The sequence below is a fragment of the Bubalus kerabau genome, chromosome 15 (genome assembly GCF_029407905.1).
Source record: "Bubalus kerabau isolate K-KA32 ecotype Philippines breed swamp buffalo chromosome 15, PCC_UOA_SB_1v2, whole genome shotgun sequence".
In the NCBI taxonomy this organism is placed as follows: Eukaryota; Metazoa; Chordata; class Mammalia; order Artiodactyla; family Bovidae; genus Bubalus; species Bubalus kerabau.
Window position 1 is genome coordinate 6,131,956 of NC_073638.1, and position 72,089 is coordinate 6,204,044.

Genomic DNA, 72,089 nt, shown 5'->3' on the forward strand with positions numbered 1-72,089 from the left:
AAAATTACCAAGAGCCAGGGGACCAGAAACAAGAGTTTTAGAGCCTCATTGAAGAGGTAAGAAATCAGACTCAGAGAAGTTGAGTAACCTGTCCAAGGTGATGAACCTCGGATTTGAATCAATATGTATCTGATTCCAAAGTCCACGTTCTTTCCGCCACCCTGTAACTGCCTCCCGCATGTGAGAAAACAAACCATCTCCATCAATAGAAACACAAGGTCAGACTCAGTCACTGCCTCATCAAGGGGTTCACAAACGTAGCCAAGCCTGTTGTGGGGGCTACAGCAACCCTTTCAGCATCGTGCGCTCATGTGCTCAGTTGCTCAGTCGTGTCCAACTCTGTGACTCCATGGACTGTAGCCAGCCAGGTTCCTCTGTGCATGGAATTCTCCAAGCAAGAATACTGGAGTGGGTTGCCATGCCCTCCTCCAGGGGATCTTCCTGATCCAGGGATCTAACCCATGTCTCTTGCGTCTCCTGCATTGGCAAGCAGATTCTTTACCAGTGAGCCACCTGGGAAGCCCAGCATCATATCACCCACTCCAAATATTTATAATCTTCCAGTAACCTTCATTCTGCTTCCCCAATTGATGATCTCTGTCTGGCTCATAATATATACCAAATTCAAGTCCCTAAGGAAAAAGACTACCCTTCTACAAAATAACCTGACTTACAATACATAGAGACATGATGTCAATTCAGGCCAGTCTGTGATGAAGGCTAGACCTGGGATGTTGGAAATTCAGTAATGAAGAGAGTCCCATGAAAGGAGAGCTGATGGAGTTTCCTAATAACCAAGGGGAATCTTTCTAACTGTACAAATACTTCAGGAAATTCTCAGACTAGAATGATCAAGATACGACATAATGTTAGAATTACTTCCAAGGGATATAGTAGAGTATTAGAGAAGTCCTTCCTTTGCCACACATGAATGCAGCTTCTTCAAAACAAAAAAGTACGCAAAAGAAACATTTTTCCTGATAGCAAAAATGTTGAATTTATTATCTCTTGCCACACACACACACACACACACACACAAAATAAAACAGTGGTGTATGAATAATTTAATCATTATTTACATCATGACAAAAAAAAAAGGCCAAAAATAATCAAATGCAAATGATTAAAAAACACCAGCTATTATACTTAAGGGAAAATCAGGGACTTTTCACATGATTGCTGTATCCCCCAAGGCCTCTCCTCCATGAGTGCTTAATAATTGTGAGTGGGTTGAATTGAACCAAATTATTGGACACCAAGCTAAATACTGCAGTGAATTTGAAAATGCTACCATGAGCTAAAACAAAACTTTGTAACCAAGACTTTTTTTCTCTAAACCAACCACCATTAGCAGGTGAATTTTATGCTATGTAAATGAAATCCCAATAAAGCTGCTTAAAAAAAAAACACTATTAATATCTAAGCAAGTACATGTGCTCAGTCGTGTCTGACTCTTTGCGACCCTATGGATTGTGGCCTGCCAGGCTACCCTATTCGTGGGATTTTCCAGGCAAGAATACTGCAGTGGTTTGCCATTTCCTTCTCCAGGGGAACTTCCTGACCTAGGGATCAAACCTGTGTCTTCTGCTTTGGCAGACGGATTCTTTGCCACTATACCACCTGGGAAGCCCCATTAATATCTATGATACTCTCTTAAAAATTGCACAGGTGATAGTTTAAAAATTCATCTTCATCTTGTAAAATTTTATTTTCCATTCACATTTCTTTTCACAGCTTTTAATTTCTCCAAAATACACAAGTAACACACATGTTCATAAGCATGCTTACAAAAAGTTCAATTATCCAAGAGAACTGAGAAGCAGTTTGACTAAATAATTAAGAGCCTAGGTTTTGGGGACAGGCTGGGTTTAATATTTGACTCTACCAGTTACTAACAAGTTACTTAAAACTTTCGGGCCTCACTCTGTTTGTCTATAAAATGGAAATGATGATGACAATAATAATTTTATGAGTGCTTTATGTGTCAAGGCCTGTTCTAGCAAGCTTCCATGTGTACCTCAGTTAACCCTCACAACAACTCTATTACTTCTGTTCACATTTTGCAGATGAGGAAACTGAAGCACAGAGTGTTTAGGTTATTTGTTTTAAGCTCACAGTCGCACTGCTAGACTATAAGCTGAGATATGAACTCTTAAATGTCTATAGACTGGAAAAGTCTACACTCTCAACCACAAGTATCTTCCTCCTGGGTTGTAATGAGTAAGTGAAATAAAAAAAAGTAAAGCTTTAGGACAGGGTCTGCCACATACAAAAATATTATCTTTTATTAACTGTTTTATAAAATAAAAAGTGAAAACTTCCCTTTATCTGTGCTCCACTGCCCTCTCTCCTCAAAAGAAATCACTACTACACATATATTTTATACTTAAATATAGATTTATTTATGCAAATGGAATAATACTAGCCATTTTATTCTGCTAAATGCTTTTAATTTATCTATACATCTTTGGATACTTGGAATCATTTATATGACAGTGCATAAGGGTCATTTAATTTAGGATGAAATTCAGTTCAGTTCAGTCACTCAATCATGTCCAACTCTCTGTGACCCCCTGGACTGCAGCACACCAGGCCTTCCTGTCCATCACCAACTCCCAGAGCTTACTCAAACTCATGTCCACAGAGTCGGTGATGCCATCCAACCATTTCATCCTCTGTTGTTCCCTTCTCCTTCCACCTTCAATCCTTCCCAGCATCAGGGTCTTTTCAAATGAGTCAGTTCTTCGCATCAGGTGGCCAGAGTATTGGAGTTTCAGCTTCAGCATCAGTCCTTCCAATGAATATTCAGGATTGATTTCCTTTAAGATAGACTGGTTGGATCTCCTTTGTGTCCAAGGGAATAATACTAACCATTTTATTTAGCTAAATGCTTTTAACTTATCTATACATCTTTGGATACTTGGAACCATTTACATGACAGCGCACAAGGGTCATTTAATTTGGGGTAAAGTTCAGTTCAGTTCAGTCGCCTTTTAGGATAAAGGTGATGGTTTAATTCAGTGGAGAAGCTGAATGTGAGAAATGATAAGACAAGGAAATGGGATTTAAGTTTCTGGGACAGCAAACTGTGGGAAGGTAGATATATGGGGGAACTAATGGAAGATCTAGTGAGTAAACCTTGTTATATAGATTCCTCTAGGGCTGTCTCTGAGCTGATAGGAGGTCTGGTCCGTCCTGGCAAATAGAGAATGGGGATACTTTATAAATTTATGTCCTGCTTTTAGGAAAGTAGGGAGAGGGCATAGACCTTTTCTTATCTCTGTTTCTTCTCACTTGCCTTCAGCTCCAAATAAGCCTTATGCTAAAGTGACATATTTGGGGTGGCATTTTCTGCTCCCCTTCACTAACTGATGACAGGGAAAACTCTCACGCCTGGCTCACTGTAGGTATTGCCGTACTCGAGCCTCCCGGGGGGGTGACTGTGAAAGGCAGTAATGAAGGGTGATGCTTCCAGCAAGCAGAGCATTGAACAGTGCATTTGCTGATGTTGATGATGATAAGCAGCCACCAACTCAGTCTGGAGGGGGAAGTGATCACATAAAAATAAAAATATACATAAATTCCTGTCATCACAAGTCACTTGACTGGTTCATCAGGAATCTAGAAGGAACAAGATAGAAAGATTATAAAGATCAAATATAAAGAGGTCTGGGAAAGTAGCACCTGAATGAACCCAGGCAAGTGAGCACAAAACGTGTGGATCTTTATGTCTCACATCAATGCCTGAAGGAGCACATCTTCCTAGGAGGGAGCCCTGAACACCTCTGTGGATGGAATCACATGTCTAGTAGAGGTCAGCTCGCCTCTGCCCTCAGCTACCCATGAACATAATGGACCTATGAACAAAATGCACAGTAATGGACATGGAAGCTATTCATGAGCTCAGCTACAGTTGATCTGGCTGTTGCCGCTGCTACTACAGATTTGACTTGTCAGTATTAAGAACCAAATCTGAGCCTTCAGTATGGTAGCGTTTCTCAAGGGGACCAGTCAGTTACTTGATTAACCAATCAGTTAATCGATGTGTGATGAACTCAAATGTTGCAGGTATGAGTGAGTCTGCCTTCGTTGTCCTAAGTGCATCAGCCAACAACACCAGGCTGGGCTAAATATTCCTCCTCCCTATTCCTTCATATCTCAAGAAAACCTTATCATCGCACTGACCATATTGCATTCTAATTTTCTGTGGCTATTTCAATGAAGATGCCAACTCCCTGGTGGTAGTGTCTAAGTGTTAGTTTTCTTGAGTTCCCTAGCCCTCTCACAGGGCTATACCACATCAGATCAGATCAGATCAGTCACTCAGTCATGTCCGACTCTTTGCAACCCCATGAATCGCAGCACGCCAGGCCTCCCTGTCCATCACCAACTCCCGGAGTTCACTCAGACTCACATTCATCGAGTCAGTGATGCCATCCAGCCATCTCATCCTCTGTTGTCCCCTTCTCCTCTTGCCCCCAATCCCTCCCAGCATCAGAGTCTTTTCCAGTGAGTCGACTCTTTGCATGAGGTGGCCAAAGTACTGGAGTTTCAGCTTTAGCATCAGTCCTTGCAAAGAAATCCCAGGGCTGATCTCCTTCAGAATGGACTGTTGGATCTCCTTGCAGTCCAAGGGACTCTCAAGAGTCTTCTCCAACACCACAGTTCAAAAGCATCAATTCTTCGGCGCTCAGCCTTCTTCACAGTCCAACTCTCACATCCATACATGACCACAGGAAAAACCATAGCCTTGACTAGACGGACCTTTGTTGGCAAAGTAATGTCTCTGCTTTTGAATATGCTATCTAGGTTGGTCATAACTTTCCTTCCAAGGAGTAAGCGTCTTTTAATTTCATGGCTGCAGTCACCATCTGTAGTGATTTTGGAGCCCAGAAAAATAAAGTCTGACACTGTTTCCACTGTTTCCCCATCTATTTCCCATGAAGTGATGGGACCAGATGCCATGATCTTCATTTTCTGAATGTTGAGCTTTAAGCCAACTTTTTTGCTCTCCTCTTTCACTTTCATCAAGAGGCTTTTTAGTTCCTCTTCACTTTCTGCCATAAGGGTGGTGTCATCTGCATATCTGAGGTTATTGATATTTCTCCCGGCAATCTTGATTCCAGCTTGTGTTTCTTCCAGTCCAGCGTTGCTCATGATGTAATCTGCATATAAGTTAAATAAACAGGGTGACAATATACAGCCTTGACGTACTCCTTATGCTTTATAAATATTTGGTAAATAAATGAATACGTTTCAAAAAAGAAAAAACCTCATGCAAACACCGAAAGGAGGGATGGTGAGAGCCATAACTAGTTTAGCGGCAGTGGGGCCAGGAACCTTTGCAACAGTGCAAAAACCTTTTTGGTATGATTGGCCCCACATCAGGCCCTGCATTCCCCAACCTGGGGAATCCAGCAAAGGGACTGGGAATCCCCAGGGAATCTGACTTTGAAGGTCATCGGAACTTGATTACAGAACTTCCACAGGACTGGGGAAAACAAAGACTCTTGGAGGGCACCGACAAAGCTTGTGCACCCAGGACCCAGAGGAAAGGAGCAGTGGCCCCACCAGAGACTGAGCAGACCTGCCTGTGAGTGTTTGGGGGTCTCCTGCGGAGGTGTGGGTCCACTGTGGCCCACCTCGGGTTTGGAGCACTGGCAACAGCAGTCCTGGGAGGTGCAGTGTGTTGGCATCAGTCCTCTTGGAGGAGGTGCCCATTAGCATTGCCATAGAGCCGCCAGGTGGGCAATCCACAAACGGGAGATCATACCAAGTTGGGGAAGGGCAGTGACAAAAATAAAAACTGCCAAACAAAAACTAACGTCTTTGCACTAAAATTATCTTCTAGCATTGATGTGATGATTAACAGCAAAATCACATGTAAAGTACTTACCAAACAGTAATAGGTGGTCAACAAACCTTCGGCTTTTTTAATAACAATGCTTTTAAGAGGAATGGAATTAAATGTAATTACCAGAATTACACATCCAATTTGAATTTTCTCCTTATTCAAATACAAAAAAACACATTTATTTTTAAATGTTGAACTTTGTGTGTCATACTGGCCTACTTCAAAGCACAGAAATTTATACTGCTATCACTGAAAACTAAGGAGGAAAACCTGGTGGTTAAAAACTCTGAATATTTAGAGTTAGACTGTTGGATATCATTATCAGATTGGCCCCTATAGTCAGCTTTCCTCTCTTGCTTATTTGCAGATTTAAAAAACAGTAAGACTCCAAATGCAACTTGGTATATAGGATTGGACCCTCGAATAGAAAAAAATTATTGAAAAAATTGGTGAAATCTAAATAAAGTCTGTATGTTAGTTAAGTGATATTCCAATGTTAATTTCATTTTGATAAAGATCATGGTTGTGTAAGATATTAATATTAAAGGAAGCTGGGTAAGGGGTATTTAGGAACTCCTTGTTTTATTTTTAAGAATGTTCTGAAAATCTAAAATTATTTTAAACTAAAAAGTTTTTAAGGTACATACAAAAAGAGAAAATAACTTGGAGGACACGCAAAGTGGAGCACACAGCAAAAAAAAAAAAAAAAAAGACAAGTTTCTGCTCTCAAGGACCTTGTAGTCCCATTGAGTCAGGAAATAACCTTGAAGTAATTTATGAAACAATATTTCATCCCATGATACAGGCAGTACTATACAGTGACGAATAGGATAGACTGCCTGTCTCTGCCACTTTAACAGCTGTGTGATACTGGACAAGTTGCTTCCCTGGTGGCTCAGCAGTAAGCGGTAAAGAATCCACCTTCCATGTAGGAGACACAGGTTCAATCCCTGGGTCAGACAGATCCCCTGGAGGTGGAAATCGCAATCCACTCCAGTATTCTTGCCTGGGAAATTTCATGAACAGAGGAGCCTGGTGAGCTACAGTCCATGGGGTCGCAAAGGGTCAGATACAATGGAGCATGCATGCACTGGGTAAGTTGCTTAAACTCTACACCTCAGTTTCTTCAACTGTAAAAAAAATGAAAATAATAGTACCTACCACAGCTGTGTTTTGAGGATTTAACAATATGTTAAACACTTAGAGCTAAGTACACTGTAAACTTTATAAGAATATTTGCTATTATGGTATAAACTTTTAGTATTATATTATAAAGTATAATACAAAAATAGATAGCACTTTCATATTGGAAAGCAAGAAGTAAAATTGTCACTGTTTGCAGGTGACATGATACAACACATAGCAAATCCTAGAGACACCACCAAAAAACTAGAGCTCATCAATGAATTCAGTAAACTGCAGGATACTAAATTAATATATAGAAATCTGTTGCATTTCCATACACATAACAATGAACTATCAGAAAGAGAAATTAAGGAAACAATACAATTTACAATTGCATCAAAAAGAACAAAATACTGAAGAATAAACCTGCCTCAGGACATGAAAGACCTGTATTTGGAAAACTGTAAGACACTGATGAAAGAAATTAAAGATGGCAAACAGATGGGAAGATAGGCCGTGTTCTTGGACTGGAAATTTTAATACTGTTAACATAACCATAGTACCCAAGGAAATCTGCAGACTAAATGCAATTCCTATCAAAATACCCGTTACACGTTACACAGAACTAGAACAAATAATCCTAAAATTTACATGGAATCACAAAGACTCTGAATTCCTCAAGCTATCTTTAAAAAGCAAATCTGGAGCTATCATGCTCCCTGACTTCAAATTGCACAAAATTACAGTATTCAAAACACTATAACACGGGCACAAAAGCAGACACATAGATCAGTGGAGCAGAATAAAGGGTCCGGAAATAAACCCACACACCTATGATTCATTAATCTATGACAAAGGAGGTAATAACATACAACAGAAAAAAAGCCAGTGTCTAATAAATGGTGCTGGGAAAACTGGACCACAATAAGTAAAAGAATGAAATTAGACCATTCCTTAACACCATATACAAAAATAAACTCAAAATGGTTTAAAGTCCTAAATATAAGACTGGAAACCCTAAAACTCCTGGAAGAAAATATAGGCGGAACATTCTTTGACATAAATAGCAATATTTTGCAGGATCTATTCATTGGAAGAACTGATGCTGAAGTTGAAGGTGCAATACTTTGGCCACTTGATGTGAAGAGCTGACTCATTGGAAAAGACTCTGGTCCTGGGAAAGATTGAAGGCAGGAGGAGAAGGGGACGACAGAGGATGAGATGGTTGGATGGTATGACCAACTCAATGGACATGAGTTTGAGTAAACTCCCGGAGGTGGTGAAGCACAGGGAAGCCTGGAGTGCTGCAGTTCATGGGGTCACAAAGAGTCAGACACGACTTGGCAACTGAACAACAGCACAGCAATATTTCCCAAGATCTATTTCTAAAGGCATAGGATACAAAAGCAAAAACAGACAAATGGAACCTAATTAAATTTAAAAATTCTTGCATGGCAAAGAAAACCACCAATAAAATGAAAAGATGACCTACAGAATGGGAGAAAATATTGCAAATTATATGACCAATAAGGAGTTAATACTCAAAATATATATAAAAAACACCTACTTTTATTCAAAAGAATAAACAACCAAATCAAACAGGGCATAGAAGACTTAAATAGACATTTTTCCAAAAGAGACCATGCAGATCACCAACAGACATATGAAAAGAGGCTTACCATTACTAATTACTAAAGCAATGCAAATCAAAACCACAATGAGGTATCATCTCACATCTGTCAGAATACCTATCATCAAAATGTCTGCAAATAACAAATGTTGGAGAGGATGTGGAGTAAAGGGAACCCTAGTACACTCTTGGTGGGGATGTAAATTGAGGCAGTCACTATAGAAAACGGTATGAACTTTCCTCAAAAAATTAAAGTAGAAATATCATGCCTCCATGCAAAGTCACTTCAGTCTCTTTGTGACCCCATGGACTGTAGCACCCCAGGCTTCTCTGTCCACTGGATTTTCCAGGCAAGAATACTGGAGTGGGTTGCTCTGCCCTCCTCGAAGGGATCTTCCTGACCCAGGGATTGAACCATCTTCTCTATGCTGAAGCCCAGAAATACCATATGATCCTGAAATACCACTCTTGATTATCTGGAAAAAATGAGAACATTAAATCAAGAATATACAAACAACCCCAGTTTTCACAGCAGCACTATATACAATAGCCAAGACACAGAAGCTACCCAAGTGCCCATCAACAGATTATTGGATTAAGAAGTCTCTCTCTCTCACACACACACACACACAAACACACACAATGGAATATTATTCAGCCATCAAAAATGAAATTATGCCATTTGCAGCAATGTGGATGGCCTAAGGCTTCCCTGATGACTCAGATGGCAAAGAATCTGCCTGCAATGCAGGAGACCCTAGAGCACATTATGCTTGATGAAATAAGTCAGACAGATGACAAATATAAAGTGTGGAATTCTGGGACCATTGATGTAGAGAGCAGCTCTCTGATTTCCCAGGATCCTGCATATGGAAGGAGTGGTTTCTTTGACTGGTAAGTTTTATGGTATTGTTCTGAAAGTCCTTCCTCTATTTCCTTTCTTCTAAAACTAGGTAAGGCGATCTCTGTCATTCTCAACTGGACCCTGACTATTACACTGCTTCATGGGATTACTTTGTGTATTATGTGAAATAATGCACAGGGTACATTAAAAACCAGGCCTGAGTAAGAGCTCAATAATTCGTCTTTGAATTATTTTTAAATTACAGTCATTAATATTGTTGAAATTCGATTGCTCTTGGCTTTTCTGCTTTCCTTAGCAAGTATTATTTCTTTTTCCTTTTTCAATGTTTTATATTTTATTTTCTGTGTGCATTTTTAAAGACTTAAACATGTATTATATTTTGTCTCTATTGAAGTATTGTTGATGCACAACATGAGTTTCAGATGTAGAACATAGTGATTCACAATTGTTAAAGGTTTAGCTATTATAAACTCTTGGCTCTAATTTCTGTCAGTTCAGTTCATTTGCTCAGTCGTGTCTGACCCTTTGTGACCCCATGGACTGCAGCACCCATATTCTGCGCTGTACAGTATGTCCACCACTCTAGCTGCCATCCTGAATTTGAAAGCCAGAGTCAGAACTTTGGCTCCAGACCTACACTATGCCTACAGAGTCACAAAAGCAAATGTGAGCTGTGCTAACGCTCACTGAAATAAAAACACAGAGCTGAGGAGGACTGATGAGAAAGACCATGACTTTAGTTTATCATGTAGTTCCTGTAGAACATCCAAATGAACATTCCTAGAATGCAATAGGAAATACAAATTTATAAGGAAGAGATTTAGGCTAAATTTATGCCAGGGAATGAGATAAGTGATATGTAAACATTTCCTTTATCCTGATAGCATCCAAGTGAAAGATATTATTAAGTCCAGGAAAATGAGATTTAAGCAAGCTTGGAAATGATTAAAGTATGGACAGTAAATGAACCTGTGGAGTGATATGAGATCATGGGTCAAACAGGAAATGGCAAGAGTGAACATTGACATTTTAGGAATCAGTGAACTAAAATGGACTAGAATGCATGGATTTAACTCAAATGACCATTATATCTACTACTGTGGGCAAGAATCCCTTAAAATAACTGGAGTAGCCATCATAGTCAACAAAAGAGTCCAAAATGCAGTACTTGGATGCAATCTCCAAAATGACAGAATGATCTCTGTTCGTTTCCAAGGCAAACCTCTCAGTATCACAGTAATCCAAGTCTATGCCCCGACCAGTAACGCTGAAGAAGCTGAAGTTGAACAGTTCTATGAAGACTTACAAGACCTTCTAGGACTAACACCCAAAAAAAGATGTCATTTTCATAATAGAGGACTGAAATGCAAAAGTAGGAAGTCAAGAGATACCTGGAGTAATGGCAAATTTGGCCTTGGAGTACAGAATGAAGCAGAGCAAAGGCTAATAGAGTTCTGCTAAGAAAATGCACTGGTCATAGCAAGCACCCTCTTCCAACAACACGAGAGAAGACCCTACACATGGACATCACCAGATGGTTGACACCAAAATCAGATTAATTATATTCTTTGCAGCCAAAGATGGAGAAGCTCTATACAGTCAGCAAAAACAAGACTGGGAGCTGACTGTGGCTCAGATCATGAACTCCTTATTGCCAAATTCAGACTGAAACTGAAGAAAGTAGGAAAAACCACTAGACCATTCAAGTGTGATCTAAATCAAATCCCTTACAATTAAACAGTGGAAGTGACAAATAGATTCAAGGGATTAGATCTGATAGACAGAGTCCCTGAAGAACTATGGATGGAGGTTCATGACATTGTACAGGAGGCAGTGATCAATACCATCCCCAAGAAAAAGAAATGCAAAAGGCAAAATGATTGTCCGAGGAGGCCTTACAAATAGTTGAGAAAAGAAAAATGCAAAAGGCAGAGGAGAAAAGGCAATATATCCATTTGAATGCAGAGTTTCAAAGAATAGCAAAGAGACATAAGGAAGCCTTCCTCAGTAATCAATGCAAAGAAACAGAGGAAAACAACAGAATGGGAAAGACTAGAGATCTCTTCAAGAAAATTAGAGATACCAAGAGAACATTTCATGCAAAGATGGGCATAATAAAGCATAATAAAGAACAGAAACGGTATGGACCTAACAGAAGCAGAAGATATTAAGAAGAGGTGGCAATACACAGAAGAACCATACAAAAAAGATCTTAATGACTCAGATAACCATGATGGTGTGATCACTCACCTAGAGCCAGACATCCTGGAATGTGAAGTCAAGCGGGCCTTAGGAAGCATCACTATGAACAGTTAGTGGAGGTGATGGAATTCCAGTTGAGCTATTTCAAATCCTAAAAGATGATGCTGTGAAAATGCTGCACTCGATAAGCCAGCAAATTTGGAAAACTCAGCTGTGGCCACAGGACTGGAAATGGTCAGTTTTCATTCCAATCCCAAAGAAAGGCAAAGCCAAAGAATGTTCAAACTACCGCACAATTGCACTCATCTCACATGCTAGCAAAGTTATGCTCACAATTCTCCAAGCCAGGCTTCAACAGTACATGAACTATGAACCTCCAGATGTTCAGGCTGGATTTAGAAAAGGCAGAGGAAGGAGAGATCAAATTGCCAACATCCGTTGAATCATCAATAAAGCAAGAGAGTTCCAGAAAAACATCTGTTTTTATTGACTATGTTTTATTGACTTCTGTTTTATTGACTATGCCAAAGCATTTGACTGTGTGGATCACAACAAACTGTGAAAAATTTCTTAAAGAGATGGGAATAACAGAACACCTAACCTGCCTCCTGAGAAATCTGTATGCAGGTCAGGAAGCAACAGTCAGAACTGGACATGGAACAACAGACTGGTTCCAAATAGGAAAAGGAGTACGTCAAGGCTGTATATTGTCACCCTGCTTATTTAATTTACATGCAGAGTACATCATGAGAAATGTTGGGCTGGATGAAGCACAAGCTGGAATCAAGATTGCCAGGAAAAATATCAATAACCTCAGACATGCAGATGACAACACCCTTATGGCAGAAAGTGAAGAACTAAAGAGCCTCTTGATGAAAGTGAAAGAGGAGAGTGAAAAAGTTGGCTTAGAACTCAACATTCAGAAAACTAAGATATTGGTATCCAGTCCCATCACTTCATGGTAAATAGATAGAGAAACAATAGAAACAGTGACAGATTTTATTTTGGGAGTTCCAAAATCACTGCAGATGGTGACTGCAGCCATGAAATTAAAAGACATTTGCTCCTTGGAAGAAAAGTTATGGCCAACCTAGACAGCATATTAAAAAGCAGAGACATTACTTTGCCAACAAAGGTCTGTCTAGTCAAGGCTATGGTTCTTCCAGTAGTCATGTATGGATATGAGAGTTGGACTAATAGTCTTAATAGAGAAAGCTGAGCACCAAAGCATTGATGCTTTTGAACTGTGGTGTTGGAGAAGACTCTTGAGAGTCCCTTGGCCTGCAAGAAGATCCAACCAGTCAATGCTAAAGAAGTCAGTCCTGAATATTCATTGGGAGGACTGATGCTGAACTCCAATACACCTGACATGAAGAACTGACTCGTTTGAAAAGACCCTGATGCTGGAAAAGGTTGAAGGCGGGAGGAGAAGGGGACCACAGAGGATGAGATGGTCGGATGGCATCACCGACTCAATGGACATGGGTTTGGGTGGACTCTGGGAGTTGGTGATGAACAGGCAGGCCTGGCGTGCTGCAGTCCATGGGATCGCAAAGAGTCGGACACGACTGAGAGACTGAGCTGAACTGAACTGAAGGAATGTTCATAGCACAAGAAGTAAAGGCCACTGATGGAAACTTAAAGATCACCAATAGTTAAGAGGTGGACACAAGAGGAGTTTAAACAGGAAAATCAGGATCAAAATAGAAGAAAAAACAAGAGAATGTATTACCACAGAATCCCAGGGAAGATAGCCTTTCATGAAAGAAGACAGGCATCAACTGCCCCTCTGTGATCAAATGTGGTAAGGACCAAAACAAGTTTTCCAGATTTAGCAACAAATGACTCTACACATATTTTTAGTTTAATATTTCACTTAAGCTCTGTAAGATGATTCCATTATGTCTCCCTACAAGATAATTAAGTTCAGAGTATACTGACTCCTTTATCCCCAGGACCAAGCACATACAATGGATAAAAGAATGTTTTTGTTTTATGAATGAGTAAATTTGGGCAAGGGCTTCTCAGGTGACTCAGTGGTAAAGGATTTGCCTGTCAATTCAGGAGATGTGGGTTGGATCCCTGGGTCAGGAAGATTCCTTGGAGAAGGAAATGGCAACCCACTGCAATATTCTTACCTGGGAAATCCTACGGACAAAAGAACCTGGCAGGCTACTGTCCCATGGGATCTCAAAAGAGTCAGACATGACTTAGCAACTAAACGACAACACAAATTTGGGGACATAGAAATATACTTAATGGTACTAGCTCAAAGACAGTTCAGGAAAAAGTTTTCTTTCCTGAGTGAAGTCTTACGCACAAAAGAGAGAATTGCTATGATGAATAAAAATATATCTACAAAGAAAGAATTATCAAAACAATTTAGGAAGTATTTGTAGCTGGTTTTAGGAAAAGTTTTCTTCCTGATGCCCCTTGCCCTCAAATATTCACCTAGTCTACTTGATATTCCTTCTTTTGAAAAAATCATTTAAAGCTATTGTTATCAAACACAAGTTCATGTGCCCAATGCACGTGGGATGAAACAAACCAAAACATCAGTAGTTGGAGCAGAAAGATTTATTGCAGGATCATGCAAGGGGACAGGTGGCTTGTATCTGAAAAACCCCCAACTCCTCAAAGGGTTTCAGCAAATCACTTTTAAAGGTGAGACAAGAGAGGGGCATGGCTGGTTGTTGCCAACTTCTTGATGGAGGAATCGTTTGTTCTTGCAGCTGCCCATGTAGGTCAGTCACAGTGTTCCTGTAAACTTCCAACAGGACAAATGCTATTGTTTCTTCTGCAACTCTTTAATCTCTAAAAGAATGGACTCTTAAAAGCCAGAGCCTTAAGAATAGGCTATACTATATATTTCAGGCTATAGGCAACGTTGTTTTACAAAAGGCACAGAATCAGCATGACTAAACATGGGCAACAAAGCAAAAGTTCAAAACAAAATACATTTTAAGCTAACTGCAGAAAATTCAGAAATAAACAACGTGCTACAGTAGAGTATACTCAGGAACGTGCACAGTGTAAACACTATGACTTCCCCTCTGTGACTTTGGAGGCAGTTACAGCGTTTGCTTCATCATGACTTAACTATTTGCATATTTTATGTGTTAGTATTTTTCTATGCGTTTCACTTTTTTTTAATATTGTTTAAAATACAGATGTCCTGTTTATAATGTTGCCTCGATTTTTTCATTGAGAAGACATGTCGGAACACGTGTACACCCGTGGCGGATGCATGTTGATGTATGGCAAAACCAATACAATATTGTAAAGTAAAAAAATAATAATAGTAATAATAATTTTTTTTTTTTAAGACATGTCTAAGTAGCAATTTGAGGGCTTCCCTGGTAGCTCGGTGGTAAAGAATCTGCCTGCCAATGCAGGAGACATGGTTTGATCCCTGATCTGGGAAGAGGAGCAACTAAGCCCATCTGTCATAAGTACTGAGCCTGTGCTTAGAGCCGGGGGGTCCCAGCCGCTGAGCCCCCATGCCACAGTTCCTGCAGCCTGCATACCCTAGAGCCTGTGCTCCGCAACAAGAGAAGCCACCGCGATGAAAAGCCTGCGCACCGCAGCCAGAGAGTAGCCCCCACTGGCTGCAGCCGGAGAAAACCCTGCGCAGCAACGAAGACCCAGCACAGCCAAAAATGAATGCACAAATAAAGGCTTTAAAATGAGAAAGAAAAAAAAAAACAAGTAGCAATTTGATTCTGGCAAAGAAAATATGTCTTCTCACCGGTTAAATTTATACAGTAGACAAGTGGGAAAAAAAATCCTTTGAAAGACAAATCCGTTGTGTGCTTCCTTCCAATAAGGGCATAATACTTCCTCGTTGTCGTTAATGAAAGATAACACACGCTTTTCAAAGCCCCGTAAGACATTCCAAACAAAGAAAACACTCAAATGAGTCACCTGTTTCCACATTCAAGGTTAAGAAGCCATATAAATTCCTCCAGCCTCCGGCACAGAACACCAGATGCCCCGTAAGTGCGAGGAGGCAGCTATGCGGCTGGCGCTGCTATGCGCCGCGTGCCTGCTGCCCGGCAGCCCGGCCCTGCCACTCGGCCCGGGCCCGGGAGGCGAGGGCGACCCGCGCTGGCAGCTGGCTCAGGTACGTCTCTGGCCCTCTCTCCCGGGCCGCCACGGACTTTCCAGACAAACTGTGCTTTGTCACTTTAATAACTTTCCCTATTATAAAGGCAATATATGCTTTAATCAAGTAGCGATTAAGTGCAGGCTCTGAAGCCTGCCCAAAGGGGATTCAAGTTCCACCTCCTCCACTCGACTGCATGGATGGACAGAGGCGTGTTATTAACCTTTGAGCTTCAGTTTTCTAGCTGAAGATACAATGATATCAATCAAATGGGGGTGTTGTGAAGCAATATCCCTGAGACATACTATAGAAATTGAAGCTTTCACGACCACTACAGTGTATTGTAACTCAAGATATGCTCATAAAGAGCAAAGCGATGCTTCTTAAGATGAGGACCCTAGTGATGGAGAGACTTGAGAACAGAAAATGAGGGTAGATGTTGCAGCTCTCCTGCTGATAAACCGATGATGATGGGTGAGGCATGAACTTCTGACTTGGTTTTCTCATATATCCAGTGGAGACAGTAATACTGTGTTTCATACCTGGAGGAGTCTAGCAAATAAATGAAGTGGTAACAATACCAGCTATCGTGTATGTAACAACTTCAGATTATGAAATACATCGTAAACGTGGTGTCATTGAATCCTCAGCTCTATCCTGGGAAAAAGAAGAAACCAAAGTAAAGTTGATTCACATCCCACATACTTGCTAACTGTAGAGACAAGAGTCAAGAACAAGTTCTGATTCAAAAGTCATGTACTTTCCAATATATTACTTAATAATTATCCTAATGTGAGTGAGGGACAGAAAGTGTTAGTGGTTCAGTCGAGTCCAAGTCTTTTTCGACCCCATGGACTGCAGCCCACAGGGCTCCTCTGCCCATGGGATTCTCCAGGCAAGAATACTGGAGTGGGTGGCCATTCCCTTCTCCATGGGATCTTCCTGACCCAAGGATCAAACCTAAGCCTCCTTGGGTTCTGCTTCAGATTCTTTACAGGCTGAGCCACCAGAGAAGCCCAAAGTGTACGTAATTATTACTTGGTAAAAGAATTGTTTATAAATTTAAGCTTTAAGCATAAGAAAAGTTGAGTTTTATCTCACACTAACTTTGACTTTTTTGAAAGTCCCTGTAATGTGTTGGATTGAACCATATGAAATTACTGATATTTGACCATTTTTAAAAAGTATTTATTTTATTTTTGGCTGTGCTGGGTCTTCGTTGCTCTGTGCGGGCTTCCTCCAGTTGCAATGCATAGCCTTGTCATCATGGTGCCATCTCTTGTGAGGACGATAGGCTCAGTATCTGTGGCACACAGGCTTAGTTGCACCCCGGCATGTGGAATCCTCCCAGAGCAGGGGTCAAACCCATGTCCGCTGCATTGGCAGGCAGAGTTTTAACAACTGAACCATCAGGGAGGTCCTATTTGACTATTTTCTTTTGATCTGAAAAAGGTCCATTTCATATGGTTCCACCTTCTGGATTCTCCAGAGGGAGTCCACTTGCAGGAGTGTTGAGCCCCTCCACCCAGGGTGCAGATTGCCAGTAAACTAGAGGGAGGTTCTCTAGTTTTAAAGGAAGGTAGGAAAAGTCATCTCAAGGATACCGAGAGATTTCTTCCAGAGGGTGTCTTTGCAAAGCTGATAGCTCTGGAAGGGAGAAAATGAGCTATTTGTTTTTAAATCAGGGATTAACTCCCAACTGTCATGGATGAACAGTGAGTACTTGTATTGAATGAAACACAGTCCTTGGGAACAGGAAGAGAGAGCACCTTACTGCTAAGGGTACTTATGTGAAGTTCATAAACCTAACTCATTTTGATGGCACTATCACACATTAACATGATGCTGTAGGTTTTTCTGAGGAAATGGGCTTTGGAATCAGAATTGGAGTTCAAATACCCGTTCCTTTTGTTACTCCTGGGGTGACTTCATGCAAGTTATTTCCCTTCTCTGAGCCATGATTCTTCAAATGTGAAATAGGAGAGTATTGCCATACCCAAGTTCCAGGGTGGTTATGAGGTTTAAATAAGATAAGCATATAAAGCTCTTGGTATAGTCCCTGCCACTAGTAAGTACTTCATCAAGGTTCTTGGGAGGCTGCTGCTGTTGTTATTTTCATTCACTCTATTTTTTCCTATTTAGGAAAAAATAAATATCCTCACACCCATTCACTGGGGTCCTTTAAGAAATTCCCAGGGACCTAACTGCACATGGAACACACCTAAGAGACCTGCTTTACCTTACAGCTTCACAAAAAGTGTTTTACAAAGAATTTAGCTATGGAAAGAGCTCTGGCCTGGCAAGCAGTCAAGAAACTCAGGACCAGTTTGCCTACTAACATAATACGTGACTGTGGAGCACACCATTTAGTTACTATGAGTTTTGATTTCTTCACCTAGAAAATACATATATTAAATGAAATAATATCCTAATTTCCTTTCCCAGGACTAAAATGTTAAAACCTTTAACCTCAGGGGAACTGACCTCCAGAGCATCTTAGAAAGGGCTGGGTGACTTTGGATCTACCCAAAGGGTCTCTGATGCCAAGGGCAGACCTCAGGTGCACACCTTGAGGGCAAACTGGGCACTCTTCCTGACTATTAAAAACAAGTCTATGTTTTAAAATTATACAATGGGATAACAGAAAAATAGAGGGACTCTTTTCTTTTGGCCATGAAATGAAATGGCAATGATTCATCATCAATATTAAATTTTCTTCTCATGAATGCACTTTTGTTTTACCTGGTTACTATGTAACTATTCTGCCTTCAAACTACTATTTGGGTCCATAGGAATCAGAGGCAAAGATGTGCAGACTTCTGAGATAAAAGAAGACAACAAACAAGAATTACAAATCAATTACTCTTTCCAACAGGACTATCTTAAGAGATTTTATTCATCTGACTCAAAAATTAAGAATGCCAATAGTTTAGAAGTCAGACTCAAGCGGATGGAAGGATTCTTTCACCTGCCTATAACTGGAATATTAAGCCCCCGTATTATAGAGATCATGGAGAAGCCCAGATGTGGAGTACCAGATGTTGCAGAATTTTCGCTATTCCCAAATCATCCAAAATGGACTTCTAAAGTAGTTACCTACAGGTCAGTTTTGCTTTGGCTCATTTTGGCAAAAGCAATATAGTCTTTTTCCTAAAAGGTCAAACATTGTTTTCTTGCTTGCTACCAGGATCATGTCATATACTTCAGACTTACCACATACCACAGTGAATCAATTAGTGGCCAAGGCCTTCAAAATATGGAGCGAAGCAATCCCACTGACGTTTAAGAGAGTTAGATGGGGAACTGCTGATATCATGATTGGCTTTGCAAGAAGAGGTAAGGAAGATTCCTTCAGGCTGATCCTGTGTGTTGTTTTGCTTGTTGTGTATATCCGTGCCCTCCTGTTTTCCAGATTTAAAATCTTTAATGAGATATAGATAGATGATAGACAGATACATCAATCTCTTTACAGATTAATGGGATACAGATATAAAGATATACATATATGTCAATGTTACTACATTTTTTTTCTAGTCCATTAATTTAGAGCCACTTTTTATAGCAGAAGATGGCAAACTATGGTCCATGTGCCAAATCCGTAAATAAATATTTATTAGAACATAGCCATTCGGTTCAGTTCAGTCACTCAGCCATGTCTGACTCTACGACCCCATGGACTGCAGCACGCCAGGCCTCCCTGTCCATCACCAACTCCCAGAGCTTACTCAGACTTATGTCCATTGAACCAGGGTCTCCTGCAATGCAGGCGCATTCTTTACCAACTGAGCTATGAGGGAAGCCCGAACACAGCCATGTTCTTTCATTTACCTATTGTCTGTGAGTGCTTCAGGCTACAATGACAGACTTTAGTAAATACAACAGAGATCACGAAGCCCACAAATCTGGTCCTTTGCAGAAAAAGTTTGCCAACCTCTATTTTATAACATGAATCATTTTATATATGTGTGTAAGTTATAAGCAAGGTCTTCCCAAGTAGCGCTAGTGGTAAAGACCTGCCTGCCAGTGCAGGAGACATATGAGACACGTGTTTGATCCCTAGCTTGGGAAGGTCCCCTGGAGGAGGGCATGGCAACCCACTCCAGTATCCTTGCCTGGAGAATCCCGTGGACAGAGAAGCCAGGCAGGCTACGGTCCATAGTGTCGCAGGGAGTCAGACACGACTGAAGCAACTTAGCACGCACGCACATATATAAGCAAAAGAAGAGGTTACAACTTCCAAAAGCCCTAAGTGGTCTCCAAGAATTGAACTGCCCCTGTGGCCTATTGCCAACACCTTTCATGTATTTAGTAAGAAAGCAGAAAATAGAAAATTTTATATTAAAGGGCTTAAGGAGATAAAACCCATATACATGCACTGCTATTAATTACTGGTGCTTCATGTTACAAATTTTAGAGGCAAATGTTGCTCTTTTGGTCTGCTTTAATATTATACTTCCTGGGTGCTGTGAATTTAGCTGAAATTTAAACTTAAACCACAATATTGACAAGAGTGAAGAAAACCTTATAGAAAGCACTGATCACGACCCTCCATGCTTTTTAAGAACCAGATAAATTGGATATGGCCAGATAACAGTTTGAAAATAAATTTCTCTGCATCACAAATAAAAGCACATCAAAATCCACTTTAAGACACCTTGAGCACAGTTCTTCAAGAAACTACTATATTCACAAAGAATAAGCTAGATTTTTAAGAAAACTTACATTAAATGATATTCAATTACCTGCTGAATGCAATATTCTCCACTCTGCAACCATGCGGCAAAGGAAAATGATCAAATTTAACGTTTAGATGGCACCATAAATTAGATGTGAATGTTTTTAAAGTCCTGCATCAGTAAGCTTTCAAAATGTGGAGGCTATCAGGGATGAGCAGCAGCTGTATGAAAGAAAAAGTTCCCGTGACAAATACCCGAACCACCCTGTCATGTAGCTGGCTGCTTGGACTGATCTTTTTCACCTCACTAATCATATAGACTAAAAGATGGAATGACTGGATATAGATTCAGTCTTTAAAGGCAATCTCCCTGCTTTCTTTCAGCTCACGGGGACCCGTATCCCTTTGATGGGCCAGGAGCCACACTGGCTCACGCCTTTGCACCTGGGCCAGGCCTGGGAGGAGATGCTCACTTCGATGAGGATGAACGCTGGACTGATGGTATCGGGATAGGTACAGCATCCTGTATCTCTTCTACTACGCATCCTTTTTAAAATCCTGAACTTTCTATATCTTAACTCTCTCTAACTTTGATAATTGCTTTGATTAATCATAGTTATCTAGTCTTGCTAACTGCCAACCTCTGTGCTTTAAATGTGCTCATAAAGTTCCACATATGGAAGATGGAGGCTTGGGCTACAGAGTCAAGCAACATTGGGTTCAATTTGCTCTACCTCTACCAATTAGTCACATTCTCTTTGGACAAGTTACTTAACTTCTCTTAGCCTCAGTTTCCTCATCTGTGAAATGGAACTGTAAGTAATTCCCACCTCACAGGATTGTTGTTTGAATTAAATGAGATAATGCTTATGTAATGCTTAGCATAGTGCTTGGAATATATTAATATTTCAATAAATTATAACTCTTTTGTATATATCCCCCAAATGTTTTTTAATTAAAGGAGAAAAAGGGGCCGCTGCCGCCGCCACTAAATCACTCAGTTGTGTCCGACTCTGTGCGACCCCATAGACAGCAGCCCACCAGGCTCTGCTGTCCCTGGGATTCTCCAGGCAAGAACACTGGAGTGGGTTGCCATTTCCTTCTCCAATGCATGAAAGAGAAAAGTGAAAGTGAAGTCGCTCAGTCGTTTCCGACTCTTAGCGACCCCATGGACTGCAGCCCACCAGCCTCCTCCATCCATGGGATTTTCCAGGCAAAAGGACTGGAGTGGGGTGCCATTGCCTTCTCTGGAAAAAGGGGCAGAGACTATGATATTTGGAGAATTATATATAATTCTACTATTATTTGGGCTTCCTAGTTTCCTCTAGTCATAAATAATCCACGTGCCAATGCAGGAGACATAGAGATGTGGGTTCAATCCCTGGGACAGGAAGATCCCCTGAAGGAGGGCATGGCAACCCATTCCAGTATTCTTGCCTGGAGAATCCCATGGACAGAGGATCCTGGTGGGCTACAGTCCACAGCTTTGCTGAAGCAACAGCACTCACACACTAATATTAGCCATTATTGGTCAGAATATATATATAATATATATATATATATAATATAACCCAGCCCATTGTGGTCATCATTTTACAAAGTGGAAGATTATAGACAAAACAGAAAACTAATGAAGAGAAGCTCTAGATAAATAATCCTAATTGAAAACAATGCTTTTAAAAAATTGGCCACTACCTGGCCCTGAAAGTGAAATGAATACCTGTGTTTGGCAGTGGGAATTCACCACCATAGTGATGCCTTGCTGTGAAAATCTAACCTATGTAAAACTATGACACTGCTTCCATCTCACATCTTGCGTGTGTTTTTCATTCTTCCGTCTTCCCACTCAAAGTAAACTAAAGACACCTTCCTTCAATCTAATGCACCATGATTGGAACTCTGGCCCCTCAAACTCACACACTCGCAACTTCCTTCTTATTTGCAAAGCCTATCTATGAGTCTGAGGGAGAGAGAACATATATTTAACACACTTGAACTAATCAAAAGCAAATTGCAGCCTTGCCTGGAGGTCCTGCCCTGCAGTCATGCTTTCTCGAAACCAACTTTCTCTCTCCTGCTATTCAGAGCCACTGTCATTGGGCTTCCCTGGTGGCTCAGAGGTTAAAGCGTCTGCCTGCAATGCGGGAGACCTGGGTTCAATCCCTTGGTCGGGAAGATCCCCTGGAGAAGGAAGTGGCAACCCACTCCAGTATTCTTGCCTGGAGAATCCCATGGATGGAGGAGCCTGGTGGGCTACAGTCCACGGGGTCGCAAAGAGTCAGACATGACTGAGAGACTTCACTTTCACTTTCATCATTTATTGAATATTCATCATTTTTCAGATATTGGGAAATTCAAGTTATTATGACAAATCTATAAGGTAGGAATTATTGTCTCCATTTAACAGATGAGGAACTGAGCCTCAGCAATACCCATTAATTTGTCCAGAGTTGTCCAGCTAGTAAGTAGCTGAGCCAGGTTTCAAACTCAGGTCTTTATAATAATCCTTTGCTTTCTGCTTCTGAACACTGCTGAGTGATTACATAAGAAGCAAATAGGCAGAAAAAAACTTATATTTTCTTAAAACCAGAAGTGGTGATAAGATTAAAGTACTACTTTTCTGATTCCTCTTTTAAACCTACCCCCTCATGAAGGCCTGGAAACAAATAATAAAACTATGGAGGATTTAAAGAGTTAGGTATCTTATAGTTACTTTGATTTTGATTATCTGTTTTGATTTTATTATGCATATAGTTATTTTTACAGTCACTGTATGTCTTTCTTTGGTCTCAGGAGTTAACTTCCTGTATGTTGCAACACACGAGCTTGGCCATTCCTTAGGTCTGAGTCATTCGTCTGATCCTAATGCTGTGATGTATCCAACCTACAGCAAAGAAGATTCCAAGAATTTCAAACTTTCACAGGATGATATCAACGGAATTCAGCTATTATACGGTAATACTTCCATATTTCCATAAGGAGGCATTGTGTCCTTATGGTAGGCCTGAATGAGAAAGGCTGGGAAATAGGTATTTACTTTGAAAAACACACTGGAACATATATCTCTAAAAGCCTATTGAGGGGAGAAATTTGACATTAGATACTTGAAATCTAATCAAACTATCTTATACTATGAGAATATTTATACTATGATTTTAAGTTTTCAGTAATATAATATCATTTGATGAAATCATGAAAATGAAACTTCAAGGGGTATTTCTTTAAGCTGCAACTCGCTCTTACTTCTTGCTCGATTCAAGCACTTTAGGAGTCTCCCCCACAGGGATGGACTGAGGAATAAAACACCTTTCCCTGTAGCTTTCCACTCCCAAGGATTTGGCCCTAGAGGAGGAAAAGTGACCTAATTTTTCCTGCCTGCATGTGTACATAGGGAAAGGGGTTAACCATAAACAGTGACTTCTTATAATTGTTAGTCATGATTGTATGAATATCCCATGTCCCAATCTACATGGGATTTTTTTTTGTTTTAATCAAGTTCCAAACTCAGTTTTAAAAAAATTAACTGATTCATATTTGCTTGATCAAGTCAGAAAGAGTATTGTGAGAAAGAAATCAAAGGACAAGGATAAAAAGCTATGTCTCCAGACAAATGAAAGATTTAATTATATAGGTATTAAATGTAAAGAGTTTATTAATCCTTATAGAAAATATAATAGTAATAGAGCAGAAAATATAATAGTAGGAATCAAAGAAGATAAATAAATCATCCAAAGACAAATTCTGGGTTCTTGAACAAAGATTCCAAGCCAGGGCTGCATGACTTCACACTTTCTACTACACAATTCAGCTGATCACTACTTAGTATGCTCTTAAAAGCAATTTGGAAAAGAGAATATATACAGAATGATATCTTTAAGTAAACAGATACAATTAAACTTTTCTGGAAAAAATGTCAGGATGATAAGAATACACTGCAAAAAGATCACCTTAGAGTCTTTGAATGTTCAGAAAAGCAATGAAAGTGCTTCCACATAATAAATAATGTAATGTCCTCAGAGGGAAATTACTCCTGTAAGATAACAGATTGAAGCTGTAATTTACTATTAATCAGCTTTTCTCAAATTGTGTTCCCAGAACACTTGGCCGACCAGACAATTCCCGCCCCTACCCAGCCCCCACCAAAAAAAAAAAGATGCTTTGGAGAAACAAATTCAAAAACCACTACCTACTGTATTTGAGGTACACGGGATGTTACAGAGAACCTAACAAACTCTCATTTAATTCAGCGCTTCCTAAATTACAACCTTCTGTGTGGAACACCCATTGAGCCCTCTCAGAATAACATTTCAAAGAAGACAGTTTGGAAAATATCATGTATTGTACCTCAAAGTTCTTATTTAAGGAGATGCTGCTGTCAAAAAAGCTCACGAAACACTGACAACTGTTGGCAGTTATCACCAACAAAGTAGAAAATATTATTAGTACCTCCCCTTATATAAAACCATGGAACTCATGGATTAGTGCTTTAAATCCTATGTTTTAGAGAGTGAGGTGCCTCCAGTCAAAGTTGGAAAGAGGTAGTTTCTGGATAAATTGAAGCAAGACTTAATTATATAGGTATTAAATGTAAGGTGTTTATTAACCCAAGAAGTGATATGGGCAGAATATATAAATTCAAAAGACTGTGATTAAACTCAAAAATGTAGAATTCCCAATATTCTTTTCAGGATTATAAAAATAATAGCTAAAATGCATCAAGTTTATATAGCGTACCAAGCATTTCACATGCCTTAGCTTGTTTATTCCAACAATCCAGTAAATTATTAGTGCCCTTGTTCTATAGATTGGTAATCTAATACAAAGAGAGGCTGTTAATAAGGAGTATCTTACCCAAGATCATGCAGCTGGTAAAATGGCAGAGACAGGATGCAAAAGTATCTGACCCCCAAGGCCTACACACTATTCAGTGCTGCCTTTTGAGCCTTTGGAGGTTCATCTTCAAAACTTGTCCCAGGCATAGAAAAGTGGGCTGGATGAATGAGTACCTACTGCAACACTTCTTGTGTTTTTTTAGCCTTAGGATTTGTGTGTGTGTGTGTGTTATACAATGCCAGAATGTTCTTATTTTTGTCTCTTAACAGGAAAGAGAAATGATTCAAGAAAAAAATAGAAACTTCAGCAAAACACACCTTCATTCATTGGGTTCTATGTAACCGTTCTCAACCAGAATTAATGAGCACTGTTCCTGCCTTCCATTCAACACTTGCTGCCTCCAACCTTGTATTGTGGTTGGTTTTTATGTTTCTCCATTTGCGGATAACCTTGTTTACGACATCAGTATGTCTTACTCATCTATGACTCTCCTCAAGCAAGATGCACTTGGTGGATGACAATAAATGTTAAACACAGATAAATACAATTTTTATTTCTTGGTAAAACTATTCTGGCTTCCCAGGTGGTGCGGTAGTAAAGAATCTGCTTGCCAATGCAGGAGACCCCAGAGACTCGGGTTCAATCCCTGGGCTAGGAAGATCCCCTGGAGTGGGAAACGGTAACCTGCTCCAGTATTCTTGCCTGGAAAATTCCATGGACAGAGGAGTCTGGCGGGCTACAGTCCATGGGGCTGCAAAGAGTCAGACATGACTGAAGTGACTGAATACAAAAATGATTTCTATTTGGGAGGACTGTGGCAAAAGAAGACATGCCGTACAATGAAATCAAAGGCTGAAACCAAAAACATAAGTAACCCCACCACATTATTTTGGGTGTTCAGTTGCCCCTACCTATTACCAGGTCAGGTATAGTATAATATAACCCAAGACAGTAGAGCCCAAAAGCACACTAAGTTCCCCTCACCCTTTGGGCCGAGCGCTCACTGTGAGTATTCTGGGTAGTCCAGTGCTTCCCACAAAACACATGTGAATTCCCAAGGATTTGCATTCTCATAGCCACTCCCAGCGGCAAGCTCCCCCCGGACCTGACCTCACTCCATCTCTCCCACCACAGCTGCCCTGGCCCCCCTCCTCTGCCCCACGGCAACACAGATATGGCTCACCCTCTTCTCTCTTCCTTTCTCCAAACCAGTCCTATAGACCTTGTGAGATCTGTATCAACTGTGCCGTTTTACACTGTACAAGGACGCTGATTGACCAAAACTCCATTTGGATGTTATCCTCATCCTTCACATCCTTGATGCATCCCAGCGTCAGGAATTTCCCACCGGCCAGCGGCCTCCGCAGGCCCCAACCTCCTCCCTCGTCTCTCCTGATCTTCAGATCTCTACACCCCAGTCCTTGTAGCTTCCCTCAGAAGCTCATCTCCTAAAGTCCAAGGAGCTCTCCCTTTCCAGGCGTAGAGACTCACTACCATGTTTCTGTGGGAAAAACACTCTCCATGTGGGGCTTAACCCTCAGCAGGACACAGAACCGGAAAAGGCTTTTCCATGTGAGCTGCTCCTTCATACTCCCTACACCCCTGCATGGTTTTCTCTGCAAATGGGGGGATGAATAATTGGAACTAACTTTCTTTCTGATACAAATTATGCCACACATAAGCGCCCTGAAAAGATCTGTTATTTCACCCAATATGTATCAGTAATTCAAAACTCAGAAATACTGCCAAAACCATTAGGAAACCATTCCAAGAATACAAAAAATGAGAGGGGGAATCCACTACCTAGGCAAAATATAAGGTATATATGAATAGGAGTTCAAAGATTTTTTTAGAAACATAATGGAACAGGTCTATGATAAAAATGTAGAATAAGTCATTAAAATTCCTCATTTTGTAGATGATAAAACAGATCAAGAGAAGTTAAGTGATTTCCATCAATTTCATAGTAAACAAATGTCTTGTATTTAAAGCATTTCTTGTTTTTTTGTTTGCCAGTTTGCATTTTGCTTTGGGCAGCAGAAGACAGTACTATCTTGCAGCTGAAATGCATGTTAATTGTTTTTACCTGCCCAGCATCCTTTCACCCTACTTTTGGGGACAGGGACCCTCTTTCTCCTTTGTAGACTGTCTTAGTGAGACATCACTAAGTATGCCACATACTGCCAGGGCTGAGAAGGCTTACAGGAACCAAGTTTGGCCTCTCGGACACTCACCTGTAAACACCAGAGGCTGATTTACCCTGGCAGTGGGTTTTGGAGACACTGCCTACTCAGCCCTACACTCAGATAAATCTCTGAAGCTGCCTTGGGTCCTGTCCTACAAACATCTCAGGTATAGGGCTTCTCTTTGAGGTTTTGCAGCTGACTACAGAGCTTTCCAATAAATTTTATCTTTTGCTTCTACTAACCAGAGTCAGTTTATGCCTGTTGTTTGCAAATCTCTGCCATGGTAGCTTGACTCCTATGGTGTATGACACAAGGGCTCTGTTGTGTATCTCACCAGTCTTAAACATGAAGTTAAGCACTAACTAAGCATAGAAGCTGAATTTTCTTGTTTCTATGCAAAATGCATAAGCTCACTTCTAACTAGAAATCCTGCCTAGAAAATAAGAACCCATGTTCCTTTTTTTTTTAATTGTGGTTAAGTACACATAAAATTTACCGTTTTAGCCATTTTTAAGTGTATAGTTCATATTAAGTATACCCATATTGTTCTGCAAGAGTAAATGTTCTTACCCTTAGCGCTATTAGCATGTTCAACTGAATAATTCTTCATGAGAGGCTGTTCTGGGCATTGGATGATGCTCAGCAGCATCCCATGGCCTCTCCCCACTCAGTTCAGTTCAATCACTCAGTCATGTCCGACTCTTTGCAATCTCATGGACTGCAGCACGCCAGGCCTGTCCATCACCAACTCCAGAGTTTACTCAAACTCATGTCCATTGAGTCGGTGATGCCATCCAACCATCTCATCCTCTGTTGCTCCCTTCTTCTCTCCACTAGATGCCAGTAAACCATCCTCAATCATGGCAACCAAAGATGTCTTAAGACTTTGCCAAATGACCTCTAAGGGGCAAAATAACCCTTAGTTGAGATCTGTGAAGCTAAAGAAAATAAATTCTTATTTTAATGAATTATACGCAATGTCCCTCTTTACCTTTTTTCATCCCTTTCATCTGCTAATCCTGGGCCATCCCATGGGAAAGGAGAACCAACAAAAGATTAATGTGGCTTTGTTTTTGAGACATTTATTTGACAAAGGGACTATCATATTTTAAGGAATAAAACCAACTGTATGTTAAAACCAAAATACTGCATACTTACAGAAGTTCACAAAACTTGTTTATATTTTATTGATTACTTTTATTATCTTTTCTATTTTTAAAGTCAAATTCCTGTTTAAAATAGAAGGCTGAGCACTGAAATTTATCTTTACTTTCCTCTGAGTTTCCATCTAATGGTAGTAAGGCAATAAAACAGAATAGAAGGAGATCTACCCATAGACAAGGAATTGCAATTTATGAAGGAAATTAAAGGAAATTAAATTTATGAAGACCTAATACAGCTGATGGGTGAAATATATCAGACTCAGTCTGGGATATGTGGAGAGGTCTCAAGTGGAAATGGGAGTCAACTATGGTTACAGGATGAAATGTAAATTTGATCAATCATGACAACATAAAAATGTAGGAAATTGGAGTACATTGCCAATTCCACATATTGTAAAACATAATATACGTGTTTACATATTAACATTGCTAAAAATAAGATGATATCTTGCAATCAGTTCAGTTCAGTTCAGTCGCTCAGTTGTGTCCGACTCTTTGCGACCCCATGAATTGCAGCACACCAGGCCTCCCTGTCCATCACCAACTCCTGGAGTTCACTCAGACTCACGTCCATCAAGTCGGTGATGCCATCCAGCCATCTCATCCTCTGTCATCCCCTCTTCCTCCTGCCCCCAATCCCTCCCAGCATCAGAGTCTTTTCCAATGAGTCAACTCTTCGCATGAGGCGGCCAAAGTACTGGAGTTTCAGCTTTAGCATCATTCCTTCCAAAGAAATCCCAGGGCTGATCTCCTTCAGAATGGACTGGTTGGATCTCCTTGCAGTCCAAGGGACTCGCAGGAGTCTTCTCCAACACCACAGTTCAAAAGCATCAATTCTTCCATGCTCAGCTTTCTTCACAGTCCAACTCTCACATCCATACATGACCACTTGAAAAACCATAGCCTGGACTAAATGGACCTTTGTTGGCAAAGTAATGTCTCTGCTTTTCAATATGCTATCTAGGTTGGTCATAACTTTTCTTCCAAGGAGTAAGCATCTTTTAATTTCATGGCTGCAGTCACCATCTGCAGTGATTTTGCAATAGGGGCTGGCAATTCTCCAGGAGATTTGGGTTTGCTTTTGCCTATCACATGGAGCCTATCACCCTGACATCTCTTTACACTGAATCATGTGCTTGGGGTTATTTTCACTGTACTATTCATGTGAATTCAGACAGCAATTCTGAGAGAGTACCAGGTTGCTAACATCGACAAAGCAAGAGAGTTCCAGAAAAACATCTACTTCTGTTTTATTAATTATGCCAAAGCCTTTGACTGTGTGGATCACAACAAACTGTGGAAAGTTCTTCGAGAGATGGGAATAACAGACCACCTGATCTGCCTCCTGAAAAATCTATATGCAGGTCAAGAAGCAACAGTTAGAACTGGACATGGAACAACAGACTGGTTCCAAATAGGAAAGGAGTTCGTCAAGGCTGTATATTGTCACCCTGCTTATTTAACTTCTATGAAGAGTACATCATGCAAAATGCTGGACTGGATGAACCACAAGCTGGAATCACAATTGCTGGGAGAAATATCGATAACCTCAGATATGCAGATGACACCACCCTTATGGCAGAAAGTGAAGAACTAAACAGCCTCTTGATGAAAGTGAAAGAGGAGAGTGAAAAAGTTGGCTTAAAGCTCAGCATTCAGAAAACTAAGGTCATGGCATCTGGTCCCATCATTCATGGCAAATAGATGAGGAAACAGTGGAAACAGTGACTGACTTTATTTTTTGGGCTCCAAAATCACTGCAGATGGTGACCGCAGCCATGAAATTAAAAGACACTTGCTCCTTGGAAGAAAAGTTATGGCCAACCTAGACAGCATATTCAAAAGCAGACACATTACTTTGCCAACAAAGGTTCGTCTAGTCAAAGCTATGGTTTTTCCACTAGTCATGTATGGATGTGAGAGTTGGACCGTAAAGAAAGCTGAGCATAGAAGAATTGATGCTTTTGAACTGTGGTGTTGTAGAAGACTCTTGAGTGTCCCTTGGACTGCAAGGAGATCCATCCAACCAGTCCATCCTAAAGGAAATCAGTCCTGAATGTTCATTGGAAGGACTGATGCTGAAGCTGAAACTGCAATACTTTGGCCACGTGATGCAACGGACTGACTCATTTGAAAAGACCCTGATGCTGGGAAAGATGGAAGGCGGGAAGAGAAGGAGATGACAGAGGATGACATGGTTGGATGGCTTCACCGACTCAATGGACATGAGTTTGAGTAAACTCCAGTTGGTGATGGACAGGGAAGCCTGGCGTGCTGCGGTTCATGGGGTTGCAGAGTCAGACACGACTGATGCACTGAACTGAACTGAACCAGGCTGGAGACCACAAGGTCAGGTAGGATGGTTTCTTCCTCTCAGCTCTATGATTGAGACAGCCATGTGCTCTTGCTGCATTTTTAGTGTGGCAGATTTACTTCTATTTAATTCTTTTACCAAAAGACCAGTCATTTGTTATCCCAGCCTTATGTTGGGGTCTTATGTTAGAATCTGCTTCTTGAACATCTTGAACACAGAGATGGTTCATCCTACAATAGATGACATTTTAATTAACTGAAATGTGGTCACTGGAGTACCAAGTTTAGATGTAGTACATGAAAAGAGACACAACTTTGTACAGTAATCTTCCCTTATTTTAAGTTTCAGTTTTCCAGAAGTATTGATTTCTTGTCAGTATTTTTAGGGATAAACACAAATAACACTCACCTTCAGACCCTGGCCAGCTGCCTGACAGTCCTTGCCCTCTGAGAATGTCACTGACCTGCGGCGGATCTAGGGTGCCAAGTGTTTCCTATCCCACCTCCTGCCGCAGTCGTCTGGAGCGAAGGCAGACACCCACCCTAGGCAAGGCCCTTGAGGTATCTTCTCCAGGGGGACTGTGATTCCATTCACTTATGTATTCAATAATATTTATTGAGTGTTTACTATGTTCCAGACACAATTTTAAACTTAAGGATATAATTTCAAACAAAGAAAGTCATTATGCACATAGATCCCACAAATTCACCATCAGCAGTAATGAACAGAGAGACTCAGAGACTAGAATTTCTGAGCTGATTCTTGTTCATGGTCAGATTCTTTAGGAATACTCCATAAATTTCTGTGGCTCAAGATCCTAGAAATTCTTAGTATTTTCCTTTCGTAAGGCCTGGTTGTTCAGTAGTTTTCTGGATTCTATGAGGCATTGTAATGTCCTTCCAATAAATCTCCTCTTCAACTAAGCTAATATCAGAATAAGTCCAAAAATTAAGAGAAATAGTATAACACAGGCATCTTCTTCCTCTCTTCATCAGCATTATCTACCATGGTTTGCCATGGAATCTTCCAGAAAAATGGAGTCCAACAAGAAAGAACAAAGATCACATCAAAAGTGGCTGAAGAGGGGCTTCCCTGGTGGCTCGGAGGTAAAGAATCCACCCGCCAAACACGGGTTCCCCTAACTGGGGGAAATTCACATACGCCACACACCAAAACTACTGAACCTGTGCTCTAGAGCCTGGAGGCTACTGCTGAGCCCACCCGCCACAACCACTGAAGCACGTGCTCCCTAAAGCCTGTGCTCTGCAGCAGGAGAAGACACGGCAATGAGAAGCCTGAGCCCCATAACTGGAAAGTAGCCCCAGTCTCCACAGCTAAAGGCAAGCCCCCGTGGCAATGAAGACCCAGCACAGCCAAAATAAATTAATAAATAAAATCATTTTTTTAAGTGACTGAAGAGGTATAGACTGTGTAAGCCCCGTGCGAAGCTAACCAGGGCTGCCCTTTGTTGTCAGTCCATTGCTGTTAATGTAAAAACAATGATATGTAATAAAAAGAGTATTAACCATGTCTGAGGTTCTGTTTGGGTTCTAGCTGTGCTCTGACAGACAGTAAGGAAAGCTTGGGCTTCCTTACTTCTCTTGGCTTTGGACTATCCTTTGAGTTGTCTCACTTCATAAAACAGGACTTAGAGATCTAGAATTCAGTGATCAACTAAGGATTCACTCTTGACTAAATTTGCCTGTCAGTTTGATTAGGAAAAAACAAGGAGATGAAGGCAGATGTTTGCCATCAGAATCACTCCCTGAGGCTCTACAAGGAAAATAGTCCCAGCTTACAGCACTTAAGCAGATACAAAAAAATATGCATGTAGGCATTTCCTTTTCTTCACCTGGCAACTCCTGCAATTCTTCACACCTCGGCCCTGACATTTCTACACCCTCCACTTCACCCCTGCATCTGCTTAGGCGTTCCCCTTAAGTCCTTCCACGGTACCAAACATGTACCCCTCATGGTCATCTTTTGTCTCACTGACTTCCAATCTTCTGATGAATACACAGTCTCCACTAGATTGTCAGTTCCTTTATGAAGCTGAATGTGTTTTGTGCAAAGGAAAATTATTCCTAAAGCAAAATGAAAGGCTCACTCACAGAAACCTCTCGTTTAGGTTGTGTCCAAATTAAGAAATCATTCAAAGACTTCTAAAAGACATAAGATCAAGTTATACATTAAAATGTAACTGTGGCGGATTCATTTTGATATTTGGCAAAACTAATACAATTATGTAAAGTTTAAAAATAAAATAAAAAAAATACAAAAAAAAATGTAACTGGATTGATATCCTAGAAATAAAGAAAAAAACAGAACTTAGAAATTAAAAACAAAAAAACAAACACAGAGGAAGTTTCTGAGAAGATGGTGGAATAGGAAACATCAGAAATGTATCTCCCCTCCTAGACAAAAATTGCACTGACCAGGTCTAAGGCAACTTGTTTGGAACTCTGGAGACTATAGAGGGCCTGAGACTTCCAGGGGAAGGCTAGGACTGTAAATTTTGGTCAATACTGGTCAATTTCAGCTCTTAGTATTAGTACCCACCTCTCAGGCTTATGGCAGACAGCTATGCACATACTCCTGGAGCAGCTTGTACCCAGTTTGCACAGCCGTGGGAGTGAGGATGTCCTCCAAATGCTGGAAGTCTGATATTTGATCACTAATGGCTGCTTTTTTTTTTTTTTTGACTGCACCATATGGCATATGGGATCTTAGTTCCTGAACCAGGGATTGAACCCAAATGCCCTGCATTGAAAGCATGCAGTCTTAACCACTGGACTGTCAAGGAAGTCCCACTGATTGCTGCTTCTACCACAGAAGTGCAGACTAAAAGGAAATATTCCTTGGGTTGCATCTCCTCATACCATTTCAAGTCTCTCCCCATCCTGCCAAAGTGACTTCCAGGTGCTTTAAAGAATCAGTGATTTTTCTCCCTCATTTCTGTCTTTTTTCCCTATTAAGGGCCAGACAGAAGACTGTGCGTGCATGCTCAGTGGCTTCAGTCTTTGAGACCACTCTTTGAGACCACATGGACCATAGTCTGCCAGGTTCTTCTGTCCGTGGGATTCTACCGGCAAGAATACTGTAGTGGGTTTCCATGCCTGGAAATTCAAAAGCAACTGCAGATACAGAGAAAATTAGAAAGTTACCACACATGCCCTGGAGAAAGTGCAGGCTCACAAAAGACCTGAGAAAACCTTAAGTTTGTACTTCAGGCAGATCTTTGGCACAGAGATAGTCTATAACAATAAAGAAAAAGAAACAAAACAAACAACAAAAAGAAAACACTGTGAAAGGAGGAGAATCAGATTTCCAGAGTTACCACATTATTAGCTTCATATGGGCAGTTTTCAACAACAACAAAGGAAAAAATCACAAGGCATTCAAAGAACCACAAAATATGACTCATCCAAAGGAAAAGTAAAGCAACAGAAACTGTTCCTGACAAATACCTGATAGTGGATTTACTACAAGAAAAACTCTAAAGAAAGTATCTTAAAGATGATCAAAGAACTAAAAGAAGACATGGGGAAAGTCAAGAAAGCAATGTATGGACAAAATGGAAATATCAATAAAGAAATATTGAAAAGAAAACCAAAATGAAATTCTGGAGCTGAAAAGTAGAATAACTGAAATTTAAAAATTCACCACTGCTAAGTCACTTCAGTCATGTCTGACTCTGTGCAACCCCATAGACGGCAGCCCACCAGGCTCCGCCATCCCTGGGATTCTCCAGGCAAGAACACTGGAGTGGGCTGCCATTCACTAGAGGAATTCAAAGGTCAATTTGAGCAGGTAGAAGAAAGAACCAGCAAACTTGAAAATAAGACAAAGGAAATTATTAAATCACAGGAAGAAAGAAGGAAAAAAAGACTGAAGAAAAATGGTCATCAAGTGGACCAAAGACATATTATGGCAGTCCAAGAAGGAGGAGAGAGAATAGAACATACTAAATATTTAAATAATGGCCAACAACTTCCCAAACTTGATAAAAGACATGATATGAATGTCAAATAAACTCAACAAATTCCAAACAGGTAAAGAAATCCACACCAAGACACATTTCAATCAAACTGAAAAGTAAAGACAAAGAGGGACTCTTGAAAGCAACAAAAGAGAAGCAATTCATCATATACAAGGGAGCCTCAATAAGATTATAAACAAATTCTCATCAGAAATTTTGGAGATCAGAGGAATTAAGCCAATACATTCCAAGTGCTAAAAGGGAAAAAAACTGTCAACCAAGAACCCTATATCTGTTGGAACTATCCTTCAAAAGTGAGGGAAGGGAATTCCCTGGAGGTCTAGTTGTTAGGACTCAGCTCTTTCACTGCTATGGGCCTGGGTTCAATCCCTGGTGGGAGGACTAAGATCCCTCAAGCCGGGCAGCATGGCCAACAACAACAACAACAAAAGTGAGGGGAAAATTAAGACATTACCAAATGCAGAAGGAGCTCACAGCCACTAGACCTGTCCTGCAAGAAACGGTTACAAGAGTCCTGTAGACTGAAGTGAAAAGACAATAACTCAAAGCCACATGAGTAAGAAAGATCTCAGTAATATAAAGAGACAGCCAATTATAAAAGCTACTATTGCTGTAGCAATGATACATAACTCCACTTTTTTCTACATGATTTAGAAGACTAATCTTTTTCTTAATTATTAATCTAAAACTAGTATTATTGTAACTTTGGCTTATAACTCCACATTGCTTTCTACATAAAAGATACTTAAAATTACTAATTTATATTTTGGGATACACAATTGTATAAAGCTGTAATATTGTGACATCCACAACTGAAAGGGGTGGAGATGGACCTGTTTTTGTATGTTATTGAAATTGAGCAAGTATCAATTACAATTAGAGTGCTATAACTTTAGGTTGTTAAATATAATCCCCATGGAATCCACAAAGAAAATAGCTCAATAAAACACACAAAGGAAATGAAAAAGGAATTGAAATATTTCACTACAAAAAAGTAACTAAGTATAAAATAAGATGTAATGCAAGAAATGAGGGACAAAAAATTATAAGGCGTATAAAAAACAAATAACAAAATGTCGGAAGTCTCAAACTCTCCAATCAAAGAGATTGCCCAAATGGTTTAAAAAAACATGATACAACTATACTGTCTCCAAGAGACTCACTTTAAATTCAAAAATACAAAATAGGTTGAAGATGAAAGGACAGAAAAGGATATTTCATGCAAATAGTAACCAAACGATTGCAGACAAGCTATACTTTTAAGTCAAAAATCTTTACAAGAGTCAAAGAAGGACATTATATATTAACAAAAGTTCTAAGCAGCAAGATTATGTAATAGAGAGTTCCCTGTTAGTCTAGAGGTTGGGATTCAATGCTTTCACTCCCACGGCCTGGGTTCAATCCCTGAGTAGAGAACTCAGATCCCACAGACGTGCACGCTAAGTCACTTCAGTTCAGTTCAGTCGCTCAGTCGTGTCCGACTCCTTGCGACCCCATGAATTGCAGCATGCCAGGCCTCCCTGTCCATCACCAACTCCCGGAGTTCACTCAAACTCACGTCCATCCAGTCGGTGATGCCATCCAGCCATCTCATCCTCTGTCGTCCCCTTCTCCTCCTGCCCCCAATCCCTCCCAGCATCAGAGTCTTTTGTCAACTCTTTGCATGAGGTGGCCAAAGTACTGGAGTTTCAGCTTTAGCATCATTCCTTCCAAAAAATACCCAGAACTGATCTCCTTTAGAATGGACTGGTTGGATCTCCTTGCAGTCCGAGGGACTTTCAAGAGTCTTCTCCAACACCACAGTTCAAAAGCATCAGTTCTTCGGCACTCAGCTTTCTTCACAGTCCAACTCTCACATCCATACATGACCACTGGAAAAACCATAGCCTTGACTAGACGAACCTTTGTTGGCAAAGTAATGTCTCTGCTTTTGAATATGCTATCTAGGTTGGTAATAACTTTCCTTCCAAGGAGGAAGCATCTTTTAATTTCATGGCTGCAATCACCATCTGCAGTGATTTTGGAGCCCCAAAAAATAAAGTCTAACACTGTTTCCACTGTTTCCCCATCTATTTCCCATGAAGTGGTAGGACCGGATGCCATGACCTTCGTTTTCTGAATGTTGAGCTTTAAGCCAACTTTTTCACTCTCCTCTTTCACTTTCATCAAGAGGCTTTTTAGTTCCTCTTCACTTTCTGCCATAAGGTTGATGTCATCTGCATATCTGAGGTTATTGATATTTCTCCCGGCAATCTTGATTCCAGCTTGTGCTTCTTCCAGTGCAGAGTTTCTCATGATGTACTCTGCATGTAAGTTAAATAAGCAGGATGACAATATACAGCCTTGATGTACTCCTTTTCCTATTTGGAACCAGTCTGTTGTTCCATGTCCAGTTCTAACTGTTGCTTCCTGACCTGCATAGAGGTTTCTCAAGAGGCAGGTCAGGTGGTCTGGTATTCCCATCTCTTTCAGAATTTTCCACAGTTTATTGTGATCCACACAGTCAAAGGCTTTGGCATAGTCAGTAAAGCAGAAATAGATGTTTTTCTGGAACTCTCTTTTTCCATGATCCAGCGGATGTTGGCAATTTGGCCTCTGGTTCCTCTGCCTTTTCTAAAACCAGCTTGAACATCTGGGAGTTCACGGTTCACATATTGCTGAAGCCTGGCTTGGAGAATTTTGAGCACTACTTTACTAGCATGTGAGATGAGTGCAATTGTGCGGTAGTTTGAGCATTCTTTAGCATTGCCTTTCTTTTGGATTGGAATGAAAACTGACCTTTTCCAGTCCTGTGACCACTGCTGAGTTTTCCAAATTTGCTGGCATATTGAGTGCAGCACTTTCACAGCATCATCTTTCAGGATTTGAAATAGTTCTACTGGAATTCCATCACCTCCACTAGCTTTGTTCATAGTGATGCTTTCTAAGGCCCACTTGACTTCACATTCCAGGATGTCTGGCTCTAGGTCAGTGATCACACCATTGTGATTATCTGGGTCATGAAGATCTTTCTTGTACAGTTCTGTGTATTCTTGCCACCTCTTCTTAATATCTTCTGCTTCTGTTAGGTCCATACCATTTCTGTCCTTTATCGAGCCCATCTTTGCATGAAAGGTTCCCTTGGTATCTCTAATTTTCTTGAAGAGATCTCTAGTCTTTCCCATTCTGTTGTTTTCCTCTATTTCTTTGCATTGATCCCTGAGGAAGGCTTTCTTATCTCTTCTTGCTATTCTTTGGAACTCTGCATTCATATGCTTATATCTTTCCTTTTCTCCTTTGCTTTTTGCTTCTCTTCTTTTCACAGCTATTTGTAAGGCCTCCCCAGACAGCCATTTTGCTTTCTTGCATTTCTTCTCTATGGGGATGGTCTTGATCCCTGTGTCCTGTACAATGTCACGAACCTCAGTCCATAGTTCATCAGGCACTCTATCAGATCAAGTCCCTTAAATCTATTTCTCACTTCCACTATATAATCATACGGGATTTGATTTAGGTCATACATGAATGGTCTAGTGGTTTTCCCTACTTTCTTCAATTTAAGTCTGAATTTGGCACTAAGGAGTTCATGATTTGAGCCACAGTCAGCTCCCCGTCTTGTTTTTGCTGACTGTATAGAGCTTCTCCATCTTTGGCTGCAAAGAATATAATCAATCTAATTTTGGTGTTGACCATCTGGTGATGTCCATGTGTAGAGCCTTCTCTTGTGTTGTTGGAAGAGGGTGTTTGCTATGAGCAGTGCGTTCTCTTTGCAAAACTCTATTAGCCTTTGCCCTGCTTCATTCTGTATTCCAAAGCCAAATTTGCCTGTTACTCCAGGTGTTTCTTGACTCCCTACTTTTGCATTCCAGTCCCCTATAATGAAAAGGACCTCTTTTTTGGGTGTTAGTTCTAAAAGGTCTTGTAGGTCTTCGTAGAACCGTTCAACTTCAGCTTCTTCAGAGTTACTGGTTGGGGCATAGACTTTGATTACTGTGATATTGAATGGTTTGCCTTGGAAACGAACAGAGATCATTCTGTCATTTTTGAGATTGCATCCAAGTATTGCATTTCAGACTCTTTTGTTGACCATGATGGCTACTCCATTTCCTCTAAGGGATTCCTGCCCGCAGTAGTAGATAAAATGGTCATTTGAGTTAAATTCACGCATTCCAGTCCATTTTAGTTTGCTAATTCCTAGAATGTCGATGTTCACTCTTGCCATCTCCTGTTTGACCACTTCCAATTTGCCTTGATTCATGGACCTAACATTCCAGGTTCCTATGCAATATTGCTCTTTACAGCATCGGACCTTGCTTCTATCACCAGTCACATCCACAGCTGGGTATTGTTTTTGCTTTGGCTCCATCCCTTCATTCTTTCTGGAGTTATTTCTCCACTGATCTCCAGTAGCATATTGGGCCCCTACTGACCTGGGGAGTTCCTCTTTCAGTATCCTATCATTTTGCCTTTTCATACTGTTCATGGGGTTCTCAAGGCAAGAATACTGAAGTGGTTTGCCATTCCCTTCTCCAGTGGACCACATTCTGTCAGACCTCTCCACATGACCCGCCCGTCTTGGGTGGCCCCGCAAGGCATAGCTTAGTTTCATTGAGTTAGATAAGGCTGTGTCCATGTGATTAGATTGACTAGTTTTCTGTGAGTATGGTTTCAGTGTGTCTGCCCTCTGATGCCCTCTCGCGACACCCACCGTCTTACCTGGTCATATCCAACTCTTGGTGACCGTGTGCAAGAAGCGCCTTCTAGACTTTCTCATTCCCCTTCCCAGTGTCTGTAAAATTATAGTTGATGGGTGTGGGGGGCAGGATGAAAAGAATCTGGAGATGTAGGGCAACAACTAACTGGGAAGGGCTTGAAGATATAAGCTGGAATTTTAATTTGAAATCAGTGGTTTCCAAACTCAGATATACAGGCTGGTATCAATCTGCAAAGGAATGAAAAATAGTGTGTATAATATAGTACGTTGGTAATTTAGTTCATTCAGTTTTTAAATTCTAAGATGATTTCTTTCTTCTGTTTTGTTAAGAACATATTCTTTCTTTCGTAAAATGATGGCACTAATAGGTGATAGATTGTTTTTAATGTTTCTACTTTTAAAAATAAATGTCAGTGCCCCTAATTTTTTAAATGATACTAGGCTACAATTACAGGGAAGCTTTTAGGTAAGGAGCTCATAAGATAAGATTTGTTTCCTAGACTTCAACTAAAATGTCAGCCTTTTGAATTATAAACTTTCGTATCCACAACTCTACCAAAAAAAAGACAGAGACCAGTATTAGTTGACAAGACTGTTAAAAAAAATGTATATATATATATATACACACACACATATATTTACCATAGTAGGAATAACAAAGTGCAATTAAAAAAAATCCTAGGTCAAATATGATTTTCTTCTCTGTGATTCTTTAGAAGGCTATTTATAATACATTTTAAAAGAGGTGATTAACATTCAGCTATTTCATCAACAATGCGTGTGTGTTAGTTGCTCAGCCATGTCCGACTCCTTGTGACCCCATGGACTGTAGCCAGCCAGGCTCCTCTGTACATGGAATTTTCCAGGCAAGACTGCTGGAGTGGATTGTCATTTCCTTCTCCAGGGGATCTTCCTATCCAGAGATTGAACCTGAATCTCGTGCATTGGCAGGCAAATTCTTTACTGTCTGAGCCACCAGGGAATCCTTGTAAATAAACCAGATAATTGTAACTTATTCTAAGAATTACACAGGAAACATGATTTGACCATTATTCTCGGTTAGTCATTCAAAAAACACCCATTGAGTCAGGAACTTGGGGGAGGAAGAAGTATGCAGAGGTGAAAAATACATAGAACCTGTCTTCAAAAATCTCAAAGTCTGGTGAATAAAATACTCAAAAAATTTTTATAAAACACTATTTACGTGTTATAATAAAGGATTTTACTATGTGAGAGGGAGAGAGATTCTAGGAGCTATTTTAATTAGTTTCTTAGCTACATTCTACAAATTCTAGCATACCATAGATAACATGAATATTCATTGGAAGGACCAATGCTAAAGCTGAAGCTCCAGTACTTTGACCACCTGATGTGAAGAGCCACCTCATTGGAAAAGAGCCTGATGCTGGGGAAAATTAAAGGCAGGAGGAGAAGGGGACAATAGAGGATGACATGGTTGGATATCACCACGGACTCAGTGGACATGAGGAAGCCTGGCATGCTGCAGTCCGTGGAATCATAAAGAGTTGGATATGACTTAGCGACTGAACAAAAACATGAATAACAAGCAAGTCCAAAACTCCAGTTTGATCATAAAGTATTCCAGACAAGCAAAACCTCTCAAATAGGCTTGGGACTCCCCACCAGCTGGATCAAAACTTTTTCGGAACTGTGATATATCCTAAGACTTGACAAGACACCAGACCTGTGTCATGGTCTGAAAGCTCTCCCTACCTATTCCACTCCCTCCCCGTTTATCCTTCCTAACACAGCAAGGATACCTGAGGATAAATCCCTTGCACGTCTAATCAAAAACAACCAAACTCATAGAAAAAGACATCAGATTTGTGTTTGCCAGAGGCAGCGAGTGGGGAGTGTGGGAACCCTGTGAAGGTGGATCAAAAGGCACAGGCTTCCAATTTTAAGATAAATAAGTGCTGGGGATTTAATGTAAAAATGATGACTACAGTTAACAATGCTCTATGATATACCTGAAAGTTGCTAATAGAGTAGATCCTAAAAGTTCTCACCACAAAGAAAATAATTTTTGTAACTAAAGAGGTGATGGATCTCAACTTATTTTGGTAATCATTTCACAATGAATACATATGTCAAGGCACTCTACTGTACATATTAAACTTACACAATGTGTGTGCCAATCATGTGTCAATAAAACTGAAAGGAAAAATCTCTTACATGTCTAAACGTCTGCTCTTTGGAGGACTCGAACCAACACAAGGAGTGTTCTGTTTATCTATCATTGCCTTTAAAGCTGCCCTAAATAATCACTTAAAACAATTATTTTATTAAATCTCATGATTTTGTGGGTCAGGAATGCAGGCAAGGGTCCACAGGGTACCCTGGTTTGGAGGGTCCAAGACCTGCCATTTTGGTGGCTGGAAATCTGGGCTCAGCTGGAAAAGTCGACCATATGACCCACGCGTGGCCTTTCCAGCATGGAGATCTTGCTGGTCAGCCTTCACACATGTGGCTTAGGGCTCAAAAGAAAGTGTTCCCACAAACAAAGAGAAGCTGTGGAGCCTTTTAGACACGTAGCCTCACCTCTGCCATACCCCGCTGGTCAAAGTAGTCACAGGTCACCCACAGTAAAGAGGCAGCATACACCCCACTTTAACACAAGAAGTGCCAAAGAATTTGCAGTCATGTCTTAAAACTGCCACATGGGGTCAGCCTTCCTCTTACGAAACCCTCTGTTACTTAAATCAGAGGAGATTAACTGAAAGTATGTGAAAGAAAGAAAGTGAAGTCGCTCAGTCGTGTTTGGGACCCCGTGGACTGTAGCCCACCAGGCTCCTCCGTCCATGGGATTCTCCAGGCAAGAATACTGCAGTGCGTTGCCATTTCCTTCTCCAGGGGATCTTCCCAACCTAGGGATCGAACCCAGGTCTCCCGCATTGCGGGCAGACTCTTTAACCTCTGAGCCACCAGGGAAGCCCAACTGAAAGTATACTTGCTACAATAAAAATGTTGTATGGATTAGCAAAATTAAACTCTAGCTTGCACCCTCATTTGCCATCACAACCTAGATGTCAGTACCCGAACAAACAAAACGGGAACAAACAAAATGGGAATACAGAGTTACTGCTTTACTGTTCCAGTGGAGACTTGTAGACCATAACCCTGGTGACCCCAGCTGTTTCTCTGAGGGTAAATGTTTCACCATCTGCACATACTGAAGGCTGTCAGGCAACATGACCCCTGCCCACTTATTTACTGACCATATTAAGTGTGTAAAACAGTTACTCCCATTATGGACAAGCATTGAGAGCATGGTGAACTCCACTTTGGCTCGACTCCAGCTAGGGGACAGCTGTGAGCTACTGTTGCAACTTGAATTGGTGAGAAAGAAACAAGGCATTATGATTCTCAAAGGACGGTGGGATAAACTTTAAGAATAACTCAGTCTTTCATCCCTGATTTCTTTTGCTGAGGCATTTTCCTGAGGATTATACTTTAGGATCAAGAACCAATAATTCTCCTTGGTTATAAACCCACATAATGGTGGACTTGCTGTCTTAGATTTGAATAATAATGATTATCGTTTGCTTTATGTGCATGTTTTTGGGCTAAACATTAACGTGCAAGAAGCCTTGAGAACTGCCTCAGCATCACAGCAAAAACATATTTGACAGGCTTCTTTTTCTTGCCTCTCAAGTTAGCAAATTCACCTAACTCTGAATAAAAGCAAGCCACTATGTAGAAAAGTTTGGGAACCTTAAATAACAAATTGGAAATCTATTCAAATGTAGCACCTAGTTATACTTTTTCGGTTATCTATATCTAGATCATATTTAGGAAAGAATCTACCTCCAAGTAAGTAGATTACAACCTCTTTAGGAATCATTCTCATATAAAAACAGGATTAATCTAATACACTCTAAACCTCCTCGCCCATGATATGAAAAGTGTAGTTCTTGACAGAAAAGTCTATGTCTAAACTCTTCTGAATTAGAAACCTAAGGATTAGCACCATCACACGCACATGGAAGTTGTCTGATAAATTTATTTTTGAATGGTTGAATGATGGAATGAATACAGTATTTGAATTAATTACTCAATTAACATTTTCACTTTATACATTTTCTAAAAGATGATGATATAAACCAAGAATGAAAGGTAAGGTGGAGGCTAAGTTAAATTTGAAATAGCTTAATGGTTTATATTCAGTTTATTAAGGATTATACTTAGAAGATGTTAATTATAACTTACTTAGGGAAGATTTCCTTTGAACTTCATTTCTTATATGTTCATATCAGATATTTAGGGGTTTTTTTTGTTTTGTTTTTTTTTTTTGCCAAACCCCAATATTATGGTTATATCAGTAACCATCACATCACCAACAAAGACTAAAGGACATCATCTTAATTCCTTTCAGGCAGGGAACTTAGCTGCTTTGTTAGCTCCTAGAAGAGCATGTTGGAGAAGGCAACGGCACCCCACTCCAGTACTCTTGCCTGGAAAATCCCATGGACGGAGGAGGCTGGTAGGCTGCAGTCCATGGGGTCGCTAAGAGTCGGACACGATGGAGCGACTTCACTATGACTTTTCACTTTCGTGTATTGGAGGAGGAAATGGCAACCCACTCCAGTGTTCTTGCCTGGAGAATCCCATGGACAGAGGATCCTGGTGGGCTGCCATCTCTGGGGTCACATAGAGTCGGACACGACTGAAGCGACTTAGCAGCAGTAGCAACAGCAGAAGAGCATGTGAGTAGGGCACCCGTTTATTATTTGTGAAAAGAAGGAATTAATTAATGTATAAATTAGTGGCCTGGAAAAGAATTGACCAGAAATTGACTTTTTACTGAATGATTTCTCCATGTCCTGTGCTCACTGAAATAATAATTGCTGACATGTAAATACTTAGAAGGATTTCTGTGGTGGCTAAGCGATAAAGAATCCACCTGCAAGGGTTTGATCCCTAGGTTGGGAAGATGCCCTGAAGGAGGGCATGGCAGGCCACTCCAGTGTTCTTGCTGGAGAATCCCATGGACAGAGGAGCGTGGCGGGCTACAGTCCACAGTGTAGCAAAGAGTCAGACACGACTGAAGAGACTTAGCATGCACGCTTTGTTCCAAGCATTGACAGTTGAATGTGTTCTTTGGATTGTCTATTGCTAAGTAGCAAAGAACCATCAAACGTAGGATCTTGAAAGTACTATAACCATTTTCTATCACGTAATTCTGGGGCTTGACTAGGTAGCGCTGCTAGTCTTGTTTACAGTGCACGCATGCTCAGTCGCTCAATCGTGTCCAACTCTTTGTGAATCTGTGGACGGTAGACTGCCAGGCTCCTCTGTCCACGGAACTTTCCAAGCAATACTGGAGTTGGCATTTCCTTCAAATGGGCTGCCATTTCCTTCTCCAGGGGATCTTCTCGACCTGGGGATCGAACCCGCGTCTCCTGCATCTCCTGCATTGGCGATGCAGGAGGGTTCGACTACTCAGCCGCCTGGGAAGCCCAATCTTGTGTAGGGTCTTTCATAAATCTTCAGCCAGGTGGTGGCTGGGCCAGAATGTCTGAGATGGCTTCCTTCACGTGTCTAGCACCTTAGCAGGAGGACTGGAAAGCTGGGACCTCTCTCCCCACAAATGGCCTCTTTTGTACACAATGACTGAATCCCCAGACCTACCATTTCCAAGGGGGCAGAATCAGAAGCATCACTTCTTCTGAGTGCTACTGGTTAAAGCATACACCGGTCCAGTCAGCCAGGTTCAAAGTGAAGGAAAATAAGCTCCACTTCTCAACCGACAAAGAATTTGTAACCATCTTCAACCCACTCTACATACTTACACTCTAATCATTATAGCAACCCTGAAAGGTAGGTATTATTGCCTCCATTTCATAAAAGAGGAAACTCTCACAGCCAGTAATGACACTTGGATTTGAAGCAATTTTTGTATGTTTCCAGTCCTTTTTCTTTTGTTGCATCTCCAAGAAGGTGGGGCTTCCCAAGTGGCTCATTGGTAAAGAACCCACTGCCAACGCAGGAGCCACAGGAGACACAGGTTCGATCTCTGGGTCAGGAGGATCCCCTGGAGAAGGAAATGCCAATCCACTCCAGTATTCTTGCCAGGATAAGCCCAGAGACAGAGGAGCCCGGTGGGCTACGGTCCATGGGATCGCAAAGAGTCAGATGCGAAGGAGCACACCTGCTTTTATTTGCATTTCCAAAAAGATTACGTTAAGAATATACATAACAAAAAAGGCAATGGCACCCCACTCCAGTACTCTTGCCTGGAAAATCCCATGGACGGAGGAGCCTGGTAGGCTGCAGTCCATGGGGCCGCTAAGAGTCGGACATGACTGAGAGACTTCACTTTGACTTTTCACTTTCATACATTGGAGAAGGAAATGGCAACCCACTCCAGTACTCTTGCCTAGAGAATCCCAGGGATGGGGGAGCCTGGTGGGCTGCCGTCTATGGGTTCGCACAGAGTTGGACACGACTGAAGTGACTTAGCAGCAGCAACAAAAAAAAAATTAAAGTATATCTAATTCTGTGTCTGGACTTCGTCACTTGCTTCATTCTTGTCCCTGAAAACTATGTATTTACTGAATCATCAAGCAGAACCTCATATTGCTTTTTTGGCTCCAAAGTCTCCCCTTCAATTCTTATCATCATTGTTGTCAACAAAAATACACTCATTCTTTCTTTGGCCTGGCGCTCCTTTTCTTTCACAACCCCAGACAATGGTTCAGCAAACAGCCCATTGCCAGGCCTTGGTTCTTCCATTGCTCTTCGGCTCCCCTGAGTTTACCACACAGATTTCAGCTCCAGGCTAACTTGCCCTAAAACACAATCACATTCTCTGCTGACATGTCCTTCAGGAATACAAAATAGTTTCATATTGGCCTAACAACCATAATTCTTCCCTAACCCAAAGACCTAAACATAGACGATGTGTTCTTCCAGGAATTTTATCTTTCATATTTAGCTCCTTTCTTACTTTCATGTTCCAGAGTTTGTTTTTATATTTTGCCTGAGGTAGGGAGCTAATTAATTTTTTTCACATAGTGAAACAAATTTTTCTACAAAACTTTTCAGTTCAGTCTCAGTCATGTCCGACTCTTTGCGACCCCATGAACTGCAGCACACCAGGCCTCCCTGTTCATCACCAACTTCTAGAGCTTACTCAAACTCATAGCCATTGAGTCGGTGATGCCATCCAGCCATCTTATCCTCTGTCATTCCCTTCTCCTCCTGCTTTCAATCTTTCCCAGCATCAGGGTCTTTTCCAAGGAGTCAGTTCTTCACATCAGGTGGCCAAAGTATTGGAGCTTCAGCTTCAGCTTCAGCATCAGTCCTTCAAATGAATATTCAGGACTGATTTCCTTTAGGATTGACTGGTTGGATCTCCTTGCAATCAAAAGGACTCTCAAGAGTCTTCTCCAACAAGTGCAAAAGCATCAATTCTTTAGCACTCAGCTTTCTTTATGGTCCGACTCTGATATCCTCACATGACTACTGGAAAAACCATAGCTTTGACTAGATGGACCTTTGTTGTTTGCAAAGTAATGTCTCTGCTTTTTAATATGCTGTCTAGGTTGGTCACAGCTTTTCTTCCAAGGAGCAAGTCTCTTTTAATTTCATAGCTGCAGTCACCATCTGCAGTGATTTTGGAGCCCCCAAAATAAAGTTTGTCATTGTTTCCATTGTTTCCCTATCTATTTGCCATGAAGTGATGGGACCAGATGCCATGATCTTCATTTTCTGAATGTTGAGTTTTAAGCCAACTTTTTCACTCTCCTCTTTCACTTTCATCAAGAGGATTTTTAGTTCTTCTTCACTTTCTGCCATAAGGGTGGTGTCATCTGCATATCTGAGGTTATTGATATTTCTCCTGGCAATCTTGATTCCAGCTTGTGCTTCTTCCAGCCCAGTGTTTCTCATGATGTACTCTGCATATTAGTTAAATAAGCAGGGTGACAATATACAGCCTTGACGTACTCCTTTCCCAATTTGGAGCCAGTCCATTGTTCTCTGTCTGGCCCTAACTGTTTCTAACAAAATATTTCTAACAAAATATTTAAATAACCAAGACTCCCATGTGCCTCTTTCTGGATTCTATTCTGTTTCACGGTGCATTTGTGTATTCCTATACTAGTACCGCAGTGTTTATGTAGGATGGCTGGATAACATGTCTGAATAGCTAGTAGTATAAGTTTGTTGAGTAGAGTTGACTTGTTGCATCTTGCCACCAAAGCCTAAGATATTTAGTACCTAGCCTTTTATGGAAAAAGTTTTGCTGATCAATGGTCTTGGACTTGCATTCTTCTACATAAATTGCAGAATTATTCTGGCAATGTTCCCAGTTCCAAGTTCTTGAGGGCAAGTCTCAGAAACTGGTTCTGTCTCACTAAATGCAAAATGAATTCATTGGAGAGGATATCGGAGAGTTCACAGAAATTCTCCGAAAGGAGGTTATAGAAAAAGACTCCAAAAATGAGTGAGAAGCACAGGAGGCCTGGCAACAGCATGACAGAGAAGGCTACAATGCAGGAGACACTCGGTCAGATGCCACCACAGGGAAAAGCCTTCTGAGCGCCTCCTGCACTACTTTACTGCTCATGTAAGATTCAGAGTTCTGGGAAGGAGAATTTTATGTCTGAGCTAGAATCACATATGTGCTAGCTTCCAAAAAGCAATAAGGAGTACCTTTCCTCTTTCATAGAGTCCTGCCTTCTCCCAGGAGTCACTTGATGGTTCATTCAAAATGTGAGAGCAGCAGGATCTCTCCAAAGAGGCTATGACTTGCTTGGAACTGCATTGCATTGGGGGGAAATTGTCATCTCTAAATACTGTATTCTCATTCATGAAGATAATTCATTTCACTATTATTTCAGCTCTTTCTTATGCTCTTTGATGGAGTATTTAAGGGCTTCCCGGGTGGCTCATTGGTAAAGAATCCACCTGCCATTCATTGCAGCAGAGACAAGTTCAGTCCTTAGGTCAGGAAGGTCCCCTGGAGAAGGAAACGGCAAACACTCCAGTATGCGTGCCTGGAGAAGTCCATGGACAAAGGAGCCTGGCGGGCTACAGTCCATGGGGTCGCAAAAAGTCAGACATGACAGAGCGACTATGACTCACTCTCTGAGAGGAAAGCTACTGATTTTGGTATATTGATCTTATAATCAGCAAATACTGAACTCACTTATTACTTCTAAGAGTCTGTTGATTTTCTTCTACAGAAACAATCATGACACTTGAAAATGACAATTTGGGAACTTCCTGGTGGTCTAGTTGTCAAGACTCTGTGCTTCCACTGCAGGGGGTGCAGGGTTGATCCTGGTGGGGGAACTATGGTCCCCTATGCTGTGCAGCATGGCCAAAAAAGAAAATAACAATTTTATATCTTCCCACCCAATCCTTCTATTTCTTAGTGTTTTTTCCTATCTGATAACATTGGCCTGAACTTCCAACATTATGAACATTGGGATAGCATATATTATTGTATTGTTCCTAATTTTAAGGTGAATGCCTTCAAGTTCTTCCATGTAAAAAGATAAATACCTTTCTATTATGTTAAGGGAGTTCCTTCCTATTTCTAGTTGAAATCATAAATAAGTATAAAATGAATCTTATTCTGAACCTGTTGAAATGTATTTCATTCTTTAGTTTGTTAGTATGGGAAATTATATTAATCAATCTTTCACATAGAAATTTCTCCTTGCACTCTTAAGAATTAACCATAATTAGCCACAATATATGTCATTATTTAATCATTATGAAATTCAGGTAAGCAATATGGATTCTTGCATCTTTGTTCACAAGTGAGGCTACTTTTATCAAGTTTTGAGGTTAGATGTTAAATGGTTTCAGAAAAGGAGTTGGCAATCTCATCTTTCTTGAAGGAGGAAAATAATAAAACTAAGGTTGCAAAGTAATAAGACAGAGAAGTTTTTAAAGTGGAAATGATTACCAAAATTACAATTTGTTCTTTTAAAAAGTTACTAAAAATAGAAAAATAATAAGTTGCCCACACACTCCAAACTGCCCAAGAGAACTCCATTGTACACTTTTGTCCTCTCACAATTCTTAAGAGCAGACCCTTTCATTCTCAAAATGTCACTGTTGGGCAATAAATCAACTGTAGGTTGAACCTACAAGTGACATGAGTGTGTTATTTAGTTGCTAAGTTGTGTCTGACTCTCTTGCGACCCCAAGGACTGTAGCTGGCCAGGCTGCTCTGTCCATGGGATTTTCCAGGCAAGAATACTGGAGTGGGTTGCCATTTCCTCCTCCAGGGGATCTTCCCAACCCAGGGATGGAATTCACATCCCCTGTATTGCAGGCAGATTCTTTTCCACTGAGCCAGCAGGGAAGCCAATCTGGGTTTAGGTCACACATTAACTCTTTAACTTTGGTATTTTCACCTGGCCTCTCTGAGTTTCAGAGAGTTCCATCATTAGAACGGAAATCATAGCATTTACCTCCCCAGGTGCTTTGAAGAGTAAGTTGTATAAGCAATTAAAAGTTTAACTTCTAAATAAAAGCTAATTTTAGTACCAACCATTCCCAGCAATCCACAGATTAGAGCAAGGGTTCTGGCACCCAGGTCAATGCAACAAAATTCCAAAGCCATCCTGACTAGAAGCAGGAAAGTGTGTATGAGGCTATAACACTCTGAATGCCAAAGAATGTTCAAACTACTGCACGATAGCACTCATCTCACACACTAGCAAAGTAATGCTCAAAATTCTTCAAGCCAGGCTTCAAGAGTACATGAACTGTGAGCTTCCAGATGTTCAAGCTAGATTTAGAAATGGCAGGGGAACCAGAGATCAAATAGTCAACATCCATTGGATCATGGAAAAAGCAAGATATTTCCAGAAAAACATCTACTTCTGCTTTATTGATTATGCCAAAGCCTTTGACTGTGTGGATCATAACAAACTGTGAAAAATTCTTAAAGAGATGGGAATAACAGAACACCTGACCTGCTTCCTGAGAAATCTGTATGCAGGTCAGGAAGCAACAGTCAGAACTGGACATGGAATAACAGACTGGTTCCAAATTGGGAAAGGAGTATGTCAAGGCTGTATATTGTCACCCTGCTTATTTAACTTATATGCATCATGCAAAATGCCAAGCTGGATGAAGCACAAGCTGGAATTAAGATTGCCAAGAAAAATATCAATAACCTCAGATATGCAGATGACACCACCCTTATGGCAGAAAGTGAAGAGGAACTAAAGAGCCTCTAAACGAAAGTGAAAGAGGACAGTGAAAAGGCTGACTTAAAATTCAACATTCAAAAAATGAAGATCATGGCATCCAGTTCCATCACTTCATGGCAAATAGATGGGGAAACAATGGAAACAGTGACAGACTTTAATTTCTTGGGCTCCAAAATCACTGCAGATGGTGACTGCAGCCATGAAATTAAAAGACACCTGCTCCTTAGAAGAAAAGCTGTTACCAACCTAGCTGCTGCTGCTGCTGCTGCCAAGTCACTTCAGTCGTGTCCGACTCTGTGCGACCCCATAGATGGCAGCCCACCAGGCTCCCCCGTCCCTGGGATTCTCCAGGCAAGAACACCAACTTAGACAGCATATTAAAAAGCAGAGACATTATTTTGTCAACAAAGGTCCATCTAGTCAAAGCTATGGTGTTTCCAGTAGTCATGAATGGATGTGAGAGTTGGGCTATAAAGAAAGCTGAGCGCTGAGGAATTGATGCTTTTGAACTGTGATGTTGAAGAAGACTCTTGAGAGTCCCTTTGATTGCAAGGAGATCCAACCAGTCAATCCTAAAGGAAATCAGTCCTGCATATTCATTGGAAGGACTGATGCTGAAGCTGAAGCTCCAATACTTTGGCCACCTGATGGGAAAACTGAGTCCTTGGAAAAGACCCTGATGTTGTGAAAGACTGAAGGCAGGAGAAGGGGACGACAGAGGATGAGATGGTTGGATGGCATCACCGACTCAATGAACATGAGTTTGAGTAAACTCCGGGAGTTGGTAATGGACAGGGAGGCCTGGTGTGCTGCAGTCCATGAGGTTGCAAAGAGTTGGACACAACTGACTGAACTGAACTGATAACACTGTATGAAATAATAGACAAAATACATATTGGTGTCCATCCCCAGTTCATGCCACAGAGCTCCTAAAACCCTTGTGATCTGCTAAATAAGGGCATCAGTAACATTTTTTTTTCTAATATTTGATATCTGACCCTTGACAATAATTTCTGAACCCTTTGTAATTTCCTGAGTGATACAAACTTTTCTTATCAGGAGGCAACTCTGGGTGGGCTCCTGGATGAGGCCTGGTCACCAGAAAAACCAAACCATGATTAGAAGCTTAGAATTTTCTGACCCATCCCCAAACATACCCCCATTCTCTTGAGGAAGGAGAAGGAAATGAGTCACAGATCAATCATACCTATGTGATGAAGCCTCCATTAAAATCTCCAAAGGAAGGGGTTTGGAGAGCTTTCGGGTTGGTGAACACATCCATGTCAGTATACCCTAGCTCCATGGAGACAGTAACTCCTGAACCTAGGGCCCTTCCAGTCTTCTTGACTCATGTATTCCTTTCAGCTCTTTTTCTGTCTGTTCATCTGCATCCTTTGTCACATCTTTTAATAAACTGGTAAACATACCTGTTTTCCCTGTGCTCCATGAGCCATTCTAGCAAATGATTGACTCTAAGGAGGGAGATCTTAGGAACCCCTGGTTTGTAGTCACGTTGGACGGAAGTTGTGGGTAACTTCAGACTTATTACTTAGGCTTGGTATCTGAAGTGAGTGTGTGTAGGGTGGGGCAGGGGGAGAATCTCTGGATCTGATGCTATCTCCAGGTAGATCATGTCAGAATTGATTGGACGGAAGTTGTGGGTAACTTCAGACTTATTACTTAGGCTTGGTATCTGAAGTGAGTGTGTGTAGGGTGGGGCAGGGGGAGAATCTCCTCTGGATCTGATGCTATCTCCAGGTAGATCATGTCAGAATTGAGTTAAATTATAGGCCAGCTGTTAGAGATGCAGGTTCAGTCCCTGGGTCAGGAAGATTCCCTAGAGGAGGGCATGGCAATCCAGTCCAGTGTTCTTGCCTGGAGAATCCCATGGACAGGGGAGCCTCGTGGGCTACAGTCCAATGGGTTGCAAAGAATTACACACAACTAAAGTGATGGACTGTGAAGAAAGCTGAGGGCTGAAAAATTGATGATTTTGAACTACGGTTTTGGAGAAGACTCTTGAGAATCCCTTGGACTGCAAGGAGATCCAACCAGTCCATCCTAAAGGAGATCAGTCCTGGGTGTTCATTGGAAGAACTGATGCTGAAGCTGAAACTCCAGTACTTTGGCCACCTCTTGCGAAGAGTTAACTCATTGGAAAAGACCCTGATACTGGGAGGGATTGGGGGCAGGAAGAAAAGGGGATGACAGAGGATGAGATGGCTGGATGGCATCACCAATTCGATGCACATGAGTTTGGGTAAACTCCAGGAGTTGGTGATAGACAGGGAGGCCTGGCATGCTGCGATTCACGGGGTCACAGTTGGACACGACTGAGCAACTGAACTGAACTGAAAGTGATGCACACTTCTTCTAATAGGCCATCCACCTGGTGTTGCTTCTTATGGGGGGAAGACCCCTACACATCTGGCGTCAGAAGTGCTGTGAGTGTGGTAGTACAAGGAAGAACAAAGAAAAACACGTGAGAAAGACCAGGTATTTTTCCTACACAACCACCAATGCCCAGTGCCCCACCTCCTCCCACCCCCACTACCTACTAGGTCACTGAGGATATTCCAGGTTTGATCTACGACCCTTGAGAGCAGGCTTCCTGCAAAGCTCTAGTCTAAAAAATCAGGGAAGCCCAAATCCAAAGATGTCACCTTCAGCAATTCTTTGTCCCCATCCCCTGTTCCCAATAACCATCTCCTTCATCCATCAGAGTCTGGGTTCTTCCTTGTACTCAGCAACCTCCCCTCCACCAGTAATATGTGCCAACATATAAATGTTGACACAGTAATATGTGCCAACATATAAATGTTGACAATGCATAATCTTGTCTGGTTTTGTGTTTTTCTTTTTTTTCAATGCACTAGAAAGTGAAGTGCAAATATTTTTCGCATCTTTGGGGAAGCAAGTCCTCCCTTCCCGGGAGCAAAGAAGAACGTGTTTTTCAAGTTATGGATTGAATGAGCTTAAAATGTATGGTGAAGGAGCACTAGGGAGGAACTTCCTCCCAGACTTGGAGACTACATAGTGGTGGGAGGTAAGGAGTCCATAGGTCCAGAAGCAGCAGGAGCCGGGCTCTATTCCAAGTCATTACCCTGAGAAGTAGCAAGGGTCCAGACAGGAGGTAGGTGGTTTACCCAGGGAAGCTGGGGCCCAGGCACTGGGTTTCAGAGCTTTGCCAAATATTCCAGTACCCTCAGTGTGTCAGGGAAACTGCCAGAAGCTGCCAGCCCAGACAGGATTGTGCAGACACAGAAAATGGGAAGACCAGCAGTAACCGGGGTGGGAGAGATGACTCATCAGCCAGGGAGTGTGGTCCAGGTGGCAATGGAGGCTGTCAGAATGACTTATATACCTTCCTACCGGCCCAGTGAGCTTCCTGCGGCTCCGCAGTAAGAAGCCACCTGTCAATTCCCCAGTTTGATCCTTGGGTCTGGAAGATCCCCTGGAGAAGGAAATGGCAACCCCCTCCAGTATTCTTGTCTGGAAAACCCCATGGACCGAGGAGCCTTGGCAGGCTCAGTCCATGCGGCTGCAAGAGTCAGACACGACTTAACAACTAAACAGCAACCAGCCCAAAGGAGTGGCAACTTGGAATCAAAACTAGGTTGATCCAGAGATCACAAAGAAATGTAATATTTCTTACACACCTGAGCTTTTGATCTTAGATTTGGACCTGTTACAATACAATAGATTCCTACTCAGGGTATAAATCCAGGAGATGAAGGACTAACCCCAGGAAGAAAAGCCTCTGTTGACCATTCTGTGATCACCCTTCCAGACTCATTTTTGCTGCGCTCCAGGCATACCTCGGACCCCACACTGCTCACCACCGCAGCACCCATCCTCAGCCCTGCCAGCCTTCCAGGGCAAGGCCCCTGTGTCTCCTCTCCCACTTTGTCTTGAGGTCTTTTATTTCAGGAAAGAGGCACGTGTAGGATGGAGGGATTTCTCTTCCTCGATTACTTTCCAAATGTTCTCTAAGAGACCATCTATCCCCTGGTGATTCTCGAGTCTGTATCACCAGCCTTGTCCTGACTATAGAATAACAGCTCGTGGGTGTGACACCCCCTTGGTACCCTACCTAGAATTCAAGCTCTAAATGCTAAAACTAGAACATATTAACTTGTGCCACCCTGCCCTTAGATACCCCTATGTCAGTAATTAGAACCACCAACCAGTTGACTTAATTAGAAACCCAAAGTCATCAACTCTTTTTAAATGTTCTTTATTCGCCACCTCCTCCAGTCCCATGACTTCTGACTTCATATAGGACTTCACCATTTCCTGTCTGGATCATCACAATAGCCTCCTGACCCATCAAACTCCAGTATACTTCCCACAAAGCCAGATTGATCTTCCCAAAACACAAAGTGATTGTCACTCCCCTTTTTAGCATCCTTCAGTGATACCTCACTCTTCTGCTTTTCCATGTCATATAAACTGTGGCCCTTGGCTGAATCCAGCCTGCAGCCTCTTTTTGTGTGGCCTTCAAGATAAAAATGGATTTTATATTTTTTAAGTGTTTAACCAAAAAAAAGATGAACACCCAGCAATTGTCATATGTGGCTTACAAAGCCTCAAGTTTTCAGATCTAGCCTTTACAGGAAACGTTTGCCACCCCACTTAAGTTTAAAGGACTCCACTCTCGCCCTTTCCCCACCCATCCCCCTCCCCGCTCAGGGCAAGAAATCCCCAGCTATCCAAAGGGCTTTCTCACCCAGAGCCTGTGTCCTCCTCCTTCCAGACAATACCCCTGGGATTCCCAGCCCGAACAGCCTGAGCCCACCGCCAGGGCTCACTCAGGCCTCAGAGGAGGCCAAAGGCAGCTGTTTGCAAGGAGACAGGACAGACCCTGGACATGCAAGCTGAGTTGTTCACAAATGTGTGTGAGGAGGTTTGAATAACAAGAGCAGGGATGGGAAAAGAAGGGACCAGCCAGGATGCTGTACTTGTGCTTTTGGCCTGGGCCCCACAAGTGTATCTTCCCTGTTGCTCAGATGGTAAAGAATCTACCTGTGATGCAGGAGACCTGGGTTCAATCCCTGGGTCAGGAAGATCCCCTGGAGAGGGGACTGGCAACCCACTGCAGTATTCTTGCCTGGGAAATCCCATGGACAGAGGAGCCTGGTGGGCTACCGTTCATGGGGTCACAAAGAGTAGGATACAACTGAGCGACTGACACGGCTACACTGCCACAAGTGTAAAGATACTTATAGAACCCTCTGGCATAATAAGTAAGACTTTTCATGATACATACCCTTGCACACCGCACTCAAGACAGGCGCTGACAAGGTTGACTCTTGGTACACCCTGCTCTTTCATCAGCATCTATGTACTTGCCTCCATTTTGCTGTTCATTATCTTCCTGGAATCCTCTCAAATTTGAGACTCAGCTCCAAGGTCAGTTCCTCAATGGAGGTTTTCCTACTCTCTCTTCTCTCCTCTCTCATCCTTTCTCATTTAATCTTGGGGGCCACAATACCCTACACAAATGTCTATCACAGTATCTCTGACACTTTGTTCTACCTGGTTTATTGCATCTGTTTCCTTCCAGTGGACTGGACCTTCCTTGTCCAGTGGACTGGACCTAGACTAAAAAGACTTAGTCTAATTTTTTTCTGTGATCCAATCAGTATAATGGAGTTTCTAGCACATAATATGTCCTCAATGCTTTTTAAAAGAATACATGAATAAATCAAAATATATGACCAGTCTATTTTACCAAATCCTGGGATCCACACTCAAAGGGCAGGGATACTTATATATTCCAAGTGACTATGGTCTCATCCCACTTTTATCCATGGGGAATGAAAATAAAAACTAGAATCCTACAACTATCTGCAGTTTTCTACAGATACCACATGTTTATGGCCTTTGTGACCTTGTTTGAGGTTTGATGAAGTTCTCAAGGCTTAAAACTTACCTCGAGTGTCACTTCTTTCAAAATGCCTTCAAGCTGAGTTTGCTCTTCCCACAGATGTACTCTTGTCTGATTGCATATTTCTATTACCAGATTTTCTCATTGTTTATGTCTTTCTCCCTAACAAGATGGAGAGTTTCTTGAAGGCAAGATCTATCCGTGCATTTTTGCATTTCCAGGGCTATACCTAACACTTAAAAGTTGTTTAATAAATGTTTGATTAATGTTCATACACTTAGAGACTTTAGAGACTGTGGAAGTTATTCAATCCAAAGAAAGAATCCCAGTCACAGTATTTTCTATTATCAGCCCATCTTTGAATTCCAGTGACAGCCTCATTAGACTGCCCTAACAGAATGTACACCTCATTGGGACAAAAGTTTTCCTGTTTGTTTTTTTTTTTTTTTCCCTCACAGACAAATCCCCAGAACTTAGATCAGTGCCTGGCACATAGCTGTTGTTCTTGTTGTTCAGTCACTAAGTCACGTCCAACTCTTTGCAACTTCATGGATTGTAGCACACCATGCTCCCGTGTCCTTAACTATCTCCTGGAGTTTGCTCGGATTCATGTCCATTGAGTAGGTGGTGCTGTCTAAGCATCTCCTCCTCTGCCACACTCTTCTCCTTTTGCTTTCACCTCCAGCAACAGTCCTTCCAATGAACATTCAGGACTGATTTCCTTTAGAATGGACTGGTTTGATCTCCTTGCAGTCCAGGGGACTCTAAAGAGTCTTTTCCAACACCACAATTCAAAAGCATCAATTCTTCAGTACTCAGCCTTCTTGATGGTCCAATTTTCACATCTGTAATGACTACTGGAAAACCCATAGCTTTGACTATATGGATCCTTCACTGGCAAAGTGATGTCTGTTTAGGTTTGTCATAACTTTTCTTCCAAGGAGAAAGTGTCTTTTAATTCATGGCTGCAAACACCATCTACAGTGATTGTGGAGCCCAAGAAAATAAAATATGTCACTGCTTCCACTTTTCCCCCTTCTATTTGCTTTGAAGTGATATGATAGATGCCATGATCCTAATTTTTTCATGTTAAGTTTCAAGCCAGCTTTTTCACTTCCCACTGTATGAGGGATTTTGATTTAGGTCATAACCTGAATGGCCTTATGGTTTCTCCTTCTTTCTTCAATTTACAGCTGAATTTTGCAATATGGAGCTCATGCTCTGAGCCACAGTCAGCTCCAGGTCTTGCTTTTGCTGACTGTATAGAGCTTCTCCACTTTGAGCTGCAAAGAACATAATCAATCTGATTTTAGTACTGACCATCTGGTGATGTCCCTGTCTGGCACATAGTAGGTGCTTAATAAATATTTAGTAATGTTTGAATGAATAGTTGAAAAGTTTTTTCTGACACTGAACCAAAATTTGTCTCCTTGTAATTTCCACCCTTTGAACCTGGAATATATGTTTTCCTTCTTCACATGACAAGTTCCAAATATTTTTCAGGGAGATCTTGTGTCTCTCCCATTATGTTCCTCTTCTTTTCCAAGCTCAAAAACCTCAGTTTCTTCCTAACTTATTCTGAGACCCTTTGCCAACTCCATGCCCTTATCATTAACATCCTTCTGATTCTAAAACAATAATAATAATAATTAAGAGGAGCTATGAAAGAAACAAGTATAATTAAAACTCACAGCCCTAGTCCTAGTATAACAGTTTAAACATTAAAGAGTTCAGAGAATCTCTCAGGTTAGCTAGTTTAAGCTTCTAATTTTGCAAATGAAGAAACTGAAGTTACAATGAGTTATTCATTCGAGCAAGACCTGCTCCTGGTCCAGTAGCTAATCACATGTAGACCCATCTCAACCCCAAGATTAATCATCTTACTCTATTTGAATTCTTATTCAAATGCTAACCTGAAAAAAACTTATTAGATTTGCCGTAATCTATCTCCTGCCAAAGACGATTCTCTCTACAGATATGATGAAATAGGAAATTTGGCCTTCTCTTCTTTATAGTTTTATTCATTTATTTATTTTTGGTTGTGGGGGCCTTTGCAACGGCCACTGCCTAGTTATGGTCCACAGGCTTCTCACTGAAGTACTCTCTCGCTGCAGAGCCTCGGCCCTGGGGTGCTCTGGCTTCAGGAGCTGCAACGCACAGGCCGCAGAGCATGGTCTCAAGAGCTGCCCAGCCGCTCCATGACCTGTGGGATCTTCCCAGGTCAGAGAATGAACCCGAGTCTCCTGAACAGGCAGGCGAATTCCTCACCACTGAGCTGCCAGGGGAGCCCTGGCCTTCTTTTTAAAAGAATTTCATCACATCTGTAGAGAGAACAGTCTTTGTCAGGGAGCAAGATTTTGAAAATCTACTAAGTTTTTTTTCAGTTAAAAAAGAAGGCCACGTTTCCTGGTTCTATAGCAATAATTTATACTTGTTTGAGCTGTTTTTCATGAATTACCAGATTCTTGGTGGCCTTTCTTTTTTAGGGGTGGGGGGGGACTTCTTTTTTTTTTTTTAATTGGAGGCTAATTACTTTACAATATTGTAGTGGTTTTGCCATACATTGACATGAATCAGCCATGGGTGTACCTGTGTCCCCCATCCTGAACCCCCCTCCTACCTCCCTCCGTATCCCACCCCTCTGGGTCATCCCAGTGCACCAGCCCTGAGCGCCCTGTCTCATGCATCAAACCTGGACTGGCAATCTGTTTTCTTGGTAGCCTTTCAAGAGAGAGTTATTAAAATGGTTTATAACTTGTTAGAAAGGCCATAGAGGTTCACTGACAGTCCAGTGGTTAAGAATCTGCCTTGCAGTGCAAGGGACACTGGTTTGATCCCTGGAAGGAGAAGATCCCACATGCCTCGAGCAGCTAAGCCTGTGAAGCCCAAGTGTCCCCGAGCGCATGCTCCACAACGAGAGACACGACTCCACTGAGAAGCCTGTGCACTGTAAGGAAGAACAGACCCTGTCACGGAGTGCCAAAAGCCAGAGAAACCTGTGTGCGGCCATGAAGACCCAATACCACCAAAAAATAATAAAAAATGCAAATATTTTTGAAAAAGAGCTATAAAAATCATTTTAATAAGTTCATATATAGACTTTTTTATGATACTTAAATTCTCTTAGGCCAAGAACTGAATCTTATTGTACAATATAAGGTAGAGGCAACCCAGCTGAACCACAAGAAGTCTGTGCCACATTTCTTTTCTTTTCTTTTACCTCATATTAGGATCAGATGGTAAAGAATCTGCCTGCAGTGTAGGAGACCCGGGTTCGACCCCTGGGATGGGAAGATCCCCTGGAGAAGGGAAAGGCAACCCAGTCCAGTATTCTCACCTGGAGAATCCCATGGACAGAGGAGCCTGGCAGGCTATAGTCCACAGGGTCACAAAGAGTCAGACACGACTGACCAACTAACACACACACACAGGAAATTAAATTAAAGCCAACTCTTCAGTACAAGAAAGGATCATCCATTCCCACCTCTGTTTAGCACTTTCTTTTTTCGATTTACCATTTTCTCTTATCTCAGAGAAGAATGAACAAAATTAAGTAAAAAATGTCAAATTTTTAGTAAAGACATTTAAATATTTCAAAGGCATGGGCAATTACATACATTTCAGGAAATTCTGTCTTAATATTGATGAAGTAGAATAAGTAGCAGAGGGATTGTAAGGGTTACTTTGCATTTAGTAAGCACAAAGTCTATTTGCAACTAAGCCAATTTGCAGATAATCCAGTTGAAGAGCTGGTTTACTAACCCATTTTCCTAAAGTGGATCTACCTATTTGTAATTGGGAACTTCCTAGAAAATGGATAATGAACACACAAGTTGTACTTTCATGTTAAGTACAAACTTTAGTACTTAACAATTTGTACAATTTTGAAAAGAATTTTCCTGTGTGAACTTCCCCATCAAAGACTTGTAATTTAACATAGGAAAATGCTCAGTGTAGTTCAGTGTCAGAATTGCATCAGAGTATTACCAGGAGAATGCTGTAGATTTTTATCTTGGAAATTGCAGCTTAGGTAGGTCTTCTTTCTTTCCCTGTAATAATCCTCACCTTTGATAGCTCCGTCTGCCTCAGTGGTTTCCAAACCATGGTGTCTGGCTGCATCGGCAACACCTGGGAACTGGTTAGAAATGCAAATTCCCAAGTCCACCCCAGAACTACTGAATCAGAAACTGAAGGGTGGGGCCCAACAGTCAGTGTCTTTACTCGGCGGCCAGGTGATTCTGATGCATGTTAAAGTTTGAGGATTGACACATGTTATATAGCAGCTCACCACATCCTGTTCCTTTACCTTTCACATGAAATGTTCTTCCCCTCAGACAAGCCCTTGTTACCTTACAGACATGAGAAAGAGAAAAGCAGTCCCTGATATCTGGAGCTACTCTGGCACCCATAGCTTAGGCCCTGGTGTACAACATAAACAGATTCACAGAACTTCATCAGAGCAGGCCACTCTGCAATCAGGACAAAAACAAACCCACTCCATAGTCACATCTGAATACAGACAAAAACAGGAACACGTCCAAACCACAAAGATAACCAAAATATTTTCCATCCTAGCTAAAATAAGCGGCCCTTGCCTCTTTGCCAATTAAAACTTTACACTGATTTTATTCTTGCCTCTTTCCAATAAGCTTTATTAAGATACCCAAACATAGAATAGTCCCCACTTCCTGACAGCATCCAACCCCAGACAAAGCCCCATCTCTCAGCATTACCTAACACAAGTCCAAATCATAACCTAACACAAATCATTACCTAACACAAGTTCAAATCATAGATCTTCCTAATTACACAAGCCCCTGTTTCTCTGAAGTTTCACTTTAGTCACCTGTGGTCAATCTCAGTCTAAAAACACTAAATGAAAAATTTCAGAAATAACTCATAAGTTTTAAATTGTGTGTGTGTCTGAGAAGCATGATGAAATCTCTCACTGTCTGCTCCATGCACCCACGATGCCAATCCTCCCTTTGTCCAGTTATTGTGGCCCTTAATCACTCAGTACCCAACTTGGTTATCAGGTCCACTGGTCCTGGTATCACAGCGCTTGTATTCAAGTCACCCTTACTTAACAAGGGCCCCCATTGTAGTGAGCAGTGATGCTGGCAATTCAGATCTGCCCAAGAGCAGCCGCAAGCAAGGTGCTTCCTTTAAGTGAAAAGGTAAAAGTTTTCAACTTGATAATGAGCGGAAAAAAATGGTTTGCTGAGGTTGCTAAGATCTATAGGAAGAACAATTCTTCTTTCCATGAAACTGTGAAAAAGAAGAAATTCATGCCAGTTTTACTGTTATGCCTCAAACTGCAGAAATTATAACCACAGTGCATAAGTGCGTAGTTAAAATGGAAAAGGCATTAAATTTGTATAGTATTTTCAGAGAGACCACATTCACATAACTTTTATTACAGTATATTGTTTTAATTATTCTATTTTATTATTAGTTACTGTTTTTAATCTCTTATGGGGCCTAATTTAAAAATTAAACTTTATCATAAATAGGCATGTATTTTTAAAAAGAAGCACAGTATTATCCACATTTCAGTATAGAGTTCAGTATTATCCACAGTTTCAGGCACCCAATGGGAGTCTTGGAACGTATTCCCGGAGGATGAGGACAGAGGACTATTCTTTCTAAGATGTTGCAGGTTGTAACTCATTTTGCTACAACTTTCTCAGAAACAGGTGTGTTCCTGTGGTCTTTGACTGGACAGCATTGATACAAGAATTATTGTGCAACCTCCTAGTCAGTGGGAACCAGTGCCCTCCCTTGAACAATTTGTTCCCAGTCCAACACAAAGTAAATACAGAAATTAGGATTTGTTATTTAGAAACACCAACAACCAATAGAGATAGTAATTTTATGTCTGTTGAATCTAAACATAGAACATCAGGCTGGTATTTTGCATACCAGTTGTTTAAATTTTATTTTTCTATTAATTCGTAATTACATCTTACAAATGATCTGCAACAGATTTTTTAAAAAGAAAAACTGGTACTTCATCACAAACTGATTGAGAGGCATTGTCCTACAGGGCTTCTCTAACACCTTTCAATATTGCTGTCACATTAATCTTCTGAAAACTCTGCTTTCAATATTTTGTGCCCTTTCTCAAGCATCTTAAACATTACAATCTCCTCTGTTTTCCAGATGAGGAGAGGGGAATCTAATATACTTTGAGTTTCTACTGTATGCTATTAATTATCAACATTTAAATATACCCAATTCCCAGGAAGGAATTCTAAATAGATATTAACATCCTGTCTCAAAACCTATTTCACAAAAAATACAAGGACCCAATGTGTTTATGGGTGAACTTTTAAAAAATCTTTAAGGAACATTATACTGAATGTTATTTAGACAAGAATAAAACAGGACAGGGGCTTCCCTGATAGGTCAGTTGGTACAGAATCCTCCTTCAGTGGTGAAGACCCTGGTTTGATTCCTGCATTGGGAAGATCCCCTGGAGAAGGGATAGGCTACCCACCCCATTATTCTTGGGCTCCTCTTGTGGCTACGCTGGTAAAGAATCCGCCTGCAATGTGGGAGACCTGGGTTCAATCCCTGGGTTGGGAAGATCCCCTGGAGAAGAGAAAGGTTACCCACTCCAGTATTCTGGCCTGGAGAATTCCATGGACTATATAATCCATGGGGTCACAAAGAGTCAGACACGACTGAGTGACTTTTACTTTCACTTTTCAAAACAGGACAGGCTTCCTAATTAATTTTTTAGAAGCCAGCATAGTAGGTCTGAAAAATGTCAGTTTTCATTCCAAACCCAAAGAAGGGCAATTCCAAAAAATATTTAAACTACCAAACAGTTGCACTCATTTCACATGCTAGCAAAGTGATGCTCCAAATCCTTCAAGCTAGACCTCAGCAGAATGGGAACCGGAGAACTTCCAGATGTACAAGCTGGGTTTAGAAAAGGCCGAGGAACCAGAGATCAAATTGGCAACATTCGTTAGATCATAGAGAAAGTAAGAGAATTCCAGAAAAACTTCTACTTCATTGACTACACTAAAGCCTTTGACTGTTTGAATCACAACAAACTATGGAAAATTCTTAAAGTTGGGAATATCAGATCACTTTACATGCCTCCTGAGAAACCTGTATGTTAGACTCTAACCTCAGTTAGACTCAGACATGGAACAACTGACTGGTTCTAAATTGGTAAAGGAATATAACAAGGCTATATACTGTCACCCTGCTTATTTAACTTATATACAGAGTATATCATGTGAAATGCCAGGCTGGATGGAAACCCAACCTGGAATCAAGATTGCCAGGAGAAATATCAACAACCTCATATATGCAGATGATACCACTCTAAAGGCAGAAAGTAAAGAACTAAAAAAGAATCTCTTGATGAAAATGAAAGAGGAGAGTGAAAAAGCTGGCTTGAAACTCAGCATGAAAAAAAAACTAAGATTATGGCATCCAGTTCCTTCACATCATAGCAAATAGAAGGTGGAAAGGTGGAAGCAGTGACAGATTTTATTTCCTTGGGCTCCAAAATCATTGCAGACAGTGACCACAGCCATGAAATTAAAAGACACTTGTTCCTTGGGAGGAAAGCTGTGACAATCCTAGACAGCATATTAAAAAGCTAGAAGCATCATTTTGCCGACAAAGGTCCATCTAGTCAAAGCTATGGTTTTTCCAGTAGTCTTGTACGGATGTGAGAGTTGGAACATAAAGAAAGCTGAGTGATAAAAAACAAGTGCTTTCAAATTGTGGTGTTGAAAAAGACTCTTGAGAGTCCCTTGGACTGCAAGGAGAGCAAACCAGTCAATCCTACAGGAGTCCTGAACATTAATTGGAAGGACTGATGCTGAAGCTGAAGCTTCAGTATTTTGACCACCTGATGCGAAGAGCTGACTCATTGGAAAAGACCCTGATACTGGGAAAGAGTGAAGGCAGGAAGAGAAGGGGATGACAGAGGATGAGATGGTTGGATGGCATCACCCCGACTCAATGGACATGAATTTGAGAAAACTCAGGGAGATAGTGGAGGACAGGGGAGCCTGGTGCGCTGCAGTCCATGAAGTTGCAAAAAGTCAGACTCAAATTAGCAACTGAGGGACAACAACAAATAGTAAAAGAAACTTGATCAATATAGCATTTGAAATTTCTAGTGCAATATTGTTAGTAACTACTGATGCCAAGGTGCTATACTAAACAGTTGTTAAAGTTTGTTCCTGACTTAACATTGATCAGGAACTTATTAAAAGCTGGCACCATTCACGGTCCCTTTGGCAGCCACATTTGTGCCACCTCCCCTTCTTCTGTCATTCTTGGCTCTAGAAGTAGGGAAGAGGCATAAGAAGAGCCAGTCAAAATACCTCACTCTTCTGGCCTCAAAGATGGAACCAGTGGTGTGTTCATTTTCCATGAAGAATAAACCAGTTTTCCCCAGAACTGTGCTAAGTATAGGTAGCAGGGAAGATGCCCTTTATCCTTTGTTGCAAGTCATTAGGACATGGTGCGTATTGCCAGTAGTATACTCCCTAGAACATGAGAAAGATCTATCTAATATGGGGACAAAACAAATTGAAACTGCAGAAAGACACAGAGATAGAGCAAGAATAAGAGCAAGAGTGCAAGCGAGAAACTCTCAACACCAGAATTCCCTGGACCAAGTCAACCCAACACCTTTGCTTCCCTTTCTCAGGCTTGGTTTTGTAAAACAGCATTCCTTTTCAGGTTAAGGTTGTTTTGAAGCAGGAGACAGACAGACCCTGGGATAAACAGAGTTCATGCCCTGTGGACAGATACTCAAAGAGGAGCAGAGAGAGACGAGCTGACTCCTGCCCAGATAAAAACCACAGATTCCTCATTTTCAAAGTCAAGGAGACCTTCCCAACTACACATGTTCAGAAAGGCTCTATAGAGGTCAAAAGAGAGGGAGTATCACCTCATGGTAACTGATGTCAACCTAGCCACATGTCTCTTCCCTGGATTCCATCTTGGCTAAGAAATGCACATATGGGAGGACCCTGAGATATACCATATCCGAACTTAGAACCGGCAAAGCAAGATGACTGGCCCAAGGAAACTTGGAAGAAATGTCCCATAACTGATTCAAAATACCACAAGGGCGTGGCTCTCTCTCTTGAGCCCACCTGCATGTCCATCTACACGTAGATTTTTTTCCCTCCTAATAAGCACTATATTGTTTCACTACTTTCTGTTTCTGTGTAGAAATTCATTCCTACACAGCTGACAGGCCAGGGTCTTGTCACTGGTCCCTGGTCCCTGGTGGTCTGCTGGCTAGAATTCACAACTTTCATTGCTGTGGCCTAACTTCAATCTCTTGCCAGGATCCAAAACCCTGATTCAAGCCGCTGCAGGCTGAAGCCACCTTGAATCAGTTTGAGGTCCTTTTCTGTCATTTGCAACCCAAAAGCCTTCACTAACACAAATCTTCAATAAGTAGCTCATGTGATAGACAGAGCAAGGGCTAAAGACTGAGACAAATATAGTTTTTTCCAATTAATAATTATATAACAATTAGCCTCTCTGAACATCATTTGCCTTGTTTGCATCTGGGAATAAATACAGCCCACTCCTAGAGTTGGACTGTAAGCTTTGGAAGGACAGGAAACATGTCTACCTTTCTTCCTATGTCCTTCTCTCATGACCTGCCAAATGGGAGGAGGGCCCCAGGAAGGTCAGAGAAACATTGTCATTTTCTCAGATTCCTTCAGCTTAAAATAGTCAATATAATAAGATGTCATATTTTAGGATAGCATGTCCTAAACCGAGTCACTTGAAAACCAGAGTTTGATTTGGCAAATGTCCCCACAATTAAACCCAACTCACTGACCTTTTTGTGTTTCCGCTTTCACTTACTTTTTTAACCTCTAAAATTGCTAATTTCCTCATTCGTGTTTCTAAATGTCCTTTGTTACAAGGAAGAACAAAATATGACATGTTGGGTCTGTTTCTTTTACTTTAACCTTTGCTTCCTGTTGCCTTTGGATACTGTCTATACATAATTAAAAGATGCTTTCTCCTTGGAAGAAAAGCTATAACAAACCTAGACATCTATTACAATGCAGAGAAATCACTTTGCCAACAAAGGTCCATATCGTCAAAGCTATAGTTTTTCCAGTAGTCATGTATGGATGTGATTGTTGGACCATAAAAAGGCTGAGTGCCAAACAATTGATGCTTTCAAACTGTGGTGCTGATGAAGACTCTTGAGAGTTCCTTGGACAGCAAGGAGATCAAACCAGTTCATCCTAAAGGAAATCAATTCTGAATATTCATTGGAAGGACTGATGCTGAAGCTGAAACTCCAATACTTTGGCCACCTGATGGGCAGAACTGACTCCTTGGGAAAGACCCTGGTGCTGAGAAAGATTGAAGGTGGGACAAGGGGACAACAGAGGATGAGATGGTTGGATAGCATCACTGACTCGATGGACATGAGTTTGAGCAAACTCCAGGAGATAGGAAGGACAGGGAAGCCTGGCGTGCTGCAGTTCATGGGACTCCAAAGAGTTGGACACCACTAAGTGAATAAGGCAAGGAACAACAATAATACACAATGGGCTTCCTCAGGTAACCCTGCACCTCTGCCTGAATGTTAAACCGAAGTGCTTTGTTCATATCCTGACCCTGTCCACCTGTGAATGGCTGCAACTAAGTAGAAATTAACATATCCCCTCCCTGAAGCTGGCCATTCTTGGAGATATTTGTAAGATTAATGGCCTTTTTACTTTACTTCCTCACCCTCTCCCACTCTGTGTTCTACAAAAGAAACTATCATCCAGACCCAGATAAGATGGTTATTTTGAGACACTAATCTCAAAGAAGATTTCAGTTCCTCTGCCATCTTCTTGGTCTGCCAGTTTTCAAATAAAATCATTATTCCTTCCCTCAAGTCCCTTCTCCTGAATTATTGGCCTCTCACGCAGTGAGAAGAGTGAGCTTGGACTTGCTAACACCTTTATCCTTTATCCAACATTTTTATTGTAAGCATCAATCAAGATATCTATACTGCCATTTTGCCAGAAACTGAAGTCTCTGATTAGTAGTTCTATTTACTATTCTTATGTAGTTTCACTGTTTTCATTTCAAAAATGTTCCCTGTACTTAGTATTTTCTATATTATTGTAGAATATTTTAACATTTTGTGCATGCTAAGTCACTTCAGTCATGTCCAACTCTTTGTGACCCTATGGACTATAGCCCACAGGTTCCTCTGTCCATGGGATTCACTAGGCAAGAATATTGGAGTAGGTTGCCATTTCCTCCTCCAGGGGATCTTTCAGACCCAGGGATCAAACCCGGATCTCCTGCGTCTCCTGCACGGGTAGGTGGGTTCTTAACCACTAGTGCCCCCTGATAAGCCATTTTAATCTTTTAGTCCATGTGATTTTCCTCCTCACGTTCATAATTAATTCATCTAAATTTTCGCAGATGTCTTAAAGTTTTCTAACCTTCAATTAAATCAAGTAAGTGGTCAGGAGCACAAGCAATTCTCATAAAATAACCAGTAAAGTAGAGTGGTTAAGAGCATGAATTCTGCACCAAACTTCCTGTGCTCAAATTCTCATTGCCACTTAGCTATGAGCGCTGTACCTTGAACTCCTTATGTGTAAAATGCAGGTGATAATAATAGTACCCTCCTGTTGGTATTAAAAAGAAAACCACAGTCCCCAAATGGCATCACTTCTGCTAAAGACCATGATACCAAACCTAGATTTAACCTAACCCAACTAGAGTTTCAACCTTCCCCTGAAATGTAATCTTAGTCACCCATCCAGGAATTTTCTGGTCAGTATTAAGGAGGTAATCTGTCCTAGTGGGTCCTCTCCATCTTCTCCCCACCCCCAAAAAGAATCTTTTCTTTTCTTTTGCTAACAGCTTCCTCACCCCACACTTCCTTCCATTTAGCACAACCTCTCAGAGTACCTTTCTGTTTTCTAGACGGGATGCTGCTGCCTGATCAGGACAGGCTGTCTCTGAGACTGGGATGCTTGTTCTAGCTAGCTAAGTGTCTAAAGGCTTCACTGACCCCAGGAATCTGACATGCTCATCTTCACCTCCGCAGCACCGTGTGTGGACCTAACACACAGTGGGTAGGCCATAGCTGTCTTTGGAATGTTGTAAAGGTTAGACAAATGAACGTGTCAATGAGTTAATGGATATGACTATGAAGACCAGGACAGAATTTTTTGACTGTGGCATCTTGCTTATGTGGTTACAGACAAGGTCTATGTGAAAACACCAGAAGATTTAAGTTCCTCTCAAACTCAATATAAAACGGTAGCAAGATATGGCTGATAAATAATTATGATATAACCTTCAGTTCGGTTCAGTCACTCAGTCATGTCCGACTCTTTGCAACCCCATGAACTGAAGCATACCAGGCTTCCCTGCCCATCACCAACTCCTGGAGGTTACCCAAACCCATGTCCATCCAGTCGGTGATGCCATCCAACCATCTCATCCTCTGTCGTCCCCTTCTCCTCCCGCCTTCAATCTTTCCCAGCATCAAGGTCTTTTCCAATGAGTCAGTTCTTCACATCAGGTAGCCTTGCTATTAAGTTAAAAAGAGCATGGTACTCAGAAGAAAAAAAGTTAGTAGGGGATACTTCACTCCTATGGTCAGTTTCCCAAGCATTCCAAATGCTGTTCTCAAATGCAAAGGAAACTGATCTTCCTTTCCAAGACAGACTCACATCCATTTGTCCTGTTTCCTCACGTGGTTTTCTCCCACCCATAAAAAATGCTTTCCTTCTCATCCTTCATTTCTCTATTGTCCTTCCTGGAATTTTCTGCTGTTCTACAATCCCAGGCCCCATGCTCCCAACTTTTCTCTATACCGCCCAAACCTCTGTTACAATGTTATGGTGCTTATCTTTTATAATTAGACAGTTTCACTATTTTTGTCCTTGACTTCTTTACCAAAAAAGTATCAGCCGTAAAGCACTGATCAAAGGCAAGCAAATATTGTTATTTTTGTTGTACTTGCTTCCATGTACATTTCACAGCTATTAGATCATAATCTTTTAAGGGTCCGTAAGAGACTCTTGCCATTTACATTATTTTATTTCTCTTTAATTTACACAGTGTACCTAGTTAGTTGTCCTGGACAAGGAACAAATGTTGCTTGTCTGATGGCTGACTCATGTATATCTACAAGCCACAACAAGAGGATGTTAACACACTAGCAAGGAACAAGGGTGTATATATACTCCAAGCCAGGAGCCGGGTTTTTGAAACATCTCTTAGTACATAGACATACAGATATATTTTCTGATTACATATTCTCATGTACATAAATTGAAAGTTAACCAACTAAGAATATGAAGAGATAACTTCCAGAAAGGGAAACACAAATGGCTGATAAAATATACAATGGTATGTCATTTTAGTTAGTAAAGAAGGAAATGCAAATGGAACAAAATGAGACACCATGATTTGCCTACTACATTGGCGAAAGTCAAAGACATAGATAATAATCAGTGTCAGCGACAGCGGAAATGTACATTTTAAAGAGCACTTTACAATACTGATAAAAATTTTAAAACACAGATTCCTTACTAAATAAGCCCACTTCTAAGAGCCTAGTCTTCAGAATAACTTTTTCCATATCGCCAGGATGTTGGCTGAAGAATGTCCTTTGTGTCATTAAATTTATATTAGTAGAAATCAGAGAAAATTGAAATATGTCAAAAATGAGATGTTCAAATAAACTATATTCATACTTCACACTCGGATGCTTCATAACCATCACAAAGAATGAAGCATATCTATGTGTGTAGACATGGGGAAATGATCACAATATATTGTCAAATTAAAAAAGCAAGTTGCAAAGCAATAAATTTGGTATCATCTCTTTTTTTGTGGGGAAAAAAACATACATTCTATGTTTCTATGTTCATATAAGTACACAAGTTTCTACATAACTATGTGCAAAAACAGAAGTAAAAATAAACCTACAAACAAAAACAAAGGTCTGAAATCTGAAAAGGAAAACACCCAGCTGCTAACCGAGGTTACCCCTGGGGAGGAAAAACAGGAAAGGCTTTGCCTTTTATGTATTTCTGTGTATTGTTGACATTTTCTTTCAACATTAACTTTGGCTTTTTTGAAATAAAATAATAAACTCAATTAAAGTAGTTATAAAATGTTTGAAGATTTAAGAAAGTGTTACCGAGTCCAAGCTCCCTCTACTTGCTCCACGATAGGCCAATGAATCTGAGAGAGAGGTGTACTAATCAGGGAGCCAGCAGACTGAGAAGACGGCAGGCTAGTGCCTCAAAATAACCATCTTATTGGGGTCTGGATGCCAGGTTCCTTTATAGATCAGAGAGAAAGAAGCAATGAGGAACTAAAGACAAAAGGTAGAAGAGAGAGGGAGAGGCAGCGGGGAAGTAAGGTGAAAGCATCTTCAGTCTTACGAGACATCGCCAAGGGAATGACCAGCCTTTGGAAGGGGTGTGTTAATCTCTTTCATTCACAAGTGGGCAGGGACAAACCATCTCTCCTTGAGCTGAATAAAGGCACCTCAGTTTACAGTCAAGCAGAGGGGCGGTGTCCTCCTGGCAAGCCATTGAATATGATTATAATAATAAAAACAAGTCAAAGAAACAGTCTCCAACATGGAGTCAGAATTGGCTTCCTCCCTGCAACAGACTATGCTAAAGTCTGACTGTATGGATCACAACAAACTGTGGAAAATTCTTAAATAGATGGGAATATTAGACCAGCTTACCTGCTTCCTGAGAAACCTGTATGCAGGTCAGGAAGCAACAGTTGGAACAACAAACTGGTTCCAAACTGGGAAAGGAGTATGTCAAGCCTGCTTTTGTGATGCTGCTTATTTAACTTCTATGCAGAGTACATCATGCCAAATGCTGGGCTGAATAAAGCACAAGCTGGAATCAAGATTGCTGGGAGTAATATCAATAACCTCAGATATGCAGATGACACCACCCTTATGGCAGAAAGTGAAGAAGAACTAAAGAGCCCCTTGATGCAAGTGAAAGAGGAGAGTGAAATAGCTGGCTCAGGTTGAGTGAAAAACTCAACATGGAAAAAACTAAGATTATGGCATCTGGTCCCATCACTTTATGGCAAATAGATGGGGAAACAATGGAAACAGTGACAGACTTTATTTTCTTGGGCTCCAAAATCACTGCAGATGGTGACTGAAACCACGAAATTAAAAGACACTTGCACCTTGGAAGAAAAGCTATGACCAACCTAGACAGCATATTAAAAAGCAGAGACATTACTTTGCCATATTGTAATATTGCCATACTGCCAAAGGCCCATATTGTCAAAGCTATGGTTTTTCCAGTAGTCATGTATGGATGTGA

General features: G+C 41.1%; 1 protein-coding gene across 1 annotated transcript; it reads left to right on the top strand.

Annotated features, from left to right (window-relative positions):
• Positions 1 to 15,665: 15,665 nt before the first annotated feature.
• MMP7 (matrix metallopeptidase 7) lies at positions 15,666 to 25,816 on the top strand. Its single transcript, XM_055547686.1, has 6 exons — positions 15,666 to 15,799; positions 18,657 to 18,883; positions 18,969 to 19,117; positions 20,841 to 20,969; positions 23,250 to 23,411; positions 25,559 to 25,816. Exons 1-6 carry the CDS (start codon positions 15,692 to 15,694, stop codon positions 25,585 to 25,587), a joined length of 804 nt encoding a protein of 267 aa, XP_055403661.1. The 5' UTR covers positions 15,666 to 15,691; the 3' UTR covers positions 25,588 to 25,816.
• Positions 25,817 to 72,089: the final 46,273 nt, after the last annotated feature.

What these genes read in the sequence shown, in the direction of transcription:
- MMP7 (XM_055547686.1), top strand. Translation starts at nt 15,692, where the DNA reads ATGCGGCTGGCGCTGCTATGCGCCGCGTGCCTGCTGCCCGGCAGCCCG. An exon ending in GACTGATGGTATCGGGATAG is followed by an intron (nt 20,970 to 23,249) that starts GTACAGCATCCT and finishes CTTTGGTCTCAG; the next exon opens with GAGTTAACTTCCTGTATGTT. An exon ending in CGGAATTCAGCTATTATACG is followed by an intron (nt 23,412 to 25,558) that starts GTAATACTTCCA and finishes GTCTCTTAACAG; the next exon opens with GAAAGAGAAATGATTCAAGA.